Consider the following 72089-nt stretch of genomic DNA (forward strand, 5'->3'; position numbering starts at 1 on the left):
TTATGACAGGAGCAAAACACCTGCGGCTTCTGCATGTGAACGTCAGATATCTGTAGAGGTGAAGCGACTAGCCACACTCATCTCTTGATATTAAAGTGAACAAAGCCAGATTACCCATTTAACAATAAATCATCTTATCCAGTGAGCTATAATCAAAGCTGATGTCCGCGACTAACATTGATGACCTATCCACCGATCAGCTGATATCCACTTTGGCTGCTGCTGGATATAAATGGAGCACAACAGCTCCATACATTGTTTAGTGGTCACTGCCGAGTACTGCAGGTTATCGCCCATTCACTTGAAGTATGGAATTGGATATCTCTGTGTCTGTGCACCTAGCCTCTAGTGTATACCTGAAGCTTTTCCAGTGGTAACCTCGCGTCCACTTGACCTCTGTCTAGCTAGTATACGCAGGCATACTGTGTAACTGTATAGGAAAGGGCTGTAGAATTTTTCTATACAAAGCTACACTACAAAGAAAGTTATACCCCGTGATATATGTTTCTCTGCAGTGGGTCCTTATGGTGGACGGATGCTGCAGCATCCATCCAAACTGTGCACAATAGTTGGGCACCAACCTCCTGAGTGTATACAGCCAACATAGTCCGCAAACCTAATGTGAAACAAGCCACCCGAAAGTAAATTTTAAATATAACCTCTAAATAGTAACCATACGTCTTAGTTAGTCCTGGAAACGATGAAGGCTTGATGATTTTGCAAAGGTGAGTATACAGTTGTGCTCAAAAGTTTACATACCCCGGCAGAATTTTTGCTCTCTTGGCCTTTTTTGCAGAGAATATGAATGATAACACCAAAACTTTTTCTCCACTCATGGTTAGTGGTTGGGTCAGGCCCGGATTTAGGGGTGGGCCCAAGGGGCCCGGACCCTGGGCCACCCACCAAGTGGGGGCCTCCCACCAATATAGGGATAAATATCTCAAAACATGTAAAATACTCGTCTCTTTGCTGTGAACCATTTCTAATGATAAGGAACATATAACTAAAGAGAAACTATTAAAAGTGTAGGGACCTGGCTACGGTCCTACATCTCAGTGGCTGACGCAGAGTGGCAGAGTCATGGCACCTGACCTGCGTCAGCATCCACTGACCTGGATAGCCAGGCTTCCTTAGTACCCTCCCTGTACCTAATGCTTAACTTATGGCATGCAGCAGCCTTCTCCGATCCCAACAGAAGCTTCTAGGCGCTACCTATTCAGCTATATGATCGCTCCATCAGGTTAGATCAGATGAGAGTTTGTTCAGCTACCTTCGAGGAAGGAGGTGGAGCCACGATGTCGGCGCGAGAAGAGGATTCTCCACCGCGGAGCGCGGCAGAACAGCAATAGCCTCTGATAATAATAATAACCTTTATTTATATATACAGCCCAACAGCAGCTTCTAATATATAAAGCCCAACAGCATATATACCCCTCATATATATATACAGCTCAGCAGAAGCCCCTCATATACTGTATATATACAGCCCACCAGAAGCCCCTCATAAATATACAGCGCAGCAGAAGCCCCTCATATATATAGAGCCCAGCAGAAGCCTCTCATACATATACAGCCCAGCAGAAGCCTCTCATACATATAGAGCCCAGCAGAAGCCTCTGACATATAGAGCCCAGCAGAAGCCCTCATATATATATACAGCCCAGCAAAAGCCTCTCATACATATACAGCCCAGCAGAAGCCTCTCATACATATACAGCCCAGCAGAAGCCTCTGACATATAGAGCCCAGCAGCAGTCTTTGATATAGACAGCCCAAACTTCTACAATATACATACATACATATGTACATATTTTAATCTTTAACGCCCTTTCAGGACTTCAAGGGCTGACAAGGTCAAATATACTGTACTGTGTGATTTGGACTTTAGTGACATCATTAGTGATTTTGAGGAACAAAAATCAAGGAAAGTGCCCGGATTGTAAAAAAAATGAATGATTTTACTTGAATTACTCTGCATAAATGATTTTTGTAAATAAACTTGCGTTCGTTTCATTTTGTGTTTTTGCATTACTTATTGCAGCACCTAGAAAAATGGGCCTCCCTCCAAAATGGGCCCCGGGCCACCCACCTCTTAAGTCCGGCCCTGGGTTGGGTGAAGCCATTTATTGTCCAACTACTGTGTATTCTTTTTTTAAATCATAAAGAAAACCCAAAACAACCAAATGATCCTGATCAAAAGTTCACATACCCTGGTGATTTTGGCCTGATAACATGCACAGAAGTTGACACAAATGGGCTTGAATGGTTACTAAAGGTAACATCCTCACCAGTGACCTGTTTGCTTGTAATCACTGTGTGTGCATAAAAGCTGAGTGATTTTCTGGGATGCAGACAGACTCTTGCATCTTTCATCCAGCCACTGATGTTTCTGGATTGTGAGTCATGGGGAAAGCAAAAGAATTGTCAACGGTTCTACAGGAAAAGGTAGTTGAGCTCTATAAAACAGGAAAGGGATATAAAAAGATATCCAAGGAATTGATAATGCCAGTCAGCAACGTTCAAACTGTAATTAACAAATGGAAAATAAAGGGCTCTGCAAAAACAAATCTACGGTCAGGTAGACCAACAAAAATGTCATCCATAACTGCCAGGAAAATTGTTCGGGACGCAAAGAAAAACCCACAAATAACATCAGCTGAAATACAGGACTCTCTGAAAACTAGCAGTGTGGATGTTTCAAGATTTACAATATGGAGGCACTTGAAGAAAAATGGGCTGCATAGTCAAGTCGCCAGAAGAAAGCTATTACTGCGCAAATGCCACAAAGTATCTCGCCTACAATATGCAAAACAGCACAGAGACAAGCCTCAAAACTTCTGGAACAAGAAAATTTGGAGTGATAAGCCCAAAATTGAACTGTTTAGCCACAACCATAAACATTACATTCGGAGAGAGGTCAACAAGGCCTATAATGAAAGGAACACCATTCCTGCTGTAAAGCACAGAGGTGGATTGCTGATGTTTTGGGGATGTGTGTGCTAACAAAGGCACAGGAAACTTAGTCAAAGTTGAAGGAAAGATGAATGCAGCACGTTATCAGCAGGTACTGGTGGCAAATTTGCACTCATCAGCCCGGAAGCTGTGCATGGGACGTACTTGGACGTTCCAACATGACAATGATCCAAGACACAAGGCCAAGTCGACCTATTATTGGCTACAGCAGAATAAAGTGAAAGTTCTGGAGTGGCCATCTCAGTCTCCTAACCTCAATATCATTGAGCCACTGTGGGGAGATCTCAAGCGCGCAGTTCTTGCTAGACAGCCCAGGAATTTACAGGAACTGGAGGCTTTTTGCTAAGAAGAGTGGGCAGCTTTACCACCTGAGAATATAAAGAACCTCATCCACAACTACCAAACAAGACTTCAAGCTGTCATTGATGTTAGAGTGGACAATACACGGTATTAAGAAATGGGGTATGTAAACTTTTGATCAGGGTCATTTGGATGTTTTGAGTTGTCATTAAGATTTAAAAAGAGAAAACACAGTAGTTTAGCAATAAATGGCTTCATCCAACCACTAACCATGAGTGGAGAAAAAGTTTTGGTGTTATCATTCATATTCTCTGAAAAAAGGCCAAGAAAGCCAAAATTCTGCTGGGGTATGTAAACTTTTGATCACAACTGTATTTATTAGGATCTGGCACTGGTGAAAACAGATGAATTCCAACATTTCGTCCAGTACAATGTTTTTTTTTCAAGGACATCTGTATTAAGAAAGAGACAAGTATACAATGATGTGTGGCATTATGGCAAATGCATGGACAAAAGCATCATGCCTTTATCTAATTTCTGTCACCTCTTATGATTGACGGACCACCGTCCTTTCTTACTAAGCACAAATCCTTTACTGCAGTGGTGCCGATCCATTACCATTAGTTAGCCCTGGACTATCCGGGGTAATTTTAGTGTGCAATTTTTTTCATCTCATGACCTATGTATAAGCACTGACCTACGCAATAGGTCCCATTGAAAATGTATCCCTTCAGTATGATGTAAGCTTCGCCAATGAAAGATTGCAGAACGTATTTACTAGAATCACAATAAAGAGGAACTGTAAAAAGGTTTCCACATTAGAAGAGGTTTCAGATCTAAATATTTTGGATGGCTTTTAAACTCCAAAGGAAAAATGAGAGTTGGCGGAATTTATTTATTGGTCTATTGATGCTCCTCCAACTTAGGATAATTGAATCCAGCTCTACTACTGAATTTCAAAAGATTGTATATGTGAACGTTGTGTTGGAGAGTGAGTATTAAATCGTCAAGGACGTTTGTAGAGGTGTAGGATAAGCGGGAAGTGACAATAATGCTAAGAACATATTAGCCTCAGTGAATGGATGACACTTTCCTGAACTACAGCTATGGAAGCACTTAAAGAAGCACTCCTCCTTCTCCCAACAAAGTTTTTTATTCTCTTAATATATTGCAATCTTCATATTATATAGCAGTGTGTACTTACAATTGCTCATTTTGCTTTTCTACCCAGTTAATTGTTCTTTTTTTCCATTAGGCCTACGACAACACGTGATTAAAAACTGAAAAGCTAAATCCTTCAAAGCTCTATGTAGAAACATATGTATGAATCATAAGTTACTGCAAAAGTCCGTGGCAGGGGGAAGAGGGGGCAGCTGGGTTAGGAGTTGAAGGGGGGGATGATTTCTGCAGGGACAAGAGACTTCCTGTTTCTACATAGAGCAGAGAAAAGAGAAGAATTAGCTGGGAAGAAAGGCAAAATGAGCAATTGTAAGTACACAGTGCTGTATAATATAATGGCTGCAATATATTAAGAGGATAAAAACTTTAATGGGAGTGCTTCTTTAAATGTAGCTGAAATTATACTCTCTTATTGATTAACAAAGGTCTTTTCTTTAAGGATTACCTGGAATTTGTTTTAAATGTAATAATGTAATAAATTCATATTTCAAATCCCCTTCATTTCAAACTTCACCAATGCAATCGTCCCTAACGGTTCAGCATCTGGTCACATCATTCACATGAACACTGGAGTTAACCAATGGCCTCAGCTGTGATGCCGGCATATCTGACGTGTTATCACTGAGGCTAGTGACTGGCTACAGCAATCACCTGTATGCTGCATGGCTTGTGACTAGCTGCAAAGATTACGGGAGCTATACCATTGGAGCAAAGGTGAATCTGAAAGATGACTTTACTACGTTGTCTCTGTTTGGCAAAGTTTATAAGATCTCAGTAATTAAAAAGACTTGAAGCCAAAAAGTAATTATTTCTATAATTAAGGATTTATGGGGGAAAAATCAAGAATACTGTAGAAAATACATATAAAGCACCACTCCAGTATTTTTTTATTGCAGCACTTGAGTGGTGTCACTAATCTAAGTTCCCTATCCCCAGAATTATACTTACCAGCCGCCATCTTCATTTTTTATCGGTGCAGCTTCTATCGGTCTTCTGCAGATTGTGACCTGCCGAATCACTCCAGTGTTTGCTGATCTGGAAATCACAACTCAATATAAGTCTATGAGAACCAGAACGAAGCCAGAACGAGTCTTTCATAAAACTACATTGAGAGCTGGTGACAGTCACCTCTGACTTTTGGACAGTCAGAAGTAGGGTTTTTTTCATTGTCATTTTCACCTCCCCTTCTTCCATGAGCCATAACTTTTATATTTTTTCTGTACACATAACTGTATGGGGTTTGATTTGTTTTGCGAGACAAGTCGTACTTTTGAATGACACCATTCATTTTTTCACATGATGCACTGTAAAGCAGAAAAAAAATTTCCAAGTGCGTTAAAATTGCAAAAAAAGTGCAATTGCAAAATTGTTTTGGGGGTTTTTATTTACCGTGTTCACTATATAGTAAAACTGATCTGGTAATATGAGTCTCCAGGTCAGTACAGTTACTCAGATACCAAACATGTATAATTTTTTTTATTTAAATGTTAAAAATAAAATCAGAAATTTCTAAAAATAAATAATTTAGCTTGTGTCGCCTTTTTCCGAGACCTGTACCATTTTCAATTTTCGTGTTTGGGGGCTTTGTGAGGGCTTACATATTTACTGAAGCCATTCTGAGGTAGATATGATATTTAGATCGCCCTTTATAGCATTTCATTGCAATGTAGTGGCGGACAAAGTAATTCTCTTTTGACACATCAGTGGTGAGTGCCACCTCCTTTCTTTGTTTATTTTTCATTTATATAAAAACTATAGCACAATATAGGACTACTGTGCATTTTGTGTGTCAATGCAGAGTGTTATTTTTTTAAAAACCATTATGTGAATTAAGGTACCTTCACACATAACGATTTCGTTAACGATATCGTTGCAACGTCACGCTTTTTGTGACGTAGCAACGATCCTGCTAACGATATCTTTATGTGTGACAGCGACCAACGATCAGGCCCCTGCTGGGAGATCGTTGGTTGCTGGGGAATGATCAGGACCTTTTTTTGGTCGCTGATCACCCCGCTGTCATCGCTAGATCGGCGTGTGTAATGCCGATCTAGCGATGTGTTCACCTGTAACCAGGGTAAATATCGGGTTACTAAGCGCAGGGCCGTGCTTAGTAACAAAATATTTACCCTGGTTACCATTGTAAAAGTTAAAAAAAAAACAGTACATACTCACATTCCGATGTCTGTCACGTCCCCCGGTGTCAGCTTCCCTGCACTGTGTCAGCATCGGCCGTAAAGCAGAGCACAGCGGTGACGTCACCGCTCTGCTTTACGGCCGGCGCTTACACAGTGCAGGGAAGCTGACGGCGGGGGACGTGACAGACATCGGAATGTGAGTATGTAGTGTTTTTTTTTTTTACTTTTACAATGGTAACCAGGGTAAATATCGGGTTACTAAGCGCGGCCCTGCACTTAGTAACCCGATGTTTACCCTGGTTACCCGGGGACTTCGGCATCGTTGAAGACAGTTTCAATGATGCCGAAGTTGTTCCCCTGATCGTTGGTCGCTGGAGAGAGCTGTCTGTGTGACAGCTTCCCCGCAACCACACAACGACTTACCAACGATCACGGCCAGGTCGTATCGCTGGTCGTGATCGTTGGTAAATCGTTTAGTGTAACAGTACCTTAAGACCTAATACTGTAAAAATCATACGACTGGTTACTCTTCTTATTAATATAGCATACAGAAAGTCCTTGTTGGTAAGATGTATAGAGACAGTTACCAATTAGCTATCACTACTAAGATACATTTTTGTTTTTGTATGAATAGTAGCATAGCAGCAAAATATTAAAGCGTAAAATTTCTAATACAAAGAAGGCACTATACCTTGTGAAATGCCATAACTCAGCAAACTTACAATACGTTATGGTCACCAGAAATGTTTAGAAACAGAAAATATCTTTGAAAATTTGTGTCACATGAGTACTTTGCAATTATTTCACTTGAAAAATGAAAAATGTAATGAAGAATGTTCTGGCATTCCAAGAATTAACATGTCAAAGCAAACTATTAATATACTGGGTGAGTCAATCGTTAGAGATGCAACCTTTTCAGCATGGGATTTTCATTTTTTTAGATATAATAAAACAAGTGATTTTAAAAATGGTGGCAAGGCTAAACCAGTTCACCATTCAGAGCATTACATTGCTTCCTGGGTTCCCTGACAAGCCAATGAACTGTACTAGGTTCTGGCATAAGAATACATTAAATTTTATCTTGTTTTCATCAGAATAGGATTTAATACAACATCCTACTGATTGAGAGTTGCAGCAAGATGTCGAGTTGGCTTGTTCTATTATTTAATTTTCGTTTTGATGTCCCATCTCATATCTGAGGGAAGTATTAGAGAAAAGGGAGAGAAGCTGAACTTAGAAATATTGTGTATACAGTGCGTACAGAAAGTTTTCATACCCCTTTAAATTTTTCACTCATAAGGAGGGATTTTAGTGACTCACCTAAAGTAAAATCATCAGCATACCGCCGCATGTCAGAAAAAAATCAAGGAGACCCATGGGAGAATATTAGACCAATGGGGAAGAATTTATCAAAAAAAGAGTATATTACTGAAGCCCTTAAAGAATTCGGCAAGTCAATTCAAATAAGCATAGAAAAACAATTTGTTATCCAAAGCTCCATAGAAGATATTAATACAAAATTAGAAGTATATGATAGAAAGATAAATAACATGGAACAAGAAATAGAATCAACTAATGAGGGCCAGAAAGAAGCAAGTGAGGAAGTAAAAAATCTAAAAGCATAGATGGCAGATCTGGAGGACCGAAAGAGAAGAAATAACATGAAAATGAGAGGTATCCCAGAGAGTATCACACTATCCAAACTCCAACCTTTCATTCAGGATTTACTGAAGAAAACAATTCCAGACATTAACCCCTTTACCCCCAAGGGTGGTTTGCACGTTATGGACCGGGCCAATTTTTACAATTCTGACCACTGTCCCTTTATGAGGCTATAACTCTGGAACGCTTCAACAGATCCCGGTGATTCTGACATTGTTTTCTCGTGACATATTGTACTTCATGATAGTGGTAAAATTTCTTTGATATTACCTGCGTTTATTTGTGAAAAAAATGGAAATTTGGCGAAAATTTTGAAAATTTCGCAATTTTCCAACTTTGAATTTTTATGCAATTAAATCACAGAGATATGTCACACAAAATACTTAATAAGTAACATTTCCCACATGTCTACTTTACATCAGCACAATTTTGGAACCAAAATTTTTTTTGTTAGGGAGTTATAAGGGTTAAAAGTTGACCAGCAATTTCTCATTTTTACAACACCATTTTATTTTAGGGACCACATCTCATTTGAAGTCATTTTGAGGGGTCTATATGATAGAAAATACCCAAGTATGACACCATTATAAAAACTGCACCCCTCAAGGTTCTCAAAGCCACATTCAAGAAGTTTATTAACCCTTCAGGTGCTTCACAGGAATTTTTGGAATGTTTAAATAAAAATTAACATTTAACTTTTTTTCACAAAAAATTTACTTCAGCTCCAATTTGTTTTATTTTACCAAGGGTTACAGGAGAAAATGGACCCCAAACGTTGTTGTACAATTTGTTCTGAGTACGCTGATACCCCATATGTGGGGGTTAACCACAGTTTGGGCGCATGGAAGAGCTCGGAAGGGAAGGAGCGCCGTTTGACCTTTCAATGCAAAATTGACAGGAATTGAGATGGGACGCCATGTTGCGTTTGGAGAGCCACTGATGTGCCTAAACATTGAAACCCCCCACAAGTGACACCATTTTGGAAAGTAGACCCCCTAAGGAACTTATCTAGAGGTGTGGTGAGCACTTTGACCCACCAAGTGCTTCACAGAAGTTTATAATGCAGAACCGTAAAAATAAAAAATCATTTTTTTTCACAAAAATTATCTTTTCGCCACCAATTTTTTATTTTCCCAATGGTAAAAGAAGAAATTGGACCCCAAAAGTTGTAGCACAATTTGTCCTGAGTACTCTGATACCCCATATGTGGGGGTAAACCATTGTTTGGGTGCATGGGAGAGCTCGGAAGGGAAGGAGCGCCGTTTGACCTTTCAATGCAAAATTGACAGGAATTGAGATGGGACGCCATGTTGCGTTTGGAGAGCCACTGATGTACCTAAACATTGAAACCCCCCACAAGTGACACCATTTTGAAAAGTAGACCCCCTAAGGAACTTATCTAGATGTGTGGTGAGCACTTTGACCCAATAAGAGCTTCACAGAAGTTCATAATGCAGAGCCGTAAAAATAAAACAAACATTTTTTCCCACAAAAATAATTTTTTAGCCCCCAGTTTTGTATTTTCCTGAGGGTAACAGGAGAAATTGGACGCCAAAAGTTGTTGTGCAATTTGTCCTGAGTGCGCTGATACCCTATATGTGGGGGAGAACCAGCGTTTGGGCGCATGGGAGGGCTCGGAAGGGAAGGAGCGCCATTTGGAATACAGATTTAGATGGAATGGTCTGCAGGCGTCACATTGTGTTTGCAGAGCCCCTAATGTACCTAAACAGTAGAAACCCCCCACAAGTGACCCCATATTGGAAACTAGACCCCCCAAGGAACTTATCTAGATGTGTTGTGAGAACTTTGAGCCCCCAAGTATTTCACTACAGTTTATAACGCAGAGCCGTGAAAATAAAAAAAAAAATTTCCCCTCAAAATTATTTTTTAGCCCCCAGTTTTGTATTTTCTCGAGGGTAAAAGGAGAAATTGGACCCCAAAAGTTGTTGTCCAATTTGTCCTGAGTGCGTTGATACCCCATATGTGGGGGGAACCAGCGTTTGGGCGCATGGGAGGGCTCGGAAGGGAAGGAGCGCCATTTGGAATGCAGACTTAGATGGAATGGTCTGCAGGCGTCACATTGCGTTTGCAGAGCCCCTAATATACCTAAACAGTAGAAACCCCCACAAGTGACCCCATATTGGAAACTAGACCCCTCCACGAACTTATCTAGATGTGTTGTGAGAACTTTGAGCCCCCAAGTGTTTCACTACAGTTTATAACGCAGAGCCGTGAAAATAAAAAATCTCTTTTTTTCCCACAAAAATTATTTTTTAGCCCCCAGTTTTGTATTTTCCCAAGGGTAACAGGAGAAATTGGACCCCAAAAGTTGTTGCCCAATTTGTCCTGAGTACGCTGATACCCCATATGTTGGGGTAAACTCCTGTTTGGGCACACGGGAGAGCTCAGAAGGGAAGGAGCACTGTTTTTCAATGCAGAATTGGATGGAATTGAGATCGGTCGCCATGTCGCGTTTGGAGATCCCCCTGATGTGCCTAAACAGTGGAAACCCCCCAATTATAACTGAAACCCTAATCCAAACACACCCCTAACCCTAATCCCAACGGTAACCCTAACCACACCTCTAACCCAGACACACCCCTAACCCTAATCCCAACCCTATTCCCAACCGTAAATGTAAACCAAACCCTAACCCTAACTTTAGCCCCAACCCTAACTGTAGCCTTAACCCTAACCCTAGCCCTAACCCTAGCCCTAACCCTAGCCCCAACCCTAACCCTAGCCCTAACCCTAGCCCTAGCCCTAACCCTAACCCTAGTCCCAACCCTAGCCCTAGCCCTAACCCTAGCCCTAACCCTAACCCTAGCCCTAGCCCTAACCCTAGCCCTAACCCTAGCCCTAACCCTAGCCCTAACCCTAGCCCTAGCCCTAACCCTAACCCTAGCCCTAACCCTAACCCTAGCCCTAACCCTAGCCCTAACCCTAACCCTAGCCCTAACCCTAGCCCTAGCCCTAACCCTAGCCCTAACCCTAGCCCTAACCCTAATGGGAAAATGGAAATAAATACATTTTTTTCATTTACTTTTATAGCGGGTTTTTTAGCGGATTTTTATGATTGGCAGCCGTCACACACTGAAAGACACTTTTTATTGCAAAAAATATTTTTTGCGTTACCACATTTTGAGAGCTATAATTTTTCCATATTTGAGTCCACAGAGTCAAGTGAGGTCTTGTTTTTTGCGGGACGAGTTGACGTTTTTATTGGTAACATTTTTGGGCACGTGACATTTTTTGATCGCTTTTTATTCCGATTTTTGTGAGGCAGAATGACCAAAAACCAGCTATTCATGAATTTCTTTTGGGGGAGGCGTTTATACCGTTCCGCGTTTGGTAAAATTGATAAAGCAGTTTTATTCTTCGGTTCAGTACGATTACAGCGACACCTCATTTATATCATTTTTTTTATGTTTTGGCGCTTTTATACGATAAAAACTATTTTATAGAAAAAAATAATTATTTTTGCATCGCTTTATTCTGAGGACTATAACTTTTTTATTTTTTTGCTGATGTTGCTGTATGGTGGCTCATTTTTTGCGGGACAAGATGACGCTTTCAGCGGTACCATGGTTATTTATATCCGTCTTCTTGATCGCGTGTTATTCCACTTTTTGTTTGGCGGTATGATAATAAAGCGTTGTTTTTTGCCTCGTTTTTTTTTTTTTTTTCTTACGGTGTTTACTGAAGGGGTTAACTAGTGGGTCAGTTTTATAGGTCGGGTCGTTACGGACGCGGCGATACTAAATATGTGTACTTTTATTGTTTTTTTTTATTATTTAGTTAAAGAAATGTATTTATGGGAATAATATTTTTTTTTTTTCATTATTTAGGATTTTTTTTTTTTTTTTTTTTTACACACTTGGAAATTTTTTTTTTAACTTTCTTACTTTGTCCCAGGGGGGGACAATACAGATCGGTGATCTGCCAGTTTGCACAGCACTCTGACAGATCACCGATCTGTCTGAGAGCAGTGCAGCGTTACCAAGTGCCTGCTCTGAGCAGGCACTTGGTAAGCCACCTCCCTCCCTGCAGGACCCGGATCCGCGGCCATCTTGGATCCGGGACTTACTGCAGGGAGGGAGGTAGGAGACCCCCGGAGCACGCGTTGCTGCGGGGGTCTCAGGGAAGCACGCAGGGAGCCCCCTCCCTGCACGATGCTTCCCTGCACCGCCGGCACATCGCGATCATCTTTGATCGCGGTGTGCCGGGGGTTAATGTGCCGGGGGCGGTCCGTGACCGCTCCTGGCACATAGTGCCGGATGTCAGCTGCGATAAGCAGCTGACACCCGGCCGCGATCGGCGGCGCTCCCCCCGTGAGCGCGGCCGATCGCGCTGGACGTAATATTCCGTCCTTGGGAATTAAGGCCCACCCCACATGGACGGAATATTACATCCAATGGCAGAAAGGGGTTAAAGAAGTGGACACAAAGGTGGACAGAATTCATAGACTGCCAAGGCCAAAAAAAAATCTCCTACAGATTGATTTTCTCTTACTTACCAACAATATATTGTAGTTGTGTTACAGTTTTTTTTCCTATCAGTGATATTAATACATAATACTTAATTTGGCTGCAACAAATGTACTGTTTTGTTTTGCATTGTAATAACCTTTTTTTTACACAGATTAGTGCTTTCCAGCCACCTGAGGACCCAGAGGGATAAAAATGAAATTTGTTTTATCATCAAATGTAAAGGGTTTGAATAGTCCAAATAAAAGACATACAGTGGGTACAGACAGTATTCAGACCCCTTTACATTTTTCACTCTTTGTTTCATTGCAGCCATTTGGTAAATTCAAAAAAGTTCTTTTTTTTCAACACTAGAACTACTGGTATAGTCATTTTGACTCCTCGCGATTTTTACTTCTCTTCTGTGACTACATTTTTCCGAATTCTGGCTTGAAACTCATCCCTAACCTTTCCACGGTCTTCATCCCAACCCTAACGCACCTCTTCAACCTCTCACTCACAACAGGTGTCTTTCCCTCATCCTTCAAGCATGCCAAGATCACACCCATCCTCAAAAAGCCCTCCCTCGACCCATCCTCTGTGTCTAGCTATCGCCCAATATCTCTTCTCCCTTATGCCTCCAAATTGCTGGAGCAACACGTCCATCTTGAACTGTCCTCCCACTTCTCCTCCTGCTCCCTCTTTGATCGGTTACAATCAGGCTTCCGTTCCCATCACTCAACTGAAACTGCCCTAACTAAAGTCACCAATGACCTACTAACTGCCAGGAGCAAGCGACACTACTCTGTCCTCCTTCTCCTGGACTTGTCTTCTGCCTTTGACACTGTAGACCACTCCCTTTTGCTACAAATCCTCTCATCCCTTGGCATCACAGACTTGGCCCTTTCCTGGATCTCGTCATATCTGACAGACCGAACATTCAGTGTCTCCCTCCCCCACACCACCTTCTCACTTCGCCCCTTGTCAGTCGGTGTTCCTCAAGGCTCTGTTCTAGGACCCCTACTCTTCTCCATCTACACTTTCGGCCTGGGACAGCTCATAGAATCCCACGGTATGCAGTACCATCTCTACGCTGACGACACGCAGATCTACCTCTCCGGACCTGACCTCTCCTCCTTGCTTACCAAAATCCCGCACTGTCTGTCTGCCATTTCAGCCTTCTTTTCTGCTCGCTTTCTACAACTGAACATGGACAAAACAGAATTCATCATCTTTCCCCCATCTCACTCTACCCCTCCACCAGACCTATCCATCAATGTCAATGGCTGCTCACTATCCCCAGTCCCACACGCCCGGTGCCTCGGGGTGATCCTCGACTCTGCCCTCTCTTTCAAGCCACATATCCAAGCCCTTGCCTCCTCCTGTCGTCTCAAACTCAAAAATATTTCCCGGATCCGTGCTTTCCTTGACCGCAACACTGCAAAAACGCTAGTGCATGCCCTTATCATCTCCCGCCTCGACTACTGCAACCTCCTACTCTCTGGACTCCCCTCTAGCACTCTGGCACCACTCCAATCCATCCTACACTCTGCTGCCCGACTAATCCACCTGTCCCCCCGCTATTCCCCAGCCTCTCCCCTGTGTCAAGCCCTTCACTGGCTTCCTATCGCCCAGAGACTCCAGTTCAAAACCCTCACACTGACATACAAAGCCATCCACAACCTGTCTCTTCCATACATCTGTGACATGGTCTCCCGGTACCTACCTACACGCGACCTCCGATCCTCCCAAGACCTCCTTCTCTACTCCCCTCTCATCTCTTCTTCCCATAACCGCATCCAAGACTTCTCCCGTGCTTCCCCCATACTCTGGAACTCTCTACCCCAACACATCAGACTTGCGCCTACCATAGAAACCTTCAAAAAGAACCTGAAGACTCATCTCTTCCGACAAGCCTACAGCCTGCAGTGATCCTCAACCTACTGAACAGCCGCACAGCCAGCTCTTCCCTCTCCTAGTGTATCCTCACCCACCCCCTGCAGACTGTGAGCCCTCGCGGGCAGGGTCCTCCCTCCTTATGTACTCGTGTGCCTTGTTATCTGCTCATGTTTAATGTATTTGTCTATATTTGCCCCGTATTCACATGTAAAGCGCCATGGAATAAATGGCGCTATAAAAATGTATAATAATAATAATAATAATAATAATAATAACTTTTACTCATTAACCCCTTTCTGACCTCGGACGGGATAGTACGTCCGAGGTCAGATCCCCTGCTTTGATGCATCCCCTGCTTTGAGCCCGCATCAAAGCTGGGACATGTCAGCTGTTTTGAACAGCTGACATGTGCCCGTAATAGCCGCGGGCAGAATCGCGATCTGCCCGCACCTATTAACTAGTTAAATGCCGCTGTCAAACGCAGACAGCGGCATATAACTACCGCTTCCGGCCGGGCGGCTGGAAATGACATCATCGCCGACCCCCGTCACATGATTGGGGGTCGGCGATGCGTCAGGATGGTAACCATAGAGGTCCTAGAGACCTCTATGGTTACTGATCACCGGTGGCTGTGAGCGCCACCCTGTGGGCGGCACTCACAGCACACCTCCATTTCTGCTACATAGCAGCGATTAGCAGATCGCTGCTATGTAGCAGAGGCGATCGAGTTGTGCCTGCTTCTAGCCTCCCATGGAGGCTATTGAAGCATGGCAAAAGTTAAAAAAAAAAAGTTAAAAAAATGTGAAAAAAATAAAAAAAAATATAAGTTTAAATCACCCCCCTTTCGCCCCAATCAAAATAAATCAATAAAAAAAAATCAAATCTACACATATTTGGTATCGCCGCGCTCAGGATTGCCCGATCTATCAATTAAAAAAAAGCATTAACCTGATTGCTAAACGGCGTAGCGAGAAAAAAATTCGAAACGCCAGAATTACGTTTTTTAGGTCGCCGCGACATTGCATTAAAATGCAATAACGGGCGATCAAAAGAACGTATCTGCACCAAAATGCTATCATTAAAAACATCATCTTGGCACGCAAAAAATAAGCCCTCAACCGACCCCAGATCACGAAAAATGGAGACGCTACGAGTATCGGAAAATGGCGCAATTTTTTTTTTTTAGCAAAGTTTGGAATTTTTTTTCACCACTTAGATAAAAAATAACCTAGTCATGTTAGGTGTCTATGAACTCGTACTGACCTGGAGAATCATAATGTTAGGTCAGTTTTAGCATTTAGTGAATCTAGCAAAAAAGCCAAACAAAAAACAAGTGTGGGATTGCACTTTTTTTGCAATTTCACCGCATTTGGAATTTTTTTCCCATTTTCTTGTACACGACATGCTAAAACCAATAAAGTCGTTCAAAAGTTCAACTCGTCCCACAAAAAATAAGCTCTCACATGGCCAAATTGACGGAAAAATAACAAAGTTATGGCTCTGGGAAGGAGGGGAGTGAAAAACGAACACGGAAAAACGAAAAATCCCAAGGTCATGAAGGGGTTAAGGATGCGAACAAAAGATTTTGTGACAACAAATAATTTTGGGGGAAAAAAAGTATCTTTTTTTCAAAATTTACCTTTACTTACCAAAAAGAGTCATTTTGACTACCTACTATATTATGCAAGTCTTTGTCGCTGAATGTTATTATTTGTTTTAGTTTTCATTTACTTGTATGTTAAGAATAAATGATGGCTTTGACTTAGAATAATTAGCATTTTTGCAAATATGCTTGACATACATAGGACATATACATGACATCCGTCAGTGAACCAGTGAACTCATGAGTGGACTACATCATTTCTGTAGAATACGGCCTGCAGTTTTTCTAATTGCTCATATGGCTAGAAGCCTGACGATATTATTGCTATTTTGCATTCTATACATTCTATACACATTTTATACATTCTATAAATTAAACTTACAGTAATACCAGGAGCAAGAAACACTAAAAATAAACAAAAACAAGCCAGGAGTCAAAATGACTCCATTCGGTAGTCCTAGAGGGGTCACCAGTCCGGTAGTCCAAGTGTTAAAGGGAACCTGTCACCCCAAAAATCGAAGATGAGCTGCGGCCACCGGCATCAGGGGCTTATCAGAGGTTATATTATACTCACTCAGGGGTGGTCCCACTGCGGTCCGGGTCCGATGGGTGTCGCTGTCCGTTTCCGGCACCTCCTAGCTTCATATGATGACATCCTCTTCTTGTCTTCACGCCGCAGCTCCGGCGCAGGTGTACCTTGTCTGTCCTGTTGAGGGCAGAGCAAAGTACTGCAGTGAGCAGGTGCTGGGCCTCTCTGACCTTTCACGACGCCTGCATACTGCAGTACTTTGCTTTGCTATCAACAGGGCAGACAAAGTACGCTTGCGCTGGAGCTGCGGCGTGATGACAAGAAGAGGACGTCATCATAAGAAGATAGGAGGCCCCAGACCGGACCGCGACGCCCATCGGACCCGGACCGCAGCGGAGTATTTTATTAAGTAGATTTTATAAAGCATAACGTGCATACAGTGTACAACATTCAATATTAGATAAAGTGCTTAAGGATGGTTAAAAAGGAAGAGGGTATCCCCTGATGTAAGCTGCCCATGCGGCCAGTATGCACGGTTGCAAAAAAGAAAAAAGTGCTGCCAAAAGTAAGTATACCACATACGCCAGTGAGTGTAATAACCCCACAGTATAAGATCAGCATTTATAAGAAGCAGCGCTTACCGATACCGGACAGCAGGGCAGGGAACACCAGGAGGATCGACCAGCTCAAATCCCCGATGCTTGTTTCGTCCTCCAATAGACTTGCTTTCTTCGCTCTGGTGGGGTGTTTCTCTGCACTATTTAGTGCTTTAACTTCCCTCCTGTGTCAAATATGTTGCCTGGTTCTGTTATCATATCTCTGTACGTGGCTGCATTCATGTTTCCTTCAATGATAACCAGTCATCCTGTCCCAGCAGCTGAAAAAAAAACCATAGCATAATACTGCCACCACCATGTTTCACTGTTGGGATTGTATTGGGCAAGTGATGAGCAGTGCCTGGTTTTCTCCACACATACTGCTTAGAATTATGACCAAAAAGGCCTATCTTCATCTCATCAGACCAGAGAATCTTATTTATCTTAGTCTGGGAGTCCTCCGTGTGTTTTTTAGCAAACTCTATGTGGGCTTTCATATGTCTTGCACTGAGGAGAGGCTTTCGTCGGGCCACTCTGCCATAAAGGCCCAACTGGTGGAGGGCTGCAGTGATAGTTGACTTTGTGGAACTTTCTCCCATCTCCCTACAGCATCTCTGGAGCTCAGCCACAGTGATCTTGGGGTTCTTCCTTAGCTCTCTCACCAAGGCTCTTCTCCCACGATTGCTCAGTTTGGCTTGCCAGCCAGGTCTAGGAAGATTTCTTGTGGTCCCAAACTTCTTCCATTTAAGGATTATGGAAGCCACTTTGCTCTTAGGAACCTTGAGTACTGCAGAAATTCTGTTGTAAACTTGGCCATATCTGTACCTTGTCACAATTCTGTCTCTGAGCTCCTTGGCCAGTTCCTTTGACCTCATGATTCTCATTTGGTCTGACATGCACTGTGAGCTGTGAGGTCTTATATAGACAGGTGTGTACCTTTCCAAATCAAGTCCTATCAGTTTAATTAAACACAGCTGGTCTCCAATGAAGGAGGATCATCTCAAGGAGGATCACAAGGAAATGGATAGCATGTGACTTAAATATGAGTGTCTGAGCAAAGGGTCTGAATGCGTATGACCATGTGATATTTAAGTTTTTCTTTTTTATTAAATTTGGATAAATTTCTATATTTCAGGTTTTTTTCAGTCAAGATGGGGTGCAGAGTGTACATTAATGTGACAAAAAAGAACTTTTTTGAATTTACCAAATGGCTGCAATTAAACAAAGAGTGAAAAATTTAAAGGGGTCTGAATACTTTCCGTACCCACTATATACGCAATGTTACCCCTTTCTGCATAAATGTATTGAGATCTTGTTGATAAAGTGAGGTGGGATCGAAATGTAGTTTGTTATACACCATATTATCAGATAACATCTTGGAGCTTATATATGTCTTGACCACCATACCTCCTTTGTCAGCCTGACAAAGGACAATGTCATCCATTGATTTCAAAGCTTCTTTTTTCATTTTTAGTCAAATTTTGTAACCCAAATATGTAATGGAAAAATATGATAGAAAAATATGGCGAATGGATCCCGACACTAATATTATAATGATATGTCTTGTTTTCTATTTAAACCCCGGGAACATTAGCTTCCATTTTAAAAATCCCCAAAAATTATCTGTTGAATAATTTCCTTTATAGTCTTTCTGCCTGTAGAAAGTTGATTATTTAACCCTTTCAATACCCATCATAGAAGTATTACCTTTATGTGCTGCAGAAAAATGCTTAGAAATTGCAGACACATTTCTGCCTGTGTGGTGCCCCAGCGTCCTGGTCGTCACAGTAGCATTGCTTTCCTCATGGGGAGAGTGATTTTACTCTTGAAGGCAAGAAGAGATAACTGTAACCAGGTACCACAAACATGCAACACATTCACACTCCAGGCCACCAGGGAGAGCTTTTGATCTTATTTAATAGGTGACTCCCCATATATATATATCGGGTAGTCTGTAGGGAAAGTCAGTCAATTCTTGCCAGGAAACAGACTGTAGCAGCCTGGGCAGCAGAGGGTTTACGGAGCTGTGCAGCCACAGTGCAGCAGTCCCAGGAAAGAGACATTCAGAAAGCCGAATTGTCTGAAGTGAACGTACAGAAGAGCAAAGCACAGGAGAGCATATCAGGGGAAGACCAGCCCCAAGCAGGCTGCCTCCTTCTGAGGCGCAGAGACCGGTAGCCGGAACACCGAGGTTGTAAGAACCTCTATGACTTACATTAGAGACCAGCAGGACAGGTGAACTTCAAGTTACCTGTCCGACCTACTACCCAGGAGGCATGGTAACACCCTTAGAGGCTGGGGCATGCTAGAGTCCCTATAAACCACCTCAAGTCACCAGTCATACGGGTTATGTCCTATCCTAACCAGGAGATAGAGAGATATAACATCTGTGAGGACCTTATGTGAAGCCATAGGCAGTAAGGTACTACACAACCACGGCGCTAGAGGAAGGCTTTGATTTCCACCTGGATAAGGGGACTCCTAACTTGCCTCCAAACCGGCCGGACCTTGCCTGCCCTGTGATCCAGTGCCCTGGACTGTGGCTGCCTGAAGCCTTCAGTAAACAAGGTAAAGAGACTGCAACCTTGTGTCCTCGTTCTTTATTGCGACATTCACCATCTACCATCTACACACTGGGAGCCCTGGGGATACACTTCACCGGTGGGAAGTTATACAATCTAGCTGCCATAACATCACCCTAGAGGACCCCTTATAGCAGCGTCGGTCCCCACAACCGAATACCACAGGTGGCGTCACGAACACAAACTTTATTCCTTTTAAAGACCTTTCCCTTTTAATGTTGATGCCACGGACCGGGTCGCCACCGTGACATCCCCCTGTGAACATAGGACCCGGTACCGAGTACCCCATGGCCCTGTGGGTGCACCACCTGCATCTGACAAATATCGTCTGGCACGGATTTTGAGAGAGCAAGGAGTGCAACCAATACAAATATTGCAGGAAGGGAGATCTATAACATACAGTATGTTGTATTGCAGTAAATGTCATTATTTAGTAGCATCTTAATGGGTGCACGCGAGTGGGGTCAGGAACGCGTATTCCTGCAGCAAAGCACTACGCAGCTAAGCATAAAGATGCCGCAGTTATTTTAACGGCCGGGAATTAACATCCATCTCCTCTCTTCATACAGGTGCAAACATCTCTGCCCGCTGTTATCTGCTGCCTATCATCCTGCAACATTCCCCTTTAATGGTACACACATCTCTGCTCGCTGTTATCTGCTGCCTATCATCCTGCAACATTCCCCTTTAATGGTACACACATCTCTGCTCGCTGTTATCTGCTGCCTATCATCCTGCAACATTGCCTTTAATGTGCCTGCTGAATGTTTGTTAAATTCATTTGTTGCATTGTATTACTTACTGCTGAACATCCATGCTGGGGTCACATGGTGTGCCTTTGATCATGCAACCTCCCCTGGGGTGTTGGCCAATTGCTAATTTATCCCAAATAAGGACCCACAATCCCTCTCACCTGATCCTTTACTCAGTCCTATAAATATAGTAGCATCTTAAGGGGAGCACGAGTGTGGGGTCAAGCACGCACAATCCTGCAGAAAAGCATTACGCAGCTAAGCATAAAGACGCCGCAGTTATTTCAATGGCAGTTAGTCACAGCAGGAGTCAGGACCCCACTCTCTGTTGCTGTCTCTTTTGGGTATATCTGCTGTGTAAGCACTTCTTATTACTTGGACCTAGCTTTTCTATTAACCCATCTTATTCCTTCACCATGTTTACCTATGCCCTTACAGTGTTTGCTCCACTAATCCTTTCTCTCCTTCGCTATCACAAACCCCAGCACTCTCTAACATAATAATCATCTCCCCTTCTCTCTTACCTCCCCACCTGTCCTCCTCTGCTGGCTTGTTTTATGTTTTACTAGGACAGATTTGAGGTTGAGGAGCAGGCCATGAGGGGAGGACAGGTGGGGAGGTAAGTAAGAAGGGGAGATGATTATTAGGTTAGAGAGTGCTGGGGTTTGTGATAGCGAAGGAGAGAAAGGATTAGTGGAGCAAACACTGTAAGGGCATAGGTAAACATGGTGAAGGAGTAAGATGGGTTAATAGTAGTGTTGAGCATTCCGATACCGCAAGTATCGGGTATCGGCCGATATTTGCGGTATCGGAATTCCGATACCGAATTCCGATACTTCCCGCGTATCGGATACCGGAATCGGAAGTTCCCAGAATTCAAACTGAACGCAGCAGCCAATGAGGAATGATTGGAAGTGTGGGCACATCCTGTTTAGCATGGTGGGCATGTAAGTACTGGCAAGGCTGTGATTGGCTGCTGAAATGATGTCACTCTGCACTATAAAAAACGCTGCCGCCATTTTGCACTCACTCTGCTGTGATTTCAGTTAGGGACAGGACGCTGTGTTCTAACTGAGGGCCAGTTGAGATAGCTAATTGCTTTATTTTCCTTTCCCAAGGCTAATTTAGCAAAACGCTGTGTGTTCTTCACTGTTCACCTTGCTCTTGCCTTGCAGCGCTGTTTTAACAGCGTTCTGCAAGGTCTGTGTGTGTGTGTGTGTGTGCAGCTCACTCTGTAGTCTGTGTGCAGCCATATACCTGGTTGTATTCAGCTCAGGGGGGGTTCACACTGCCTCACACAGTTGTCCTTTTTTGCTCATAGTGCAGCCTGCTGCACATTTTTTCTCAAATTTCCTATTAGTGTTTTTCTACCCGTCTCCAGCTAAATTGTGGAAAAACACTACATAGGATAACCTAGAGGGGGGTTTTTGGGCCTTGCAGCGCCTTTTACGGCTGTCTGCACGGTCTCCGTGTGAGCGCAGCTCGCCCTGTAGTCTGTGTGCAGCCATAGCCGGTTGGATTCAGCTCAGGGTGCGTTACTGCCTCATACCTTGAAAAAAATGTTCCTTTTTTTCAAATAGTGCAGCCTGTTTTAAATTAAAAAAAAAATTTCGTATTAGTGTTTTTCCACCCGTCTCCAGCTAAATTGTGGAAAAACACCACATAGGATAACCTAGAGGGGTTTTTTTGGGCCTTGCAGCGCCGTTTACGGCTGTCTGCACGGTCTCTGTGTGAGCGCAGCTCGCCCTGTAGTCTGTGTGCAGCCATAGCCGGTTGGATTCAGCTCAGGGTGCGTTACTGCCTCATACCTTGAAAAAATTTTTCCTTTTTTTCAAATAGTGCAGCCTGTTTAAAATTTAAAAAAAAAAATTCCTATTAGTGTCTTTCCACCCGTCTCCAGCTAAATAGTGGAAAAACACTACATAGGATAACCTAGAGGAGGGTTTTTGGGCCTTGCAGCGCCGTTTACGGCTGTCTGCACGGTCCCCGTGTGAGTTAAAGTCGCTCTGTAGCCCGATCTGCAGAAAAAAAAAAAAAGGAAAGTTCACCAAACACAACTTAACACTTGTGTAGGCCACATTTGAAAAATAATAAAGTTTAGTCCACACTTTACAACATTAGTGTTTCTTACACCTGTTAGGAGGAGCATTTCAGGAATAAGCACACTAAGGCCTTAGTACTTTTCTGCTTATCTTTATCTTTCAACCAAGATGAAGAGGGCAGGGAGTAAGGCACGTGGGCATGGGCGCGGAGCAGGGAGAGGAGCAGGGAGAGGACGTGGTGATTCTGTGCCTGCTGCGGGCACCGGTGACTCGTCGTCACTCAGTTTCAGCAGGGAACAGTCCTTCATGCGCAGCTTTGTCGGAGAGCGCCGTGCACCGCTGCTGCGTGAAGACCAAATTGAAGCCGTTGTCGGGTGGATGGCAGCTAACGCCTCGGCATCGACTTCAGTTAGTGCCACATCCTCTCAGGCACAGAGCACTGGAGAGCAGCCATCTGTCTCTTCACCACCTGCCAAATTGGCCAGGCAGTCAGAGAGCCCAGGACAGGAGCCGTCTCTACTTCTGTTCTCTGAATCTCTTGGCTTGGAAACAGGGGGCCAGCCAAGCAGCATTGGAGAAATGGAAGAAGAGGCAGTGTGCAGTGATGCCCAACAGCTTTGTCTCTCTGACTCTGAAGAGGCGGGTGGGCCAGTGCCTCCGGTGACCACAGCGCAGTACGCATCTGATGATGAAACTCAGGTGCCGCTTTCTGGTGCGTACTGTGCTGCCGAGACTACCCAGGAGGAGCAGTTGGTGGCAGAGGGTAGTGGAGATGATGAGGTCGTTGACCCATCGTGGCGTGAGGAACAGGAAGGTGGTGGGAGCAGCTCTGAGGAAGAGATTCCCCTTACGGGCCAAAGAGGGAGAGGGAGGGGGAAGACTGCGGAGCCTGTAGCCTCCACTTTGGCACCCGTTAGGAGCCTGTCTCTTTCCAAAGCCAAAAAGGGCGCTCCCAAGACTTGCAGTGCCTGGTCCTTTTTTGATACAGTTGTAGATGACATTTGTTTTGTCAAATGCAAGCTGTGTCATCAGAAAGTAAAAAGAGGGAAAAATGTCAGCAACCTCAATACCACAAATATGTGGAAACATGTGCGGACCAGGCACGCGGTGGAGTTACAGAAACACACTGAAGATGTAGGCCAACCAACAGCGGCAGCTACCACCTCTTCAGCTCATGTTGCCTCTTCCTCCAGCTCACGCACAGCTGGTTTGGCTTCCTCCCAGGATCGCCATGGAAGAACCTCTGGCACTGTTGTCCAGAGACCTTGTGTAATTCCACCCACAGCACCACCTTCCCAGTCATCCTCACACTCCCAGTCTACTCTACAGCCATCGGTAGTACAGGCATGGGAGAAAAGGCGGGCATTCTCGGCCAACCACCCCCGAGCACAGGCTCTGAATGCAGGCATTGCCAAACTGTTGTCCCTGGAAATGCTCTCATTCAGGCTGGTGGAGACTGACAGCTTCCGTGACTTGATGGCATTGGCAGTCCCACAGTACAAGGTGCCCAGCCGCTTTTACTTCAGCAGGCAAGCTGTCCCTGCCCTGCACAGGCATGTTGAGGGAAACATAATACATGCGCTACTGAACGCCGTCAGTAGCAAGGTCCACCTCACCACCGATGCGTGGACCAGTCAGCATGGACAAGGGCGATACGTTTCCCTCACTGCCCATTGGGTTAATGTTGTTGAGCCAGGTACAGATCGTGCGAGTGGCGCAGGACGTGTCCTGCCCACTCCAAGGATTGCAGGAATCCAGTCTGTACGCATTGACTCCTCCTCTTACACAAGTTCCTCAGAATCATCTCTGCAGGAGCCGTCACAGTCCACCTCCACATGGACCCGTAAACGTTTACCTATGACCGACATGAGCACAGCCGTGGCCAAACGTCAGCAGGCCGTCTTGAAACTAGTTTCATTGGGGAATCGAAGCCACACAGCGCAGGAGCTCTGGAATGCCATCAAGCAGGAGAGCGATGTGTGGTTACTGCCAGCGAATCTCCAGCCAGGCATGGTAGTGTGTGACAATGGCCGAAATCTGGTGGCAGCTTTGGCCCTTGGCAACCTCACTCACATCCCATGTCTGGCACATGTGCCCAATTTGGTTGTGCAGAGTTTTCTGAGGGACTATCCGGATCTTGATGCCCTGCTGCACAAGGTCCGCCTAGAGTGTGCTCACTTGCGGCGTTCCAGCTTGGCAAGATCCCGCATTGCTGCTCTGCAGCACCTATTCCGCCTTCTGGAACACCGCATCATATGTGACCTACCTACCCGGTGGAATTCCACGTTACATATGTTGGAGCAGTTGTGTGAGCAGCAGCAAGCAGTTATGGAGTACCAGCTGCATCAGGAAGAAGTCGCAGTCAGCGCCGATCAGACTTCACAACCACAGAGTGGGCCACTATGAAGGACGTCTGCCAGGTTTTGCGTCCTTTTGATTATTCCACGCGGATGGCAAGTGCAGATGATGCACTAGTCAGCATGACTGTCCCCCTTATCTGCCTGCTTCAGCAAACTTTGCAAGGGTTAAGGGATGATGTTGTGGAAGAGGTGGAGGATGAGGAGTCACCTTTTCCATCAGCTTCTGGAGAATCAGCGCCACGTGGTTCCTCACAAAGGGGTACGCAGGGGCCACTTTGTGAGGAGGATGAGGAGGAGTCAATGGAGGAGGAAGAGCTCCGTCCAGAGGAGGGAGCGACACAATTGTCCAGTGGTCAGTGTGTACAGCGAGGGTGGGGTGATGACGAGCGGGCAGAGATCATGTCTCAAGCAGGGGACAGCGTTTCTGGGCCAGTTGGCAGTCTGCAGCACATGGTGGATTTCATGCTGCAGTGCCTGAGAAACGACCGCCGCATCGACCACATTCTCAACATGCCTGATTATTGGGTGTTCACCCTCCTTGATCCTCGCTACCGGGACAACGTCCAAAACCTCATCCCAGCGTTGACCCGGGAGCGTAAATTGCGGGAGTACCACGACACACTGGTGAATTCCATCATCTTCTCCAGTCCAACTGAGAGGAGTGCTGCTAGTGCTTTACAAAGCAGCTCAGTGCGTCGAGGCAGTGGAGGAGGAGGCTCTGCCCAAAGAGGGAGCAGAAGCAGTGCTTCTGCCCAAGGCAAGCCCAGTATGGCACAACTCTGGCACACTTTTGTGTGCCCGCCCCAAATGTCTACACCATCACCGGCGGCTCCAGTCAGCAGGAGGCAACGGTTCCGTCAGATGGTGACAGACTACATGGCTTGCCCTCTTACTGTACTCCCAGACGGCTCTTCCCCGTTCAAGTTTTGGGTCTCTAAGCTGGATACATGGCCAGAGCTAAGCCAGTATGCATTGGAGGTGCTGGCTTGCCCTGCGGCTAGTGTCTTATCGGAATGTGTCTTTAGTGCCGCAGGTGGTGTACTAACAGACCGTCGCATGCGACTATCCTCCGATAACGTTGACCGGCTTACTTTCCTGAAAATGAACCAGGCCTGGATCTCGCAGGAATTTGCCACTCCTCTGCCTGATTAAGTAATTGGGTGTCATCCAGGTCTCCTGCTGTGTTCATCTTTCTACCACCTGAACTACTATTCCTGGGCTCCAACACCGCCAGTTGCGGCTCAGAAGTGCAGGCTGCACAGTAAAAACATGTTATTGGGTTTCAGTAACGTCAGCTGATCCCCAGCTGTGTAGCCGGCAATGTGTCCTGCGATCGCCACGCTGGCACAACAACCTAAATGTAAGGGAACCTGTCCCCCTCCGCCCCCCCCCGTCGTTTGTTACTGAAAGAGCCATCTTGTGCAGCAGTAATGCTGCACAAGGAAAAGGTAGCTCTTTTAGTTTAGCTCCTTGCACACGCAGAACTTAACACTTATAAAATGTGTTCACTGATACCGTTATACCGTCCCGGAGCTGGGACTTTCCTTCGTAATGTGACGCAGCACAGCCGTCATTCCTACCCCCTTGGTGCCATGCTGCCTCCTCAGCGTTGTTTTAAGCTGTCACGGAGCCTGCGCTGTTCTGTTATCCCATTACGAAGGAAATTCGCACCTCCGGGACGGTTTTACGGTATAAGGGGACACATTTTTAGTGTTTACTTCTGTGTTTGCAAGGAGCATAATTAAAAGAGCAACCTTTTCCTTTTGCATCCTTAGTGCTGCACAAGATCGCTCTTTCAGCTACAAACATCTTGGGGGGGGGGTTAAAGGTTCCCTTTCAACTTGCTCCAATCAGGCTTCGGCCTACACTCTGTTCCTCTGCTCCTCCTGCTGTCCCTGGGCTCTAACACCGCCAGTTGGTGCCTGGAAGTGCTGTCTGCACAGTCAACAGTCGCTCCTCTGTTATTGGGGTTCAGTAACGTCAGCTGATCCCCAGCTGTGTGTGCGGCAATACCTCCAATCTGCTCCTCCTGCTGTCCCTGGGCTCTAACACCGCCAGTTGGTGCCTGGAAGTGCTGTCTGCACAGTCAACAGTCGCTCCTCTGTTATTGGGGTTCAGTAACGTCAGTTGATCCCCAGCTGTGTGTGCGGCAATACCTCCAATCTGCTCCTCCTGCTGTCCCTGGGCTCTAACACCGCCAGTTGGTGCCTGGAAGTGCTGTCTGCACAGTCAACAGTCGCTCCTCTGTTATTGGGGTTCAGTAACGTCAGCTGATCCCCAGCTGTGTGTGCGGCAATACCTCCAATCTGCTCCTCCTGCTGTCCCTGGGCTCTAACACCGCCAGTTGGTGCCTGGAAGTGCTGTGTGCACAGTCAACAGTCGCTCCTCTGTTATTGGGGTTCAGTAACGTCAGCTGATCCCCAGCTGTGTATCCGGCAACGTGTCATGCGACCGCCACGCTGGCACAACTAAAATGTAAGGGGACCTGTCCCCCCCCCCCCCCTAGGCGTTTGTTACTGAAACGGTCGCTCTTGAAATTATGCTCCTTGCAAACGCTGAACTACACACTCATGTAATGTGTCCCCTCACATCGTCCAACCGTCCCGGAGGTGGGACTTTCCTTTGCAATGTGACGCAGCACAGCCGTCATTGCTACCCCCTTGGCACCGTGCGCTGCCTCCTTAGCGCTGTTTGATTCCGTCATGGACCCTGCGCTGTTATGTTATCCCTTGGCCATGCACAGTTTGCGCTGCCCGTCCTCTGACATCATTTGTTGTCGTCCTGGCTGCGCCTGTGCGTCCACGCTGCCCGAAATCCCACCTCGCAGTGTCGTCTAATGTGATCCCACAGTGGGCCTGGTATCCATGGCCATGCGCAGTGCATATACTAGCCTCTCACTCCCCTTCTTCACGCTTCTTCAGACTAGGCGGCGTCAGCTGATCCCTAATAGCATGCCACGGCCGTGACGCCGCACAGTCTGAAGAAGCAGGAAGGAGGTGAGTGAGAGGCGATGATATGCACTGCGCATGCCCATGGATCCCTGGCCAGCAGTGGGATTACATTAGATGACACTGCGAGGTTGGATCTCGGTCAGCTTGGACGCACAGGCACTGCCAGCCTGACACCTAAATGATGTCAGAAGACGGGCACCGCTAACTGTGCATGGCCAAGGGATAACATAACAGCGCGATCTCCGTGACAGAACCAAACAACGTTGAGGAGGTGGCGCACGGCATCAAGGGGGTTGGAATGACGGCTGTGCTGTGTCACATTACAAAGGAAAGTCCCACTTACGGGACGGTTTGACGGTGTGAGGGGACACATTATATGAGTGTGTACTTCAGCGTTTGCAAGGAGCATAATTTTCGGAGCCACCATTTTCCATGTGCAGTATTACTGCTGTACAAGATGGCTCTTTCAGCAACAAATGCCTGGGGGGGGTTTAAAGGTTCCCTTTCAACTTGCTCCACTGCAGGCTTCGGCCTACACTCTGCTCCTCTTTGATTCCCTGGGTTTCAACACTGACAGTTGCCACCTGGAAGTGTTGTCTACACAGAAAAAACACTAGCTGATGTGTCAGTGGGGTTCAGCACCGCCAGCTGTTCCCCTGCTGTGTAGTCGGCAACGTGTCCAGCACAAGCCACGCTGGCACAACAGAACAAAAGCTGCCACCAGTGCAGGCTTCGGCCTACACTCTGCTCCTCTCCTCCTGCTGCTGCCCCTGGGCTCAAACACCGCTAGTTTTGGCCCGGAAGTGCTAGCTGCACAGATAAAAACACCAGCCAATGTGTTAGTGGGGTTCAGCACCGCCAGCTGTTCCCCTGCTGTGTAGCCGGCAACGTGACCTGCAAACGTCACGCAGGCACATGAACTGAAATTAAAGGGACCCTGCCACCCACCCCAAGGTGTTTCTATGTATAACAGCTACCTTGTACAGCAGTAATGCTGCATTTGTACAAGGTGGCTGACTTTTTATCCTTGCCAACGTGGAACTCAACACGTACAAAATGTGTCTCATTGAGACCATTCCACTGTCCCTGAGGTGTGACTTTCCGTTCTAATGACACGCACCACCCCCCTTGGTAGCGCTGCCCGTCTTCTGACATCATTGGTTGGCTGCCTGTGCCTGGGCGTCCGCCCTGCCCGACACAACCCCCCTCATTGTCTCATATATTTTGGCTGTGAGGGTGTGATTGATGGGCATGTGCAGTGCATATGTTCGCCTGTCTTAACTCATCTCCTTCCGCCTTCTTCAGACTGTGCGGCCTCATGGCCGTAGTAGGCGATAAGGGATCAGCTGAGGCCGCCCAGTCTGAAGCAGGTGTAAGGACTTGTGTGAGCGGCAAACATATTTACTGCACAAGTCCACGAATCCCAGCCACGCAGTGTGATTTTTTGAAAACCCACTGCGGGCCTGGGATTCATGGCCATTGCTAACCGCACCGGCCAACATGAAATGAGGTGGGAAGACAGGCAGCGCTCACAGCGCATGGCCAAGGGATCACAATAGCGCAGACTCCTGTACAGCAAATAACAACACCCAGCACCAAGGCGTTATTTATGTGCACCTGTGCTGCGTCTCCTTAAATAGACAAGTCACGCCTCCAATACAGAACTGAACTATTGTTCAATGGGCTAAATTGTGTACGTCTTTCATTCTGCGTGTGCAATGAGAAAAACTTAAAGAGCAACCTTTAACTTGTGGAGCTTTACTGCTGCACAAGGTGTGGCTCTTCAACATTGTAACACCTGAGGGTGGGTTAAAGGTTACCTTTGAAATTGGTTCAAGTAGGCTTCCGCCTACACTCTGCTCCTCCTGCAGACCCTGGGCTCTAACTACGCCAGTTGGGGCCCGGAAGTCCTGGCTGCACAGAGAAAAACACCCACCATTGTGTCAGTGGGGTTCAGCACCGCCAGCTGTTCCCCTGCTGTGTAGCCGGCATCGTGTCCAGCACAAGCCACGCTGGCACTACAGACCAAAAGCTGTCACCAGTGCAGGCTTCGGCCTACACTCTGCTCCTCTCCTCCTCCTGCTGACCCTGGGCTATAACACCGCCAGTTGTAGCCTGGAAGTGCTAGCTGCACAGAGAAAACCACCCGCCAATGTGTTAGTGGGGTTCAGCAACGCCAGCTGTTCCCCTGCTGTGTAGCTGGCAACGTGTCCTGCAAACGCCATGCAGGCACCTGAACTGAAATTAAAGGGAACCTGGCCCCAGCCCCCCAGGTCTTTCTATGTATAACAGCCACCGAGTACAGCAGTACTGCTGCATTTGTACAAGGTGGCTGATTTTTTCTCATTGCCCACGTTGAATTAAACACGTAAAATATGTGTCTCATTACAGACCATTACAATGTCCCTGAGGTGTGACTTTCCTTTTTAATGACACTCACCACCCCCCTTGGTTGCGCTGCCCGTCTTCTGACATCATTGGTTGGCTGCCTGTGCCTGTGCGTCCGCCATGCCCGACACAACCCCCCTCGTTGTCTCATATGTTTTGGCTGCGAGGGTGTGATTGATGGACATGTGCAGTGCATATGTTCGCCTGTCTTAACTCATCTCCTTCCGCCTTCTTCAGACTGTGCGGCCTCATGGCCGTGGTAGGCGATAAGGGATCAGCTGAGGCCGCCCAGTCTGAAGCAGGTGTAAGGACATGTGTGAGCGGCAAACATATTTACTGCACAAGGCCACGAATCCCAGCCACGCAGTGTGATTTTTTGAAAACCCACTGCGGGCCTTAATGCTGCACAAGGTGTGGCTCTTGTACCTTGCAACACCTGAGGGGGGGTTAAAGGTAACTTTTGAAATTGGTTCAACTAGGCTTCGGCCTACACTCTGCTCCTCTCCTCCTCCTGCTGACCCTGGGCTCTAACACCACTAGTTTTTGCCCTGAAGTGCTAGCTGCACAGAGAAAAACACCAGCCAATGTGTTAGTGGGGTTCAGCACCGCCAGCTGTTCCCCTGCTGTGTAGCTGGCATCGTGTCCAGCACAAGCCACGCTGGCAAAACAGACCAAAAGCTGCCACCAGTGCAGGCCTCGGCCTACACTTTGCTCCTCTCCTCCTGCTGCTGACAGAGAAAAACACCAGCCAATGTGTTATTGGGGTTCAGCAACGCCAGCTGTTCTCCTGCTGTGTAGCCGGCAACGTGACCTGCAAACGCCACGCAGGCACATGAACTGAAATTGAAGGAAGCCTGCCCCCCACCCCCAGGTGTTTCTATGTATAACAGCCACCTTGTACAGCAGTACTGCTGCATTTGTACAAGATGGCTGACTTTTTCTACTTGCCCACGTGGAACTCAACACTTACAAAATGTGTCTCATTGAGACCATTCCACTGTCCCTGAGGTGTGACTTTCCTTTCTAATGATACGCAGCACCAGCCTTGGTAGCGCTTCCCGTCTTTAGACATCATTGGTTAGCTGGCTGCGCCTGTGCGTCCGCCCTGCTCCAAACAACGCCCCTCGGTTTCTTATTTATTTTGTCAGCGAGGGTGTGGTTTATGGGCACGAGCAGTGCATATGTTCGCCTGTCGTCACTCATCTCCTTCCGCCTTCTTCTGACTGTGCAGCCTCATGGCCGCGGCATGCGAGAAGGGATCAGCAGAGGCCGCCCAGTCTGAAGCAGGTGTAAGGACGTGTGTGAGCGGCGAAAATATTTACTGCTCAAGGCCACGAATCCCAGCACCGCAGTGTGACTTTATGAAAAGGCACTGTGGGTCTGGGATTTATGGCCATCGTTAACCGCACCGGCCAACATGAAATGAGGTCATAAGACGGGCAGTGCATACAGGGCATTGCCAAGGGATAACACAAGAGCGCAGACTCCTGTACAGCAAATAACAACGCTCAGGAAGCTGCGCCAAGCACCAAGGCGTTATTTGGGACACCTGTGCTGCGTCTCCTTAAAAAGCCAAGTCATGCATCCTCTACAGTTTGACTGTAGAATGGGCTAAATTGTGTACGTCTTTCATTCAGCGTGTGCAAGTAGACAAATTAATAGAGCAACCTTTCACTTGTGCAGCATTAATACTGCACAAGGTGTGTCTCTTGTACTTTGTAACACCTGAGGGGGGGTTAAAGGTTTCCTTTGAAATTGGTTCAACTAGGCTTCGGCCTACACTCTGCTCCTCTCCTCCTCCTCCTGCTTCACCACGGGCTCTAACATCGCTAGTTTTTGCCCGCAAGTGCTAGCTGCACAGAGAGAAACACCCGCCATTGTGTTAGTGGGATTCAGCAACGCAAGCTGTTCCCCCACTGTGTAGCCGGCAAAGTGTCCTGCAAACGCAACGCAGACACAAAGCTGCCTCCAGTGCAGGCTTCGGCCTACACTCTGCTCCCCCTGCTTACCCTTTGCTCCAACACCGCTAGTTGGGGCTCTAGGAAGACAATCTTTAATAGGCAATGCATCTGGGTTCCAGCCCCGCCAGTTGGTTCTCGGCAGTGTTTTTGTCACGGGTACTCCCTCGTGCCCAGCCTGGTTCCAGCACCGTCAGCTGTTTCCGGGTAGTGTCAAGCTCACTGAGACGCCTATGCTTGCCCCGTCGTGTTGCGGTCGAGTTAGCCAACTCCAGGGTGCCTCCAGTTTAGGAGCTTCCTATGTGGGCTGCGTGAATTGGTAGTCAAGGCTGGTTCTGTAGTGCCAGTAGGCCCAGCTCCCGCTGTAGGACTGTTGGGGTTCGGTAACTGCGGCTGCCTCGCGGCCTAGCTGTCCTCTCCTCTCCTGTGGACCTTCGGGTCCACCACCTGGTTCCAGCACCGTCAGCTGGTTCCGGGCCGAGCCTTTGGCTTAGGTGCCTCCTCCTGGGTATCCGAGTTCCGCCAACGCCAGGTGGTCCTTGGTAGTGCTTTTAAGCGCGGGCACCTACAGCTTAGTAACCGGGTTCCAGCATCGTCAGCTGGTCCTCTGTCGTGCCATTGGCTCTTGCACACTGGGGCAACGCATCTGGGTTCCAGCACCGCCCGCTGGTTCTCGGCAGTGTTTTTGTCACGGATACTCCCTCGAGCCCAGCCTGGTTCCAGCACCGTCAGCTGTTTCCGGGTAGTGTCAAGCTCACTGAGACGCCTATGCTTGCCCCGTCGTGTTGCGGTCGAGTTAGCCAACTCCAGGGTGCCCCCAGTTTAGGAGCTTCCTATGTGGGCTGCGTGAATTGGTAGTCAAGGCTGGTTCTGTAGTGCCAGTAGGCCAAGCTCCCGCTGTAGGACTGTTGGGGTTCGGTAACTCCGGCTGCCTCACGGCCTAGCTGTTCTCTCCTCTCCTGTGGACCTTCGGGTCCACCACCTGGTTCCAGCACCGTCAGCTGGTTCCGGGCCGAGCCTTTGGCTTAGGTGCCTCCTCCTGGGTATCCGAGTTCCGCCAACGTCAGGCGGTCCTTGGTAGTGCTTTTAAGCGCAGGCACCTACAGCTTAGTAACCGGGTTCCAGCACCGTCAGCTGGTCCTCGGTCGTGCCATTGGCTCTTGCACACTGGGGCAACGCATCTGGGTTCCAGCACCGCCAGCTGGTTCTCGGCAGTGTTTTTGTCACGGGTACTCCCTCGTGCCCAGCCTGGTTCCAGCACCGTCAGCTGTTTCCGGGTACTGTCAAACTCACTGAGACACCTATGCATTGCCCCGTCGTGTTGCGGTCGAGTTAGCCAACTCCAGGGTGCCTCCAGTTTAGGAGCTTCCTATGTGGGCTGCATGAATTGGTAGTCAAGGCTGGTTCTGTAGTGCCAGTAGGCCCAGCTCCCCCTGTAGGACTGTTGGGGTTCGGTAACTGCGGCTGCCTCGCGGCCTAGCTGTTCTCTCCTCTCCTGTGGGCCTTCGGGTCCACCACCTGGTTCCAGCACCGTCAGCTGGTTCCGGGCCGAGCTTTTGGCTTAGGGCTTAGGTGCCTCCTCCTGGGTATCCGAGTTCCGCCAACGCCAGGCGATCCTTGGTAGTGCTTTTAAGCGCGGGCACCTACAGCTTAGTAACCGGGTTCCAGCACCGTCAGCTAGTCCTCGGTCGTGCCATTGGCTCTTGCACACTGGGGCAACGCATCCGGGTTCCAGCACCGCCAGCTGGTTCTCGGCAGTGTTTTTGTCACAGGTACTCCCTCGTGCCAAACCTGGTTTCAGCACCGTCAGCTGTTTCCGGGTTGTGTCAAGCTCGCTGAGACGCCTATGCTTGCCCCGTCGTGTTGCGGTCGGGTTAGCCAACTCCAGGGTGCCTCCAGTTTAGGAGCTTCCTATGTGGGCTGCGTGAATTGGTAGTCAAGGCTGGTTCTGTAGTGACAGTAGGCCCAGCTCCCCCTGTAGGACTGTTGGGGTTCGGTAACTGCGGCTGCCTCGCGGCCTAGCTGTTCTCTCCTCTCCTGTGGGCCTTCGGGTCCACCACCTGGTTCCAGCACCGTCAGCTGGTTCCGGGCCGAGCCTTTGCCTTAGGTGCCTCCTCCTGGGTATCCGAGTTCCGCCAACGCCAGGCGGTCCTTGGTAGTGCTTTTAAGCGCGGGCACCTACAGCTTAGTAACTGGGTTCCAGCACCGTCAGCTGGTCCTCGGTCGTGCCATTGGCTCTTGCACACTGGGGCAACGCATCCGGGTTCCAGCACCGCCAGCTGGTTCTCGGCAGTGTTTTTGTCACAGGTACTCCCTCGTGCCAAACCTGGTTTCAGCACCGTCAGCTGTTTCCGGGTTGTGTCAAGCTCGCTGAGACGCCTATGCTTGCCCCGTCGTGTTGCGGTCGGGTTAGCCAACTCAAGGGTGCCTCCAGTTTAGGAGCTTCCTATGTGGGCTGCGTGAATTGGTAGTCAAGGCTGGTTCTGTAGTGCCAGTAGGCCCAGCTCCCCCTGTAGGACTGTTGGGGTTCGGTAACTGCGGCTGCCTCGCGGCCTAGCTGTTCTCTCCTCTCCTGTGGGCCTTCGGGTCCACCACCTGGTTCCAGCACCGTCAGCTGGTTCCGGGCCGAGCCTTTGGCTTAGGTGCCTCCTCCTGGGTATCCGAGTTCCGCCAACGCCAGGCGGTCCTTGGTAGTGCTTTTAAGCGCGGGCACCTACAGCTTAGTAACCGGGTTCCAGCACCGTCAGCTGGTCCTCGGTCGTGCCATTGGCTCTTGCACACTGGGGCAACGCATCCGGGTTCCAGCACCGCCAGCTGGTTCTCGGCAGTGTTTTTGTCACAGGTACTCCCTCGTGCCAAACCTGGTTTCAGCACCGTCAGCTGTTTCCGGGTTGTGTCAAGCTCGCTGAGACGCCTATGCTTGCCCCGTCGTGTTGCGGTCGGGTTAGCCAACTCCAGGGTGCCTCCAGTTTAGGAGCTTCATATGTGGGCTGCGTGAATTGGTAGTCAAGGCTGGTTCTGTAGTGACAGTAGGCCCAGCTCCCCCTGTAGGACTGTTGGGGTTCGGTAACTGCGGCTGCCTCGCGGCCTAGCTGTTCTCTCCTCTCCTGTGGGCCTTCGGGTCCACCACCTGGTTCCAGCACCGTCAGCTGGTTCCGGGCCGAGCCTTTGCCTTAGGTGCCTCCTCCTGGGTATCCGAGTTCCGCCAACGCCAGGCGGTCCTTGGTAGTGCTTTTAAGCGCGGGCACCTACAGCTTAGTAACCGGGTTCCAGCACCGTCAGCTGGTCCTCGGTCGTGCCATTGGCTCTTGCACACTGGGGCAACGCATCCGGGTTCCAGCACCGCCAGCTGGTTCTCGGCAGTGTTTTTGTCACAGGTACTCCCTCGTGCCAAACCTGGTTTCAGCACCGTCAGCTGTTTCCGGGTTGTGTCAAGCTCGCTGAGACGCCTATGCTTGCCCCGTCGTGTTGCGGTCGGGTTAGCCAACTCCAGGGTGCCTCCAGTTTAGGAGCTTCCTATGTGGGCTGCGTGAATTGGTAGTCAAGGCTGGTTCTGTAGTGCCAGTAGGCCCAGCTCCCCCTGTAGGACTGTTGGGGTTCGGTAACTGCGGCTGCCTCGCGGCCTAGCTGTTCTCTCCTCTCCTGTGGGCCTTCGGGTCAACCACCTGGTTCCAGCACCATCAGCTGGTTCCGGGCCGAGCCTTTGGCTTAGGTGCCTCCTCCTGGGTATCCGAGTTCCGCCAACGCCAGGCGGTCCTTGGTAGTGCTTTTAAGCGCGGGCACCTACAGCTTAGTAACCGGGTTCCAGCACCGTCAGCTGGTCCTCGGTCGTGCCATTGGCTCTTGCACACTGGGGCAACGCATCCGGGTTCCAGCACCGCCAGCTGGTTCTCGGCAGTGTTTTTGTCACAGGTACTCCCTCGTGCCAAACCTGGTTTCAGCACCGTCAGCTGTTTCCGGGTTGTGTCAAGCTCGCTGAGATGCCTATGCTTGCCCCGTCGTGTTGCGGTCGGGTTAGCCAACTCCAGGGTGCCTCCAGTTTAGGAGCTTCCTATGTGGGCTGCATGAATTGGTAGTCAAGGCTGGTTCTGTAGTGCCAGTAGGCCCAGCTCCCCCTGTAGGACTGTTGGGGTTCGGTAACTGCGGCTGCCTCGCGGCCTAGCTGTTCTCTCCTCTCCTGTGGGCCTTCGGGTCCACCACCTGGTTCCAGCACCGTCAGCTGGTTCTCGGCAGTGTCTTTTGCTCTTGTACCTTCTGCTCCCCATCCTGGTTCCAGTACCGTCAGCTGGTTCCGGGCAGAGCCTTTGGCTTAGGTGCCTCCTTCTGGGTATCCAAGTTCCACCAACGTCAGGTGGTCCTTGGTAGTGCTTTCAGGCACGGGTACCTCCTGCTTAGTAACCGGGTTCCAGTAACGTCAGCTGATCCTCAGTAGTTCCATTGGCTCTTGGACCTTCGGCTACCCATCCGGGTTCCAGTACCGTCAGCTGGTTCTCGGCAGTGTCTTTTGCTCTTGTACCTTCTGCTCCCCATCCTGGTTCCAGTACCGTCAGCTGGTTCCTGGCAGAGCCTTTGGCTTAGGTGCCTCCTTCTGGGTATCCGAGTTCCGCCAACGTCAGGCGGTCCTTGGTGTTGCTTTTTAGCACGGGTACCTCCTGCTTAGTAACCGGGTTCCAGTAACGTCAGCTGGTCCTCGGTAGTTCCATAGGCTCTTGAACCTTCGGGTAGCCATCCGAGTTCCAGTTCCATCAGCTGGTTCTTGGCATTTTCTCAGCCTTCTTGTACCTTCTGCTATATTTCCAAGTTGAAGACCCTAACGTTGACGACCCGGAAGACCACCCCGATGACGACGACGACGGCGGAGACGACGACGGCGGAGACGACGACACTGGAGACGACGACCCTGGAGATGACGACATGGAAGACCGAGAAGCAGAAGAACAAGAGGCTGCAGAACAAAGAGCAGAAGAACATTAAGCATAACACTTAATATCAGAGCAAAAGATATTATCTAAATTATATGCAGAAGAAGACTAAGCAGTGTATGGGGGTGAGTCCGTTCCTCCTCGTGGTGCCCCTGGATAAAGCCTGATGCTGCAGGCCAAACTGAACGTGGACAAATGTAACTTTTGTGACTGGCAGAACGGAAGGTGTAATCTTCCAACTTTTATAGATAACAGCTACGGGAATGCCTGTCAGAAATGAGAATATGATGAAGAAGTAGAATAGGAAGAATAATAACAGTTGAATAAAATGAATATGTAGAATAGGAAGAATAATAATAGTTGAATAAAAATGAATATGAAGAATGTAATAAAAAAAAAAATAAGGTAAAGGATGAAGAAGAAGATGAATAAGGTGAAGAAGAAGTTGATGTCAAAGATGCTGATGATGATGAAGATGAAAGTGTGGGAAAAGTAAAAAAAAAGAAGGGGAAGGGCGTGGAATAGTGAAACATCAATATCTGACAAAATAAAAAAAAAATTTACATAGTCAATATCTTTGTCACTCCGAACGTCTTTAAAAAAAAAAAAAAAACATGCTATTCTATTTGATTGGGCTAAACCTCTATGACTTTAATGTCTCCGCCACCTCCCCAAATACATCCTGCATTATTCTTAGTTGTTTTCCTTCATGTAGAATGAACCTACAAGGAAAGAAAGGGTTTATTTTTAATTCCGATATTTTGGTCCCATTGACTTGCATTGGGATCGGGTATCGGTATCGGCGATATCCGATATTTTTTGAATATCGGCCGATCCTATCCGATACCGATACTTTCCGATATCGGAAGGTATCGCTCAACACTAGTTAATAGAAAAACTAGGTCCAAGTAATAAGAAGTGCTTACACAACACTTCTACTCACTCCTGGAGACATATCTCCCAACCTTGAACCCACACAGCTCATACCTCCCATTACTACCCCCTCCTATCACTCCCTATCTCATATGAACTAACGCAATCTTTCCAACATAAAACCCGTGCCCCTGACGCCCACCCCCCTGCTCCCTCTCTCTGAAGCACTCTGGAATGCCCGCTCAATCTGCAATAAGCTTCATGTGATTCACAACCTTTTTCTCTCTTGCAATCTTGCCTTCCTCGGCCTCAGAGAAACATGGCTAACACCCTCTGACAGCGCCTTCCCTGCTGCGCTGTGTTACAGAGGCCTCCAATTCACCCACACCCCTTGCCCCGGCAACAGACATGGTGGATGAGTGGGTCTTCTCCTTTCTTCAAACTGCACCTTTAACCCAATCCCACTTTTCCCTCCCTTATCCTCCCCTTTTTTGAAGTCCACTCTGTCTGCATCTACTCTCCCTCCAACCTCCAAGTGGCCGTCATATACCTACCTCCAGGCCCAGCCACTGCCTTTATTGACCAATTCTCCACCTGGTTTCTTCACTTTCTCCCTGCTGACATTCCCGCCATCATCATGGGTGACTTCAACATCCCCATTGATACCCTTCAGTCAACAGCCTCCAAACTTCTGTCCCTTACTTCATCCTTTGGACTTACTCAGTGGTCCTCCGCAGCCACCCACACAGACGGACATACACTAGACCTCGTCTTCACCAGTCTCTGCTCTCTATCTAACTTCACCACCTCCCCTCTCCCTCTATCCGACCACCTTCTGCTCACCTTCTCATCCCTGTCCTCCTCACCGGTCACCCATGTCCAGCAACATGCGCACCCCGCAGAAACCTTGCACACCTAGACACCCACACACTATCTGACTCCATCCTACCACAGGCATCCATATCCTCACTCCACGACACAGACAGTGCCGCTGCTTTCTACAATGCCACTCTCACATCAGCTATTGACACGGTTGCCCCTCTCGTCCATGGCAGAGTGTGACGTATCAATAGACAACCTTGGCACAGTAACACCACTAAAAAGCTCTGGCAAGTGTCCAGGGTTGCAGAGCGGCGTTGGAAGAAAACACACTCGCAAGATGACTTCACTGTATTCAAACAAGCAACACTCGCTTTTAAATCTGCTCTCACCTCTGCTAAACAGGCCTATTTCACAACCCTTGTATCTTCCCTATCCTACAACCCCAAAAAGTTATTCAAAAGCTTTAACTCCCTCCTCCGCCCTCCACTGCCCCCTCCAACCTCCCTCATCTTTGCTGAGGACTTTGCCACAGACTTTAAAAATAAGATCGACCAGACAAGGCAAGTCTTCCTTGTTCAACCACCACAACCCCTTTGTATACCAGACCAATGCCCAAACCCCATAACCTCCATATCCAACATCACTGAAGGGGGGCTTAATTGTTCGATCCCATCCCACCTTCTCCACAACCTCACCACCACACTTATCCCATCCCTAACCCACCTCTTCAACCTATCACAAACTTCTGGCACCTTCTCTTCTGCTTTCAAACATGCCACAATCACGCCTATCCTTAAAAAGCCAACCGTCGATCCAACTGCTATGTCCAGCTATTGCCCAATATCGCTGCTCCCATTCGCTTCTAAACTCCTGGAGCAGCATGTCCACTCTGAACTTTCCTCCCACCTCTCATCTAACTTGCTCTTTGACATTCTACAATCTGGTTTCCGCCCCATCACTCAACTGAGACAGCCCTGACCAAAATTACTAACGACCTACTTACCGCCAAAGCTAAAGGACAATACTCTGTACTCCTCCTTCTAGACCTGTCCTCTGCTTTCGACACAGTTGACCACTGCCTCCTACTACAGATCCTTTCCTCCTTTGGCATCAAAGACCTCGCCTATCCTGAATCTCCTCGTACCTTTCCAACCGCACATTTAGCGTCTCCCACACTACCTCCTCATCCCACCCTCTCTCTGTTGGAGTCCCACAAGGCTCTGTTCTAGGACCCCTACTCTTCTCAATCTATACACTTGGCCTGGAACAACTCATAAAGTCCCATGGATTCAAGTACCACCTCTATGCTGATGACACTCAGATCTACCTCTCTGGCCCAGACATCACCGCTCTGCTGTCCAGAATCCCAGAGTGTCTATCAGCCATACCCTCATTCTTCTCCTCTGGCTTCCTTAAACTCAATTGAACAAATCTCAACACATCATCTTTCCTCCATCCCATAGATCTTCCTTACCTGACCTATCTATCGCAATTTTTGACATCATGCTTTCCCCCATACCGGAAGTCCACTGCCTCAGAGTAACTTTTGACTCTGCCGTGTCCTTCAAACCACACATCCAAGCTCTGTCCACCTCCTGTCGCCTCCAGCTCAAAAATATCTCCAGAATCCGTCCTTTCCTCAACCGTCAGTCTACTAAAATGCTTGTGCATGCCCTCATCATCTCCCGCCTTGACTGCTGCAACACCCTTTTCTGCAGCCTCCCTGCTAACACTCTTGCACCTCTCCAGTCCATCCTTAACTCTGCTGCCCGACTAATTAATCTCTCTCCTCGCTACTCCTCCGCTTCCCCCCTCTGCAAATCTCTTCACTGGCTCCCATTCCCTCAGCGTATCCAGTTCAAATTACTAATACTGACCTACAAAGCCATCCATACCCTGTCTCCTCCATATATCTCTGAACTAATCTCCCGATATCTTCCCTCATGTAATCCCCGGTCCTCCCAAGACCTCCTTCTCTCCTCCACACTTATTCGCTCCTCATCCAACCGCCTCCATAACTTCTCCAGAATATCCCCCATCCTCTGGAATTCTCTGCACCAACACGTCCGACTATCAACCACATTCGGATCCTTCAGACGGAACCTGAAAACCCATCTCTACAGGAAAGCCTACAGCCTGCACTTTCCCTGCTGCCTCCTCATCACTACCAGAGATACTGCCTCACCAACACTGGATCTCCTGCAACCCTCAACCTGTTGTCTCCTTCCCCATAATCCTGTAGAATGTAAGCCCGCAAGGGCAGGGTCCTCGCCTCTCTGTATCAGTCTGTAATTGTTAGTTTGTTTACTGTAAGTGATATCTGTAACTTGTATGTAACCCATTCTCATGTACAGCACCATGGAATCAATGGTGCTTTATAAATAAATAATAATTATTATAATTATTTGAATTTTTCTCTGAACTTATAGGTCCACTATAAGACAGCTACAGCAATAGCCAATAAATGATACATGCATTCTGATCTGATTTATAAAGGGGGGTTCCTGAGTAGGAGATCCATCTCCATGAGGTTACATATTCAGGGATTAAATATGTTAAATAATTATTTTAACATTACAACAAAGAAAAAAGCAGAGATGTTTACCTGCTGAAGCCTCCAACCAAATTCACTAGCAGGGTGCAGCAGGCCCAATTAATGATGGCAAATGTTATGATCCGGTGACCTTGGAGCTGCATGAGAACTTTCACTGGAGAAGGTGGCCACTATACTGACCGCATTCCTGAACTTAACACCGCAACTAGAAGTAGCCGTGGAGTGTACCTAACACACCTAGACACCTTGTCACAGCCGGAGGACTAAATACCCCTAAAGATGGAAATAGGAATACTATCTTGCCTCAGAGAAAATCCCCAAAGGATAGACAGCCCCCCACAAATATTGGCGGTGAGACGGAGAGGAAAAAACATACACAGACAGAAAAACAGGATTAAGCACAGGAGGCCACTCTAGCTAGATTGGACAGGATAGGACAGAGTTCTGTGTGGTCAGTATTAAAACCCTTCAAAACATCCACAGCAGAATATACAAAAAACTTCCTACATCTAACTAAAAGATGTAGGAGCGTAAATCTGCAACTCCAGTGAATCCTACAATCAGAGCAGGAATAAAACTGAAACAAGCACACAGCAGTGTGCCACAGATACAAAAACCAAACACTTATCTTTGCTGAATTTGGCAGCAAGCAGGAGAAGCCAGAAAGTGATCCAACACTTCACAAGGAACATAGGCAACTGGCAAGGGCTAAAGGATCCTGCACACCTAAATATCCCAGTCAGAATTGTAATCATCCGATACACCTGGCCAGGACTGCGAGTCAGAGAACACTGCATTCCCACCTACAACCACTGGAGGGAACCCAAGAGCAGAATTCACAACAGGCAAACACACAGGTGCAAAAAATACTGATGAAACAACCACTTTCAATCCAGTGTTGGCTTTTTGGTATTAGTGCACAAAAAGATAAGAGATAATATTCTGTATGTGGCATTGTTCACACAGGCAATACAGAGCGTCTGGTTTACGGCCTATTGCTAACGCACATACAGGCGGGCCACCCAGTGCTACAAAATGCATGCTATGCGAATAGAGGCCAACAGTTTACAGAGCCATCTTGGTCAGACTGCACCCTGCAAGATAAAGTGCAAAAAAAACCACATATCAATGTATGTAAGGTATTAGTTTATATTGGGCAACGCAGAGCATCTGGTTTATGTGCATTAGTAATAGGCCGTAAACCAGATGCTCTGCATTGCCTGTGTGAACAATGCCACATACAGAATATTATCTCTTATCTTTTTGTGCACTAATACCAAACAGCCAACACTGGATTGAAAGTGGTTGTTTCATCTGTATTTTTTGCACCTGTGTGTTTGCCATCATTAATCGGGCCCGCTGCACCTTGCTAGTGCATTTGGTTGGAGGCTTCAGCAGGTAAACATCTCTGCTTTTATCTCTGTGACTTATTTCAATGTTTTGGAGGATTTCTAAGTCCTCTTTTGTGTCGGTGAGATTTTATTCTATGCTTGGCGATAGGACTGGCAAAAATGTAAGGACCCTTGAAGTGGGTTGCCAGCTTACGTATTGAGGCCCCAATATAAACTAATACAGTACCTTACATACATTGATATGTGTGTTTTTTGCACTTTTTCTTGCAGGGTGCAGTCGGACCAAGATGGCCCTGTAAACTGTTGGCCTCTATTCGCATAGCATGCATTTTGTAGCACTGGGCGGCCCGCCTGTATGTGCGTTAGCAATAGGCCGTAAACCAGACGCTCTGCATTGCCTGTGTGAACAATGCCACATACAGAATATTATCTCTTATCTTTTTGTGCACTAATACCAAACAGCCAAGACTGGATTGAAAGTGGTTGTTTCATCGGTATTTTTTGCACCTGTGTGTTTGCCATCATTTATCAGGTCCGCTGCACCCTGCTAGTGCATTTTGTTGGAGGCTTCAGCAGGTAAACATCTCTGCTTTTTTCTCTGTGACTTTTTTCAATTTTTTGGAGGATTTCTAAGTCCTCTTTTTGTGTCGGAGCGCTAACATTACAACAAATATAATACAAAAGAACAAATGTCAGCTTCACAATATAAAATATATTATTATAGCTCTGCATAACTGTATTAAACATCAGTAGAAATGACGCAGTAAGTCGGACTAGAATTAATCAGCAATTTATTTATTCTAAAAACAAGTAAATCATACCACAACACACACACGGCCCAGATAAGGATCCCGGGGAAGAATATTACACTACATGGTGAAGTCTTCCCAGTAATCTTCTTCACCACTACAAAGCCAGGAAAGAAGCCGTCTTTTCATCGGGGTAACTGGTATTTATCATTGTAGGTAACTCACAGTATCACCTGTACCTGGCATCTCAGCCACATCTGAGGACTCACTGGCATCTCAGCCACATCTGGAGATTCACTGGCATCTCAGCCACATCTGAGGACTCGCTGGCATCTCAGCCACATCTGGGGACTCGCTGGCATCTCAGCCACATCTGGGGACTCGCTGGCATCTCAGCCACATCAGGGGATTCGTTGGCATCTCATCCACTTCTGGAGACTTGTTGGCATCTCAGCCTCGCTTCATTTATGGCATGAAGAGGAGCCAGTACTCGGCATACTTGCTGATAGATGGAGATGTTTGTGTTAGGCTGGTGTCTGATGATGATGATTAAGTAAAGGTCGGAGCAAAGCCGCACCCTCGGTGTGGGCGGAGGCTGGCATGACAATGGTTGGGGGAGGGAGAGGTTGTTCCTGAAGGAAGGGGAGGGTTGGTGGGGGGAAATGTTTGTATGGCAGGGTTTGGGGAGGGACCTGCCAATTCCTGCTCTCCAGGGGTTGCGATCGATACTCTCTGCAATATCTGCTCACCATGGCCGAGATGGACCGGATCCAGGAGAGCCTGAGGGCTGCAGCAGCTTCACAGTCCTGAGGCTGCCTTGAAAGGCAGGTGGCGGACATAATTGGAGGAACATCGGGGTCTGCAGGGGGACCCTCCTCCTCTGAGCGGCGTCCTCGTCGGGTGAGGCCTCTGGAGAGGCTGTCACCGGACGCTGCTCCCAGGACCCAGCGACGGCCAGGCGCTGACCAGATACCGTGCCAGCAGGCCCCAAGAGGAATCAGAATGGCAGGCCGGGTCCGGCGTCTAGGCCTGTAACACGCGCCAGTCAGGGGGCGAAGCTAGCTCGCGCCAGGCCTTCCGGAAGAGGTGCCAGCACAGGGGATCGCAGGGACCACATACCTGCTAGACGGCCTGCTCCTGATCAATGGATGGACTCTTCGTGGTGTGGTGGTGGGTCAGCGGCGGGCGGCATCCTTTCAGGTTCGGAGGTGCCGGCTCATTCTGTTCTGGCAGCAGGGGTCTCTCCTGCACATAGGGGATCTTGGGTGTCACCTTCTTCGCTGTTGCTTGGGGGTTCAGACAGCGGGCTGTGGACGGAGGGTCCAGTGGCGCAGGCTCAGTTTACTGGTCCACGGCATCGGGCGGGATCTTCCTCCCTTCTGGATCATCTTCCCGGGATGACGGGAGGACTTGGGATGCCGGGGTCCTGTTCGGGGCCTATGGATGGCACAGCGAGCGGGAACCGCGCATTGGACAGTCATCTGGATTACCCTTTTCCAGCTGGAGGGATCACAGCTCCCTCGCAGCCCGGTGAGTATGACTCTATGTTTTGTTCGTCTCCACAGAATGTATTGGCCCAGGTTTTAAAAGTTAGCTCGGGGTTGGTGTAGGCCCTTGTGAGGGGGTTGGGGGATCCTTCGATCCTGGTAGTGGGAGCGTAAGGGAAGTTTTGGATAATGTGAGGGATTTGCTTACACATATAGAAAGGGGTGTCATGGCACCCAGGCATTTAGCGGCTTGGGTGGGTCTGCAGAATGGAGGTTGCGTTTAGCTGAACAGGTCGCTTGAGGGTGTGGGTAGACTTTCTGATCCAGTGTCAGTGTCGGTGCAGACTGAGAAGGAAAAGGAGTGTAGGATCCACTTACACGACAGGGCGCACAGGGAAGTCTATGTGTGTTTTGAAGGGCCATTGGGGGCCAACCTTAAAAAGGAAGTCAGGAAAAAGATTTGGAAGGATGAATATGTGGAAATTTTTTCCCTACTTCCTTTGGAGAAACTTAATTTAGACAAGGGAAGGAAGGATGAAAGCAAGAAGGAGGAGGAAGAGAAGAGGCGGTGGCGGTTGATCCCGCAAACTTTTATGAACTGGTTACAGGCTTTTGCCATTTTGGCGAGAAAGCTCCGGAGAATTGCTCTCCCCTGTTTTGTTGCATGGATTACATTGGGGAGGCACATAGGTCCTATGGGGGCCAAGGTTAGCTCCGTTATGATGAACAATTTCGTCAGAAGAAGGTGATTAGGCCTACAATTAGGATGGATCAAAAAGATATAGGCCTTTGGCGGAGGATTATGGCAGGTAATAGATAGAGCACTTTGTTTCAGGGGTGGGCAGATTCTGCCGGCCACGCCAACAGCCAGCCAGCAATGCAGGGGCTGGCGGACAGACGGGTCAGGCTAACAGTAAAAAATTGGGTTTATGGGGCTGCAAGATGCTTTAAGAAAGGAAAGCCCAGAACAGGGGGCAGTAATTCTCAAGGGGAAGACTCCAGTGAAGTTGGAAAGATGGTCCCTTATCTAAATAGTGTCAGGACTCTGAACATTTTTTGATTACATTTTGTGCATTACTGCCCTTTTCCAAGATGGCATCTTTGGTCTCATGTGCACTCTGTCTGCCTGCTATATAACTCCACCCCAGCCTTCTGTTTTGCTAGAGTATTCTGCCTTGCATCCAGCTTCTGACCCTGGTGGCTTCCTGGCCTTGTACCTGCTCCTGTGAACCTGTGTGGTTACCCTGCTACTCTGCTTTGAGTTCCTGCTGCATACACCGGTTTCCAGTAATCCTCCTTCATCTGGCTACTTGTGTTTACTTGCATCTGCATTTGTTGGACATGTAAGCTGTTGCTGCTCTGCAAAAACCTGAGACTATTACCCAGGCCTCCCTGGTTGAGCTAAGATATTATTTGAACTGCCTTATAGAATATCTATCTGTGTTTGGACTAAACTAGGACTTATTCGTGTCAAGTATTCTCAAGAATAACTGTGCTTCATAGACTTTCTGCTTGATTGCATTTTCCTCTGAAGTTCCCTATAGACTGCTAAGCTGCGTTGAAAATTTACACCAAGTGTTGTGGACTTGAGTTTCTCTCTGCACCTGTTTATAATAATAATAATAATTTTTATTTATATAGCGCCAACATATTCCGCAGCGCTTTACAAATTATAGAGGGGACTTGTACAGACAATAGACATTACAGCATAACAGAGATCACAGTTCAAAACAGATACCAGGAGGAATAAGGGCCCTGCTCGCAAGCTTACAAACTATGAGGAGAAGGGGAGACACGATAGGTGGATGGTATCACCGTGTGATAATATAGACTTTACCACTTATAAAACTGTGTCCTGTAGTTGTCCTGTTCCATGCAAATAGTCTCCTGAGTTATCCCTTCTAATTATTACAAATAGATACCCTGATAGGGAGAAAGTGGTGTTGTTGTTGCGAGGTTTTGAAGTTGGTTTTACGATTCCGGACCCTCCTTTTGTGATCGCCCGGGTCCTCAAGAAACCTTTGGTCGGCTGAAATCTATGGGGGGGTAGTTTCGGAAAAATTGAGTAAGGAGGTTGCTTTAGGCCGTATGGCGGGTCCGTTTAGTTGCCCTCCGTTTGACGATCTGGTGGTTTCACCCTTGGGGGTGGTGCCTAAGAAAGAACCGAATAAATTTCGGCTCATTCATCATCTGTCTTACCCTCGGGGCATGTCGGTGAACGCTGGAATTGATCCGGAACTCTGTTCTGTGGTTTACACTTCTTTTGATGAGGCAGTTCGGTTGCAATAAAGGGGCTTTGTTGGTGAACACAAACATTGAGTCTGCTTTTCATTTGCTGCCGCTGCATCCGGAAAGTGTTAAGTGTTGGGCTATTATTGTAAAGGGGAATTTTTCATGGAGCGATGCTTGCCTATGGGTTGTTCACTGTCTTGTGCATATTTCGAGGCTTTCAGTTCTTTTTTGGAATGGATGGTTTGGGATGTTTCCGGTCTGGATTTTGTTATCTATTATCTAGATGACTTTTTGTTCGTTGGTCAGGGCGGGTCACCATGCTGTCAGACGCTTTTGAGGACTTTGGAGTGGGTTGCAGGGCGTTTTGGTGTGCCTCTTGCCCCGGGTAAGACAGAGGGTCCATCAACTTGTTTACGTTTTTTTGGTATTGTTATTGACACGGTTGAATGGGAATGTCGTTTACCTGAGGAAAAAGTGGTTGATTTAAGGAAGGAAGTTGCTAGGGCGTGTCGTTTGAAGAAGCTGTCCCTACGTGATTTGCAGTCGCTTTTAGGAAAACTGAATTTTGCATGTCGAATTATCCCCATGGGGCGTGTATTTTCGCGAAGGTTAGCTAGCGCTACCTCTGGCATTTCGGCTCCTCATCATTTTATTCGGCTTTCCGCTGACCTCAGAGAAGATCTGGCGATTTGGAATACTTTTTTGGAGCGATACAATGGTCGTTCAATGCTCATGGAGGAGACTGTGGCATTAGGCGGGCTCAGAGTTGCGGCAGTTCAACGTATTGGGAGATGGCTGTCAAGGAGTTACTGTGGTTACAGTAGGCCGGAGGGGGCGGTTGCGAGTTTTGGTTTGTGAGACTTTTCGTGTCTTGAGTTTAGTTTTTTATTTTTTGTTTGTTTTTTCCAGGTTCCATCCCGTTGCTTGTGTGGATTTTCGGCCATTCGTATGTTCATTGGGGAGCCTTGCGAGCTGATGTAAGGACGGAAGGTAGACAGCTCGGCTTTCCCAGGAGTGCGGTGGTCATCAGGTGGCTCGGTTTTCGGGGAATGTCTTGGCATCGGGTGTTGCGTGAAATTCATAGCTGCACGCCATTGGACAGGGTCCCTGACGTTTTGGTGTTGCATGTGGGTGGAAATGATTTAGGGGTTCGGCTTTTCAAGGAGTTGGTGAGGGACATCAAGCACAACTTGTTGCGGCTGTGGTTATCATACTCCGGGATTACTATTGGTCTGAGATTGTGCCGCGACGTTGTTGGAAAAATGCGCGATCAGCGGCTAAAATTAACAAAGCTAGGATTAACTCACACCAAAAACTTCCACTTTTATAGTTGGTTCAAAAGTATACAAATTTTATTTCAACACATCAGAAGATAAAAACATATATATAGAAACATATTTTAAATGGGAGACAAATACAGAAAAAGGAAAAGTGGGTATGGCATCAGAGTGGCATAATTATATCAGGTGCATATATAGAGACTAAGGTAATAATAATTAATATCCATGATAAATAATAATAAATATATATTGCTAGTCTCAGTGAGCATTAAACTCATATATATGATCCATTGACTCAGTCTGCAAGCAGTAGGAGTCAAGCACTACATAAATATAAAGTGCATGGTAAGAGTAGCAGGATATATATATATATTTTGTGCAAAAATGCATAAAATAAACAAAGTGCCAAGACACCACTGCCTGCCTGACAATAATATAAATTAACAATACCCTAGATATACACCATAGACACACAATTACCTTATCATAGCCAACAGCCAGGGACCCACCACACCCGACGCGCATTTCGCTATTGAAAGCTTCGTCCAGGGACGATATATATACCACCACTTGAATGGTGTGGGCAATGACATTTGGGCACTCAGCATACAGGAGGGCATTGAAAGGGCCATAGCCGTTCGGTGTGGTGGGGCTGCAGGCCGTTGAGGTGTTCAAGGGCCCGCGTTGTGGAGGTTGGGGGGAGTCCTTGAAGTTGGTTGGAAATTGGTATGGGGGATCCATGGGCATATGGTTTCCTCCTTTTGGCATTTAATATGTTTTAGATCTGGTGAAATGGGGTTGGGAAGTCGGCAAGGTTGTCGGTTCCCCAGGATGTTTGAGTGAACCTTGGAACCCTTGTAGTTTTGGTGCTCCCAAGCCAGTGTGGTAACGGCTGGGAGTAAATTTGGGATGATTTATGTTCACTTTTATATATAGATATATACTGTATATTTGTTAATCACCAGATTTTGGGAGCTTCAAGGACTCCTAGAATTTAGGCCATGTTCACACAATGCGTTTTTTACTGCGGAACCGCCGCGATTTTGCCGCTGCGGGTCCGCAGCTGTTTTCCATGCAGGGTACAGTACAATGTACCCTATGGAAAACAGGAACCGCTGTGCCCACATTGCGGAAATTCACTAAAAAAGCCGCGCTGAATAGCTGCAGTAAAAAAGAAGGACCATGTCACTTCTTTCTGCGGAACTGCAGCGGTTCTGCACCCATTGACCTCCATTGTGAGGGTCAAACCTGCAGTAAAACCCGCAGACGAAAAAAATATCTGCGGGTTTTCTGCGGTTTGTGGTGCAGAACCGCTGCAGCAGAAAGTGCGTGGGCAGAGTGTGGCTGTCCCCCCGTGCCCCAATCCCACCCCCCCATGCTCCGATGCCACCCCCCGTGCTCCGACGCCCCCCCCCCCCCGTGCCCTCATCTCCCCCTTATACTTATCGGGCCTCCTGATGTCCGTCCGTCCGTCTTCTCCCTGGGCGCCGCCATCTTCCAAAATGGTGGGCGCATGCGCAGTGCGCCCGCCGAATCTGCCGGCCGGCAGATTCGTTCCAGGCACATTTTGATCACTGTGATAACGTCACAGTGATCAAAAAAAAAAAAGTAAATGACCCCCCCCTTTTATCACCCCCATAGGTACTAACAATAATAAAATAAAGAATTTTTTTTTTTCCCCCACTACCGTTAGAACTAGGGTTAGGGGTAGGGTTAGGGGTAGGGTTAGGGGTAGGGTTAGGGTTAGGGGTAGGGTTAGGGGTAGGGTTAGGGGTAGGGTTAGGGGTAGGGTTAGGGGTAGGGTTAGGGTTAGGGGTAGGGTTAGGGGTAGGGTTAGGGTATTTTCAGCCATTTTAACCCTAAAAAAACTTCCTAGAAAACACACAGACTCTGCAGAGAAAACTGCATAAAAAAACGCACTAAAAACCGCATAAAAAAACGCATCAAAAACGCACCAAAAACGCACCAAAAAACGCACCTGCGTTTTCTGCCAAGAGCTGCGGTTTTTAGTGCAGAAAAAACAGCAGGGATATCAGGAACGTGTGAACATGGCCTTAATGTTATTCTGTTATTGAATGTTTATATTTTTTGTTTAAATAAAGGCTGCTGTGGCCATAATTATTGCAAAGAATTTGGTTTCTGGTTTTATTTCAGGTTTATATTCGGGAGTTGGGGGGTCAAGGTTGTGAACTTGTAATGGGTTACCCCGAGAGTCTTCACCAATACCAGTGTCATGACAACTGCGGTAATTCTGCTTAACAAGGTCCTGTCATAAAGACAGGTGTCATTTCTCACAGTTATTTAGGGCACATGGAGAAGATGTCTTCCTCACATGGCTGGATGGTGATGAAATTAGTAATTTTGCAGACGAAATAGTACATGAAGAGCTGCTCTCACGTCGCTGTCCATGCAGGCCACATCACTGAGGACTTCCAGGAATTCGTTCTTCTTTCTGTTGTATTCTTCTCGGTGCCGCTTTACTTTATCTCTATATTCCTGGTTATTAATGAGGCTTTTCAGCTTCATCAACATATATTCTGAAGAAATGTCAATGGCTGACCTAAGGATAAACCTTTCCAGCCAGAACATTTTTTGATCTAAAATGTAATCCAATAACGCGGTCAGTTGTAAGATCCGACCAACCAAATCACTCGCTGTGCAGAAAGTGACTGAAGAATCTTGGTGGCAAGAACCTTCAGAACTCGCAGCAGTCACATCACAAAGTGACATCACAGTTTTGATGATGTTATGAAGGCAAAAGGTGGTCATGCTAAATATTGATTTGATTAAGATTAGATTTTGTTCATTCAGTTTGATTTGTGCTAATTGACACAAACCATTAATTAACACTTTCATTCTTCCTTTCATTCTTACGTTATAACATTTTTTCACAACTGCCTAAAACTTTTTAATATGTATAGCATATGTTAAATAAAACAATTTACATTATTCTACTATAGCTTTTCTACTACTATGGGTAGTAAGAATTATTCAGATTTTAGGTCACATTACATGGTGTGGCAGTTTTTCCTCCATACTTTCCAGCTCAGTAATTTGTTTAGCCATTGTCCCTATATTAGGAATAAAGCGTCATACTGTATTCCAAGTTATGGCAGAGTACACAATGCACGGGACTGACGGATATTGTTTGCTGTAGACGTGGACAATTCTCTAAGGCTATGTTCACATTAGCGTCATGCGACGCAGCGTCGCCGACGCAACGCACGACGCTTCGGAAACGCACGCAAAAACGCACCTTTTTTGACGCAAGCGTCGGACGGATGCGTCGTAAAACGCAGCGTTTTTGTTGCGTTTTTGTTGCGTTTTTACAAAAAACACAGCGTTTTATGACGCATGCGTTGTCAAACACTGATTAGATCTTTACACACAATTTAGTGTCTAGACACTAGATAACACCACCAATGAATAGAAGAGGGTGGGTCTAGTGTCTAGACAATCGATAATGCCACCAATGGGTAAATGGGGGTGGGTATTAATGTAATAGTGGTATATATACCCCGGCATAGATTATTTCCAACCATAGAGCATCAAGATGGATCGTTCCATGGAGAGTATCTACCTCAATTTTCAGCTGGAATTAGCCCTTGCTATTGCTTATGCTATTGCCTGTCATGAACAGAGGAAAAGAGACAAACTACGGAGAAGGAGTCGTCGGCGTTTTTGGCTACACCCTATAGTGGAAGTCCGAGAGAGTCGTGGAGCCTACCATTGTCTGTTTGGCGAATTAAATGAGAACCAGGACAAATACTTTGAATACACCAGGATGTCAAAAGACAGCTTCCGATATCTGCTGCGTCTGGTGGAAGGAACCATTTCCAGGCAGGACACGCAGCTCCGTAAATCGATTTCCCCTGAGGAACGTCTGCTGGTGACTCTACGGTACGTAATGGAATGTGAAGGATTTATATGTTCTTGCCATTTTTTAAAGTAACGTGTTTTTGTTTTGTGGGGTGGGGGGATTGTTATTAAAAATGAAAAATTCTTTCATAACAATTTTATTAATTATATTTATTTATTTTTCTTCTTGTCAGTTTCCTGGCTACCGGAGAGACATTGAGATCACTGCATTTCCAGTTTCGGATTGGAGTCTCAACACTGTCGGGTATTATTGCCGACACTTGCCGCGCATTGTGGGACAACCTCCGGGAGGAATTTTTACCCATCCCTACAAGAGAAATATGGCTTGCCAACGCCCAAAAATTTGAACAAGTGTGTTCTTTCCCTAACTGTATTGGAGCCGTGGATGGGAAGCACATTAGGATTACCAAGCCTTCAAGAAGTGGATCTCTTTTTTTTAATTATAAAAAATACTTTTCCACCGTGCTGATGGCAATTGCAGGTGCGGACTGCAGGTTTCTCGCTGTGGACATTGGAGCGTTTGGTCGTGCAAATGATTCACGGACATTTAAGGAGTCTGATATGGGCCGAAGATTGTACAATAACAATTTTAATTTCCCCCATCCACGACCTCTTCCCAACACCGACGGCCCGGCCCTGCCATTTGTTGTTGTTGGTGATGAGGCTTTTCAAATGAGTGGCAACCTACTTAAACCTTACTCAAGTCGTGGGTTGGACCGCACCAAAACTATATTTAATTATAGACTGTCCAGGGCCAGAAGAACTGTGGAGTGCGCCTTTGGCATCCTGGTCTTGAAGTGGCGTATCTTAGGATCCGCCATAAATTTGAAAATTGAGACAGTGGATGAGGTGGTGAAGGCGTGTGTGGTTCTCCACAATTTTATTATTGATAAAGAGAGAGTCAACGTGGAACTCGATGAACCCATACAAAATCCATTGCCTGATTATCAAGCTCATCCTCTGCGGACAACTGTGGAGATTGCTCATATGAGGGACCAATTTGCTGCATACTTTGTTTCTGATGTTGGCCGTGTTTCATGGCAAGATCAAATGGTTTAATTCTTCGTGTTATTATGATGTCATGTAAACACTGTGGAGTCCATGTCATTTAACCATACTATGTAAGGTTATTGTTAAAATGTCCCCTGATTGTATAATGCGTTGTGTTTTGAAATAAAGTTCTTGTGCCTTTCCGTTTTCACCAAACAAATCTCCCATACGTTTTTCCATAGTAATAGAATTGTAAAATCCAATTTTATTGAAAGTAATGTGTGTCACACAAAATTTGTGTGTTCCATAGTTTTGACGTATAATTACATAATCGGCTCCCACCTTGTCAACCATTTTTAATCCTGCAGACTATTTGCATATGGAACCAGGCTTGACAAGGAGGGAGACGATCATGTTTGCAAAACTCTACAGAGTTAACACTATTGTACTCAGGATGCTAGAATTCGTCCAGAGTCAAATAGTGGCGACACTGTGAACATTGCTACCACCTCACCTGACCAATATTCTTAAGGTACCGTAATAAAACTATTAACCAACGATACCGACCAGTGATACGACTGGACCGAGATCGTTGTTTAGTTGTCGCGTGGTTGCTGGAGAGCTGTCACACAGACAGCTCTCCAGCGACCAAAAAAGAGCAAGTCCCGTGTAATCTGGGTATTGTTTTGCCACACTCACAATGTTTTAAATGTAATTTTAAAAAATACAAAAAACCCTTACACTCCGGTGTGTGAAACGTCCATCGCCGTCAACTTCCCGTACTGTGGCAGCCCTAAAGCACAGCACAGCGTTTATTATTAAGTCAACGGTGTGCTCAGCTTTACGGGCGGGAATCACAGTGTCAGTGCGGAAAGATGACGGCGAGGGACGTGGTAGACACCTTTTAATATTTGTGGGGTATTGTTCACTTTTTATTTGAGTGTTTAAAACAGTGCGCTAGTAACCCAATATTCCCTTGTTTAAAACAAAGACATCGCTGGATCGGTCTAAACTCGCCGATCCAACAATGACAGCGTCTGATCAGTTACCCAAAAAAAATTCCAAATCATTCGCTGACACCAAAAAACTCACAGCAGGGGCTCAATCGTTTTACGATTTCAGAAAAGATAACGTTGGTTACACACAAAAACCAACTTTATCTATACTGAAATTGTTGTGTGATGGTACATTGTAAACTTGACATATTGAGCAATGCTGTTTGTGTTTGTAACATCTGAGTACAATGAGCGACAGCCCTATAAAACAATGAGAAAAACAAATTGATAAATATTGTCAGACATTGCACATCAGGTGTTACAAAGACAAGATTTGTGTATACGGCGCAAGGTGTGATTTGGTGCAAACTTTATTTGAGACAATAAAAACTAATTTTTTTTAAAAAAAAATAACATTTATTTAGGGTACAAAAAAAAAGAAATTGGGAAATGTTATTAGGGGGTACCAACATCCGCAATTAAAGGGGATTGATATCCCACACGTTTTGGGGGTGTTGAGGAGACCGAGGAGGAGGACGAGGGGGAGGAAGCAGCATACTCGATCACACTAGACGGGATGCCGACATCAATCCAGGTAGTGGATGGTGGCGCGATTAGCAAAGCAGGAGGTGAAGGAGGAGGAGGGACGACCAGTGTCCTTGGCTGGCTACTCCGGCTCCGGGTAGACCCAGGCTGTGATGGTGTACTCCTTGTAGACCCAGGCTGGGTACTGGGTGTACTCCGTGTAGACCCAGCCTGGGTACTTGGTGTGCTCCGGGTCGACCCGGGGTGTTTTCTGGTGGTAGTTGTGGGAGCAGCCATAGCCAAGGTCGTAGTACTTGTCGTCGTCTTCTTCTTCTTTTTCCTCCTCTCTCCCTCTGGGTGTGGGTCGGCATCCCGTCTGTGTCCCCTTGAAGGCCTGTCAGGCTCTGAACTTTGGGGCTCTGTTCTGTGGTGGCGGTGGCGGTGGCCCTCGGCACGCGGAGCTCTGTGGTGGTGCTCTGCAGCAGGAGTCGGAGTCATGGCAGCCAGCGATGGTACTGCGGGCAGATTTGTCACTGACTGCATGACCCGAGCCTGCTGCAGAGCACTGACATATACATTGTTGCAGCCCTGCATGACCGAAATCTGGAGTTCCGGCGTAAGATGTTCAACCATGCCGTTGTGAATGGCAGTAAAAAAATGTTTGGCCGGCCTCGAGAGATCCGTTTCTATGTTTTCAAGACGCCGTTCGATATTGCACATTTTATCGCACAGCGCCTTGAAACCATTCTGAAATACGGTGCTCAGATGTAAAAATTCGGGCATGGGCGCCCTGTCCAAGGCCCGCTGACGCTGTCGGGAAGACCCAAAGGAAGGAGCGACAGAGGCCTCGGCCAGGGGAACATCTGATGGACCGGCTGCCGGTTCGCCAGATTGTGGTGGTGCAGACCTGCTCTCGCTGTGGGATGGCTGCGACTGTTCAGATGGAGCTTCACAAAGGACCGCTCCAGAGGGTCAGACAGTCTCGCGGGTGCTGCTGTGTGTTCTGTGAAAACATAAGGAAACCATTAGTATACTAAATATCACATTTCACATGTGTCATTAATTAACTTTACCGCCAGCTATCCATTGCCGCCATTAATATTAACCTATTTTTAATATTGACACTGCATATGCACCATCAATATTAACAAAAAAAGTTATTTATTTAATTCACAATAGTCACCCATGGTTGTGGTTTGCAACGCCAGACAATTATGCTTACGTTGGAACTGCCATGACGTCACGGTCATGTGACCGAGACGTCATCACAGGTCCTGCGAGCTGAGCAACCATGGGAACATACCCTGCTTTGCAGTGGAATGTATGCCGTATCTATTATATTTTACTTTTTTGTGTATAAAAAATCGGGGATACACCTGGATAGCCACTATACTACTACACTATTAAATATTGGCTGGGCATGGCCAATCTACTATTTTTCTGTGTTCTGTATACTTCAGATTTCAGTGAAATTGCTAGTAAGTCAAGCTCAACATTGTAGTAATCCCAGAAGGCTCGGAGCACGGAGCCGCTGTGTCAAGTGTGAGAAGACCAGAAATGAATAAAAAATTCTAGGTCAACGAGGCGTGAAAAGTAAAAACAAAATACTTTATTCACTTCAATCAGAAGCAGAGGATGAAACATCTGCACAATACAATAAAAACACTATCTACGCGTTTCAGGTCTGATGTTCCCTGTCACCTGAAACGCGTAGATAGTGTCTATTGTATTGTGCTGATGTTTCATCCTCTGCTTATGATTGAAGAGGATAAAAGTATGTATTTTTTACTTTTCACGCCTCGGTGAGCTTTCCTTTTTTTCTTCATTTCTATACTTTGTACTTGCCAAAATAAATGGCTGGGCAATAAGCTACGTGGCTGGAATGTAGTATGTGAATATGCATGTTGTAAAAACTAGGTGTGTGCATAGGTACTATACTTACTCTCTGCTTTCAAGGACCGGTCGCAAGAACTGCAGTATACGGTTGTACTTGTACACCGAGGTCCTTGAAGCGGCAGCACCACTACGAGTCTGTCCCTCCTTTTTCAGGCCCCTCCGGAAGCGGTCCTTCATGGAGCGCCATCTGGTCTTCAATTGTTTAACTGTGTATAAATTGAAAAAATAAAAAAGTTTTTAGATAATATATTGAAAACGATTACGCAACCGTGTGCAATCCCAATAGAAGACATCACAGACTGTTGTGTAATCCTGGCATGATGGGTCACAGCAGCATTTTGGAAATACTTACGGAAACTAGTTTTGGCCTTTGGTGAAGCGCTGTCGAAGCCATCCCACAGCGATTGTGCCACCTCTATCCACAGACGCCGCAATATGCCCTGGTCCGCGTGCCGGGGGTCACGGCTGTCCCACAACGGGCCCCGTGCTTCAATGGATGCCACCATCATGTCAATATCGAGTGGTTCATCCAGGGCCCGTTGTGAAACCTAGAAAAAATGGAAAATATTAATGTTTGAAAGATAAAAACAATGGTCCCTACCTCCTCCACCGCCACCTACTACACACAACACCACAACCTCCCACCACCCCCCATAACCGCAAAAACAAAAAAATTAAACAAAAAAAATGAATAGGTTTGAAATAAATACTTACTCTCCGTCCTGCAGCCACAGCTTGGCCCCCTGGTCCCTGCTGCTGCTCCCTCTGTTCCTCCTGGTTCTCCTCCTCACTTGAAGAAGCCTGCAAAATAGTTTACCAAAAAGTTGAGTGACCCATCTACTAATGACAGCGAATATAGTAAGCAATAGTAGATCATGTACTCACCGGACTCCTCAGCGGTGGGGTGTGGCTGGAATCGCTGCCGCTGGCCATGACTAATGCAATTCTGAAATAAAGAACAAAATAACATTGATCCTATGCTCCTATGCACAATCCAGCAATATATAAAAAAAAAAAAAAAACATTTAAACCACAAAGAACATTGCACTCCAACTGAACTAACGCTGAGCAAACAACACTGCCACATTGATTAAATTAAAGAAACAATGGCAGAGACAACCCAATGCCAGAGTACAAAAGCCTAAAGATAAGAAAACTAATCTACAACAGACCCTATGTAGTAATCCCAAAAGAGTGTTTTGGTTTTTTTAAAAAGTACAGTATGCATGGAGCAACCCAAAAAACACAATAGTTTTTTTAAATTAAAAAATTAACAACCCCAAAAAATTAAGGGCAGAAACATTAAAGGGAACCTGTCACCTGAATTTGGCGGGACTGGTTTTGGGTCATATGGGCGGAGTTTTCGGGTGTTTGATTCACCCTTTCCTTACCCGCTAGCTGCATGCTGGCTGCAATATTGGATTGAAGTTCATTCTCTGTCCTCCATAGTACACTCCTGCACAAGGCAAGATTGCTTTGCGCAGGCGTGTACTACGGAGGACATAGAATGAACTTCAATCCAATATTGCAGCCAGCATGCAGCCAGCGGGTAAGGAAAGGGTGAATCAAACACCCGAAAACTCCGCCCATATGACCCAAAACCAGTCCCGCCAAATTCAGGTGACAGAGTCCCTTTAATAACACACCATACTTTACAATAAATCCAACAGGGACGGATACAATATAAAAGGGCCATACAACGCCATACATCACAACCATAAACATACAACAATGTCTTTACACAACCACAGTGCTGAACATAATACACAACTTGCAATATAAATTATTACATTTAATAAAAGGGCGCAGAATCATTCTATACCATAATTTACAATAAAACCGACAGGGACGGAGACAATAAAAGGGCCATACAACGCCATACATCCCAACCAGAAAACATACAACAATGTCTTTACACAACCACAGTGCTGAACATAATACACAACTTGCAATAAAAAATTAATAAATGTAATAAAAGGGCGCAGAATCATTCTATACTACCATACTTTACAATAAAACCGACAGGGCCGGAGACTATTAAACGCCATCATATAACGCAAGAATAAAACATCACAACTGAATACAAAAAACACCACCAAACCAAAAAATGGAAACTAAAAATCTATCCTGTAACAATAATCAAGGCCGCAGACAATGAAACGCCATTCTATACAACGCCATACATCACAACCAGACTAAAAATACCACAATATCTTTAACCACAGTGCAGAATATAATACACAACTTGCAAAAATAATTTTAAAAAACATGTAGAAAATGCACAGAATCATTCTATACTTACATCTCTGGACAGCGGATAAAGTAGAAGTCGTCTGGGGTTCTGGTGTGATGCCTCTAGATGTTCTGGAGATGTGCCTCTGGTGTCTTGCCTCAAGATGCTGCAGCAGAAGTGACAAACAATCCAACATTTTCTTTATATATGGGGGATGTTTTTCTCACTGTTTGCACTGTCTAGACACTGTCTAGACACTTTTTTGTTTTATTTTATCTAACGACGCATGCGTCGCACAAAGCACGCACGACGCACACCCGCGACGCAAGTGCGTTGTCAATAGGTTTCAATGGGAAATTGAACGCATTGACGACGCACGAGTGACGCAAGTGCGACGCGTGCGTTTTTTGGACGCTAGAAAAATGCAACAAGGTAGCGTCTCCGACGCCACCCAGGTGCGGTGAAACGACGCATGCGTCGTGCGTTTTACCAAAAACGCACGACAACGCAACGCATGCGTCCCCAATGATAAAGATAGGGGCGCATGACGCATGCGTTGTCGTGCGTCGGCGACGCTGCGTCGCATGACGCTAATGTGAACGTAGCCTAAGATTCATATACTGTATGTACATTTTTACTCGGTCTACTTTGTGGATTCTTGAAGGATAGTTGAAAGAGAATCTATCACCTTGATTTCACCTCCCAAACTATTATATGCACATGTAGCTCTTTCAAAGACAAGTCCTACAATACCTTTACATGGCCGGTCCGGTTCTCTGTTACTGAGGAATAAGCGTCTTAATGGATATTCAAATGAGACAGAAGAGCTACAGCAGGCAGATCTGAAGCCTCTGTCACTCCAGCTCTATTCTCCAGCCAGTGCCACCTCATCCTGACTGATAGCTTCTTTGCCTGAAGTCACAGAGCATATTAGTTGTCGGTCAGAAATGAGGAGGTGGCACTGGGCAGGGAATAGACTGACATCTTCTACCTCAATTGCATATCAATTAAAACATTGATTTTTCAATTACGGAGGAACAGACTGGCCATATAGAGATATTGTTGGACTTGTTTTTTGAAAGAGCGATATTCTCTATATTTCCTCTAAAGGGAATCAGGTTTTGCTATAAATAGCAGGTTTTGCTATGTAATCCGCAGACAGCAGGAGATAGTGGCTGAAACACAGATTTCAGGGATGTGTCATTTATTAAGCTGTGTGCTGTGTATGTAATGTGACTAGCATATTATCATTGCCCTGACCAGCTGCCTTTTGCCAAGTCGCAGCCCCCTGCTCTGATTAACACCTCACTATTAATAGAAAATGTACATAGAAAGCCGTGGTGTGGGTGGTGGCAGCTTTCTGAGCTCTGCTTCATGCTATATCTCAGAACTGTGATTGTGTCACAACTGCAGCACCCAGTAAACTAAGTGATAAATCAATTGAATCAGTGTCGCTTTTCTTATATTATGCTGCTTTCAGATAAGGCAGAAAAAACCTGGTGACAGATTCTCTTTAAAGGGGTTGTCCCAGATTTAGGTTAAAGTCTGTTGTAACTGCATGTGATTGTAGAATGGTAAATCCTCCAAGCACGCACACCACATGCTGTGAAGTTAACCTGGTGCTGGGAACAGGCATAACACGACCACCAGCATTCAATTTGCCAGCCACATTTCAAGTAGACATGAGCGGCCTTGCCATACTCACTTTTATTGAGCAAGCCCACGCATATCTACTTAGCACATGACCACTTGTACGCAAATCGCATACTTTTGGTTAAGTGACCACACGCTCTCAGCCCTGGTAAAGTTGAATCCTCATTAAGTGACTGCAGACTTTCACATTAAGCCTGGACAACTCCTTTAATTCTCTATATTATTACTACACTTAAATAGGTGGTCCAAGACCTAAATGTCCTTTCTTAACATCCTTACATCCTAACCACTTTTGTAATTAGTTTTATTTTACAATACCCTACACTTATCCCTATCTAGCTAATCCCTAAATCTTTTTTTTTTTAACTTCACTTCCTGTGACTTGTCATTTCAGAGGAGTTTCAAACGTGATGTCACAGGAGGCTGGTGCTGCACTCACTTCTCACAGTGTCAATAGCCCCTCCTGGAACAGGACGTCATCAGGAGACAGCACTTCAGTTACTTATTAAGATTTCTTGCATCGCCACCCTCTGAAAATGTCCTGGATCCTGAGTGATGGATGCTGTGGGAGATGTGAGTGCAGCGCTGGCTTTCTTTTTCTATCTCCACTGCTTATAACAGTGACAAAATGGAAGGGATGGAAGCAGTGAGTGACACCAAGCGCCATCCCACTTCTAGAATCGCCCTCAAACGAATCATCATCAGTGAGCAGCGATAGACACAGAGTGAGTGAAAAAGTCCAACCCCCTAATTAGGTTGAGGACAATCCCTTTAATTTTATAACACATGTCATGTGCCTTTATATTTATTATTGTAGCATGAAAAGTGATGGTTACATGATAGTAGTAAATCCTTAAAATATAAGTGGCTTAGCCTTATATTGAATTTGAAGCTCATGTAGTTACATTTATTCAGGAACTGCCTGGCTAGATTATAAAGGGTGATTCTGGGTAATACAGGCAGCCCTGTTCAGGAAATATATCATGGTCCTGTTCTTTATACAGTTCTAACCACATTGGTATCATGGCTTCTACTTTTAACAGTCACCATGACACCGTGATCTGTCACAGTCTGTACAGTGAAGTCTATTAGGAAGGATTACACACAGGTTTCTCTTACTTTGCTGTAGTGTAAGCTACATTATTCTTTCTGTCAAAATGATAGAAATCCAAACAGAAGAAATGTTCCCATAGTACAATAAGGGTTCTTAGTTCTCGGTCATGAATGGAGCGAACATGGAGCTAAATTGAAAATAACTGAATTTTTTTTTGTCTTATGTCATTTCATCCCCTTGAGCAAGCAAGTGATGTAGAACCAAACAAAAAGTCATTACAATGCACAATTTAATACTTTACTGTAAAAAGCTATCTTTGGAAAAAAATATGTAGTAATAAAATAACATTTCTTGAAAAATTAAAAGAAAATGTGCTGGCATCCGATTGGTTGCTGTAGTCAATAGTTCCATTTATTTTTTGCTTTTGTAGTAGGCACTATGTTCTCTGTTGGAGCTAAAACACATCTTCTCACAAGACAAGCAAATACAATTTATTGCTGTTTTCGAGGAAATGTAGATTAAAGTACAGTTTGGATAAGTCGAAGTGTCACTTAAAGGGTGTATCTGGAACTTTATGTAAAAACAAAAAAAATTGTGCCTAAGAACTTACAGGCAGGTAATTGTAACTACCCAGCACGGTTCTCCCCTGACACAGAGTAGTCACAGACCGCTCGTGCCGGAGATTCAGCTGCTTCTGCTGACATGACAGGGCGTGTCTTCCGACTAAATTCTGATTGACAGCCGGCTCCTCCAGGTAGGCAGCGGGGATCCGACTGTCAATCAAAATGACATTGGAAGTCCCGCTCCGTCAACAGAGAAGAGCAGAAAAGACGCCTCCACTCTGTACAAGTGACGTAAGCAGAGGCTTCTGAATCCCCGGCAGGAGCGGTCTGTGACTGCTCTTTGACGGGGAAGAACGCTGCCGGACACAACAGGCAGGTAAGTTGCAATTACCTGCCTGTTAGAGCTTAGGTACATATTTTATTTATTTATTTTTTTATAAAGTCCCGGATATACCGTTTAATGTAGAACATGAGCTTTTTGAAAAATGCAACTTGATTTATGATTGACCTACTTTGACTTAAAGGCAGGTTTCAAAATCAAATTATTCAGAAAAATGTATATAAATATGTAGACATACATCTTCTCTGGCAATCAAGAATTCCTAGGCATGAGCAAACTTGTAGGCTTATACTCTTCTACATTTTTTTTGCTCCAAGTCAATAAAAATGAAATCTACAAATCAGTACTGCATGCAGCCCACAGAAATATCTAAGAGGTTCCTTGTAGATATTTGTATGAACAATTACAAAGTGTAGGAGTTCCCAATAGCGTCACATTCTGTCATTGTCCAGAAAGTAGCAGAACACTTTTTTTTGTTTAATCTTGGTTTTAATACATTTAAAGAGGCTGTGTCATGAACAAAAGTACATTTTGATAAACAGACCTTGGAATAAAAATAAACTCTACAATGGGATGTGTTTAAAATTTTTTGCTAAGCTGATATAATCTTATAAATGTGCCCCTGCTGTGTACTGTGTAATGGCTGTGTCTGACCGTACAGGAACATGGTCTAATCATACTACATCTCCTGGGCAGGGGAGGAAGCAAAAGAGAGTATACAGACAGGACCGCATGGGTCTCCTGGGCAGGGGAGGAAGCAAAAGAGAGTATACAGACAGGACAGCTTGTGTCTCCTGGGCAGGGGAGGAAGCAAAAGAGAGTATACAGACAGGACAGCTTGTGTCTCCTGGGCAGGGGAGGAAGCAAAAGAGAGGATACAGACAGGACCGCATGGGTCTCCTGGGCAGGGGAGGAAGCAAAAGAGAGGATACAGACAGGAGTGCATGGGTCTCCTGGGCAGGGGAGGAAGCAAAAAAGCGGATACAGACAGGACCACATGGGTCTCCTGGGCAGGGGATGAAGTGAAAGAGAGTATACAGACAGGACCGCATTATCAGTGCATGTGTAGGGGGATTAGACTGGACATAGGTAGTGGCCGCACCTGATCCCTTACCCCTGAATACTGCCAGTGGACATGATTAGGGCTATGAGCAAATTTATAAGACATGAGTTCTGCTACTAGTACACTCTTGGCCCAGCATAAGCACACTGAGTGGGGAATTTTAAGTCTTATTTCTATTTAAACTGATTAATAAAATTTATTTTTTAGGGTCCATAGTTAGGGATTTATTTGCCTTTGGCAATCTGTGAATTATTGTAGTCAGAGTATATCATATACAGTCACATTTTCTCCTGTATAATAGATGTAATATACTGTGGGCACAGACATCCGATTTTATATAGAGATGATGTGTTGTGAATTCTGTTGTCGAACTCCCTCCTGTGGTCGTGACTGGTACTTCGGCGAGTTCTGTCCATGGACTCCCTCTGGTGGCTGTGAGTGAAACTGCTGCTTCTGAGGTTCCTTACACAGGTGACGTGGTTTATCCTTTGGTTGGCTGCTCTATTTAACTCCACTCAGATCGTTACTCCATGCCAGCTGTCAATGTTCCTGCATTGGTTCAGTTCGCTCTTGGATCTTTCTGGTGACCTGTCTTCTCCAGCGGAAGCTAAGTTTCTGATAGTTATTATTTGTTCATTGTTTCCTTGTCCAGCTGGTTATCATGATTTTGTCTTGCTAGCTGGAAGCTCTGGGATGCAGAGTGGTATCTCCGCACCGTTAGTCGGTGCGGAGGTCTTTTTGCACACTCTGCGTGGTCTTTTGTAGTTTTTGTGCTGACCGCAAAGATACCTTTCCTATCCTCTGTCTGTTTAGTAAGTCTGGCCTCCCTTTGCTGAAACCTGTTTCATTTCTGCAATTGTGACTTTCATCTTTACTCACAGTCAATATATGTGGGGGGCTGCCTTTTCCTTTGGGGAATTTCTCTGAGGCAAGGTAGGCTTTATTTTCTATCTCTAGGGCTAGCTAGCTCTTAGGCTGTGAAGAGGCGTCTAGGGAGAGTCAGGAACGCTCCATGGCTATTTCTAGTTGTTGTGATAGGATTAGGGCCTGCGGTCAGCAGAGCTCCCACATCCCAGAGCTTGTCCTGTGTGAGTTTAATTATCAGGTCGTGCCGGGTGCTCCTAACCACCAGGTCATAACAGATATGTCACTGATATATCATATACCATTCACATATTATCTTGTATGCATTGTGACAAATTCACAGGTAAAGTACTGGAAGAGAGATTTGTGTCACTCACTACCCTTGATGGTGTCAGTGATATAAAAGCCAGAATTTTTCCTCCAGCACACTAAGTGCTGGAGGGGTTAAGCTAATTTGTTATAATGGGCTAGCTTTTATGTGGACATCCATAGAGCGGGTGGGGGGATATGCACACCAGGGTGTGGTCTGGGACTTAAGTACCTGGCTTCCAGAGGCAGTCAGCGTTCGGTAGGCCTGGAGAGTGTAGCTCAGTGCGCTGTGTCTTATAAAGGAAAGCTGAACATTTGGAAGCTGATTTCTGCTGAGCGCAAGGTTTTCCTCGCACATGAATGAACTACTATTCTTATACTAATAAACTATTCTTATATTGTTATACTATTTTGATTTATTTTTCTTGTTTTGCCCAGAGGGGTCATGTTTTCTTTGTCCTCACCGTGGTTTATGCCGTATATATATATATATATATATATATATATATATATATATATATACACTGTATAGTATATATGTATGGGGGAGGCGAGGAGAGAGGCCGCTCCATATCATAACGAACACTTGATTGCTGGGTGTCCCATCCTAAGTGCTGAAGTCGAGGGAGTTCTAGTGGATTGCCTGATAGATACCGGGTCACAAGTGATGACAATGCCAGAAACGTACAGTATTTCAAGCAGCACTTCCAGGCCCTGGCCAAGCCAGAAAAAGAGACATTGATCCGGTTGTTTGCTGCCACCCAACAACCGATCCCGGTCACAGGGGTCGTGTGGATGAATATTCAAATCTGTGGGCAAGAAGTGGGGAGAAAAGGGATCCTGCTAGTCCCTGAGCCTATCAAAGAAGATGTGCCTATAGTACTGGGAATGAATATCCTACGAGAACTTGATCAGATTATGTTTACCAAACAGGGACCTGGATATTGGAAGAAGGCTACTACATGTAAGCCTACTCAAGAAACCCTTCAACGACTGATCCACGTCTGTGGGACGCAGAAGAGTGTGCCATCCTATCAGACCATAGGGGTCATCAGGGCTCCTGGTAAAGAATCACTAACTTCGGTCTAACCTTTAAGACAGCCGAAACGAAGAGATCTAGAATACAATTGAAATAAAGCTTTATTATAGAAAAATTCTATCCAGTGCAGTAGTGCACAAGCACCTTAACAAAAGATGGGAAGCCAAGTAATATCCATTGCTAATAACATATGCTGCATGGTAATAAGTACAGAGTTATAATTTATCTGGTACCATATTGGCTGCCTATGCATGCATATAATGTAAACAATACAGACATATAATAGACCAGAGACTATTGCAATGTCTACCTGCAGCAGACCCAGCTTCCCACCTCACCCCAACGCGCGTTTCGCAACCAGCTTCTTCTTTCGCAACCAGCCCCCAGAAGTCCCCATAAGAGCTTTGAATGTGGGCCCCGGGGAGGTCACCTTGCCACGAGGGACAGATCTAGCCCTAGTGTACCTACATAAGGGTGAAGTGGTGAGTCAGAAGGAGATGTCTTTTTCACCAAAAGAAGGTTTGGGGTGGACCCTAGCAGTTGCTGCGGGGGCCAAAGAGACGCCATCCCCAGAGTGGAGTGGACGGGTCATCCTTGATCAAATGGAAGTGGATGTGAAGGCTCTTGGCCCTGAGGGTGTGCAAGCAATAGAAGCTATGCTGTGGGAAAATCATGCAGCATTTGCCCGTCGAGGCAAGGATTTCAGCTGTACTGAAGCCATCACGCATGAGATACCAACCGGAGAAGCCCGTCCAATTCGAGTACGATACCGGCAGATCCCGCCCAAGATGTATCAAGAGGTGAAAACATTACTGAGGCAGATGCTGGATTCAGGAGTGGTGCAGAGTAGTCAGAGCCCTTGGTGTTGTGAATTCTGTGGCTGGGTTCACTCCTGTGGTCACGAGTGGTGTTGCGGCCTCTGGGCTTCCTCCCTCGGGTGTTTTGGTGGGCTCGTTGGCTGCCTTGCTATTTAGCTCCACCTGGGTCTGTCTTCCTTGCTCCTTGTCAATGTTCCAGTGTTGGATCTGAGCTACTGCATCTTTCCTGTGGCCTGCTGCTCTGCTAGTTAAGTGTTACTTTGTTTTTGTTTCCGTTTTTTCTGTCCAGCTGTGCTATTCTCTTTTGCTGGAAGCTCTGAGACACAAAGGGTGCACCGCCGTGCCGTTAGTTCGGCACGGTGGGTCTTTTTGCTCCCCTTTGCGTGGTTCTGCTTTAGGGTTTTTTGTAGACTGCATAGTTCTCTTTGCTATCCTCGCTCTGTCTAGAATATCGGGCCTCACTTTGCTGAATCTATTTCATTCCTACGTTTTGTCTTTTCATCTTGCTAACAGTCATTATATGTGGGGGGCTGCCTATTCCTTTGGGGTATTTCTCTGAGGCAAGTCAGGCTTGTATTTCTATCTTCAGGCTAGTCAGCTCCTCAGGCAGTGCCGAGTTGCATAGGTAGTGTTAGGCGCAATCCACTGCTGCTTTTAGTTGTGTGAGGATAGGTTCAGGTATTGCAGTCTGCAGAGATTCCACGTCTCAGAGCTTGTTCTATTGTTTTTTTGGGTTATTGCCATATCACTGTATGTGCGCTGATTACTGCACACTGTGTTGCCTGATAGCACAGCATAACAGTACAAGGAGCCAAACCAATGATTCTCAATAGAGGGAAAAAGGAAGTCCTGACATCATTTTTTTTTCCTCAGCTCTGTCTTCAGTTTTTTTTTTTTTTTTTTTTTTCCCCTAGACATTAGAGTGCTTCAGGACACAGCTGTGGACATGGATATTCAGGCTCTGTGCTCCTCAATGGATAATCTCGTTATAAATGTACAAAAGATTCAAGATACAATTGATCAGAAATCTATGCTAGAACCAAGAATTCCTATTCCTGATTTGTTTTTTGGTGACAGAACTAAGTTCCTGAGCTTCAAAAATAATTGTAAGCTATTTCTGGCCTTGAAACCTCATTCTTCTGGTAATCCTATTCAACAGGTTTTGATTATTATTTCTTTTTTGCGCGGCGACCCACAGGACTGGGCGTTTTCTCTTGCGCCAGGAGACCCTGCATTGAGTAATGTTGATGCGTTTTTCCAGGCGCTTGGATTGCTTTACGATGAGCCTAATTCAGTGGATCAGGCTGAGAAAAATTTGCTGGCTTTATGCAGAGGCGTAGCTAGAGCTTTTGCCGCCCGGGGCTGCTCCCGAGTTTGGCGCCCCCCCCCCCCCTCCCCCCCCCCCCCCCTGCTCAATACACACAAAGGTACCAAAAATAGTTTTCCTGTTTTGTAGAACTTAAACTGGGCCTAATGGTGTCACCCCCACATGCCAAACCTGTGACTTTTAAATAATTAAAATCAGAGAGAACAAATGACCGCCATACACAACAGAATCCACTATACCAAGACCAATAATATCACATACAGGAAGAAACACCACCACACCATGACCAGACCACATAGGGACCAAATAATACTATATACAAGGGACAAATACCGCCTCACCATGACCAGATCACATATTACCACCACTTGGTGACCAAATAGTACATACAAGGGACAAATACCACAACACCATTTCCAGACCACATATTACCACCACATAGTGACTGAATACTACAATACTGATCAGTAATAAAAAAAAAGCACCATACTATCACCATAAGTGCCATTATACACAGGAGATCTGTACTTAGTATGCAGTGTCTGTGTAGAGGTAATACTGAGATCACTGGTGATATTATACACAGGAGCTCTGCATATAATGTATAGGTACAGTGATCACTGGTGACATTGTACACAGGACCTTTGTATATAGTATACAGTATATAGTGTCAGTGTATAGGTAACACTGACTCACCAGTGACGTCTCTAGATGAAGTCCTTCATCTTTTATCCAGCACAGACCGCCATCATTTCTTCTAGCCAGGACTCGTTTCTGCAGGAAATAACACAGTTATCTCGAGCTCCGCTTGTAGAACACATTACTTAATTTTTAACAACTTCTACACTACACCACGAAGAAAAAAAGGCGATATAGTGTCACTCTGCACAGTAACAGGACCGCCCCCCATTTAAAACAGTATACTCAAAAAATAAAATAAATACATCACTGCAGTAATAATATCCCTTAATTAGCCCCTATGGTAATATCCCCCATCCTGGCCCCGTTTATCTCATTCCTGGCTCCAGCCATATGTTCTCCCATCCTGCCCTCATGAGTATCCATTCTACCCCATATGATCTCCCCATCCTGCCCCATCAGTCTCCATCGTATCCATCCTGCCCCGTATCTACATTCTGCCCATGCCTCAAGTCCTGCCCCCAGTGTGTCCAGCATATTACCCCCATGTTGTCCAGCAATCTGCCCCAGTGTGTCCAGCAATCTGCCCCAGTGTGTCCAGCAATCTGCCCCAGTGTGTCCAGCAATCTGCCCCAGTGTGTCCAGCATTGTCCCAGTGTGTCCAGCATTGCCGCCAGTGTGTCCAGCAATCTGCCCCAGTGTCCAGCATTGCCCAGTGTGTCCAGAAATCTGCCCCAGTCTGTCCAGAAATCTGCCCCAGTGTCCAGCATTGCCCAGTGTGTCCATAAATCTGCCCCAGTCTGTCCAGAAATCTGCCCCAGTGTCCAGCATTGCCCAGTGTGTCCAGAAATCTGCCCCAGTCTGTCCAGAAATCTGCCCCAGTGTCCAGCATTGCCCAGTGTGTCCATAAATCTGCCCCAGTCTGTCCAGAAATCTGCCCCAGTGTCCAGCATTGCCCAGTGTGTCCAGAAATCTGCCCCAGTCTGTCCAGAAATCTGCCCCAGTGTCCAGCATTGCCCAGTGTGTCCAGAAATCTGCCCCAGTCTGTCCAGAAATCTGCCCCAGTGTCCAGCATTGCCCAGTGTGTCCATAAATCTGCCCCAGTCTGTCCAGAAATCTGCCCCAGTGTCCAGCATTGCCCAGTGTGTCCATAAATCTGCCCCAGTCTGTCCAGAAATCTGCCCCAGTGTCCAGCATTGCCCAGTGTGTCCAGAAATCTGCCCCAGGGTCTCCAGCATTGCCCCCAGACAGACATAAAGAAAAAAAAAAAAAAGTAAAATCCTCACCTCTCCCGTTCCCAGTGCAGGTCCGGTGCAGTCAGCGTCTCTCCGGCTCTGCGACGCTCAGGACAGAGAGGCTGAGCGCGCAGTGATGATACAATCGCACCCTCTGCCCTGAGACGTCGCAGAGTCAGAGGGCGCTGAAGACGCTGGCTGCAGCTACCGCGCAGCCGCAGGAACCAGGAGAGGTGAGTATTATTAGCGCTGGCACCGGGGGAAGGGGGCGGGCGCCCGAAGACTTAAAGGGCCCACGTTTTTTTTTTTTTCTCCTCCTTCTGCAGCGCCGGCCGACCCGCCCCCCGCAGTGTGCCGCCCGGGGCGGCCCGCCCCCCCCGCACCCCCCTTCCTACGCCACTGGCTTTATGCCAGGGTCAGGATGATGTAGAAGTATATTGTCAGAAATTTAGGAAGTGGTCAGTACTCACTCTGTGGAATGAATCTGCACTGGCGGCTTGGTTCAGAAAGGGTCTCTCTGAAGCTCTTAAGGATGTCATGGTGGGATTTCCTATGCCTGCTGGTTTGAATGAGTCTATGTCCTTGGCCATTCAGATCGGTCGTCGCTTGCGCGAGCGTAAATCTGTGCACCATCTGGCGGTATTGTCTGAGAGTAAACCTGAGCCTATGCAGTGCGACAGGACTATGACTAAAGTTGAACGGCAAGAACACAGACGTCTGAACAGGCTGTGTTTCTACTGTGGTGATTCCACTCATGCTATTTCTAATTGTCCTAAGCGCACTAGGCGGTTCGATAGCTCTGCCGTCATTGGTACTGTACAGTCCAAATTCCTTCTGTCCATTACCTTGATATGCTCTTTGTCATCGTATTCTGTCATGGCGTTTGTGGATTCAGGCGCTGCCCTGAATCTGATGGATTTGGAGTATGCTAAACGTTGTGGATTTTTCTTGGAGCCTTTGCGGTGTCCTATTCCGTTGAGAGGAATTGATGCTACACCTTTGGCCAAGAATAAGCCTCAGTACTGGGCCCAGCTGACCATGTGCATGGCTCCTGCACATCAGGAAGTTATTCGCTTTCTGGTACTGCATAATCTGCATGATGTGGTCGTGTTGGGGTTGCCATGGCTACAAACCCATAATCCAGTATTAGATTGGAACTCTATGTCGGTAACCAGCTGGGGTTGTCAGGGAGTACATGGTGATGTTCCATTTTTGTCTATTTCGTCATCCATTCCTTCTGACATCCCAGAGTTCTTGTCTGACTTTCAGGATGTATTTGAAGAGCCCAAGTCCGATGCTCTACCTCCGCATAGGAATTGTGATTGTGCTATCAATTTGATTCCTGGTAGTAAATTCCCTAAGGGTCGTTTATTTAATTTGTCCGTGCCTGAACACACCGCTATGCGCAGTTATGTGAAAGAATCCCTGGAGAAGGGACATATTCGCCCATCGTCATCACCATTGGGAGCAGGGTTCTTTTTTGTAGCCAAAAAGGATGGTTCGCTAAGACTGTGTATTGATTACCGCCTTCTTAATAAGATCACTGTTAAGTTTCAGTATCCCTTGCCATTGATATCTGACTTGTTTGCTCGGATTAAGGGGGCTAGTTGGTTTACTAAGATTGATCTTCGTGGTGCGTATAATCTGGTGAGAATCAGGCAGGGAGATGAATGGAAAACGGCATTTAATACGCCCGAGGGTCATTTTGAGTATCTGGTGATGCCGTTCGGACTTGCCAATGCTCCATCTGTTTTTCAGTCTTTTATGCATGACATTTTCCGTGAGTATCTGGATAAATTCCTGATTGTTTACTTGGATGACATTTTGATCTTCTCTGATGATTGGGAGTCTCATGTGAAGCAAGTCAGAATGGTTTTCCAGGTACTGCGTGCTAATTCCTTGTTCGTGAAGGGATCAAAGTGTCTCTTCGGTGTGCAGAAAGTTTCATTTTTGGGGTTCATCTTTTCCCCTTCTACTATCGAGATGGATCCGGTTAAGGTCCAGGCCATCCAGGATTG

The sequence above is a fragment of the Ranitomeya imitator genome, chromosome 7 (genome assembly GCF_032444005.1).
Source record: "Ranitomeya imitator isolate aRanImi1 chromosome 7, aRanImi1.pri, whole genome shotgun sequence".
Classification (NCBI taxonomy): Eukaryota; Metazoa; Chordata; class Amphibia; order Anura; family Dendrobatidae; genus Ranitomeya; species Ranitomeya imitator.